Below are 72,089 nucleotides of genomic sequence, written 5' to 3' on the forward strand. Positions count from 1 at the left end.
CTCACCGTAAGGAACCGAAACCAACCAACTCCAATATTTTACATCTTTATATGGTTTCAAAGCTAATTTTACAAGGAATTCATATATGTGATTGGTTTTACATAAAACTAATCCTACCTGTTGAACTATAAAAGAGGCCGCTCTACCGCTGAGCTACCGAGGTGGGGCTTAAGACGACTAGTTGTATTTAATAAAATAAGATCAAACGGGTAAATAAAATACATGTTAATAATTAGATAAAAAAAACATATAACCACCCACTACCTCCCCTAGCCGTCCAACTCATTCCCTACCCCAACTCTTGGTTTGCTTATTCACTACTCTACATACATGCATGCATCCCACATCATCACGTACATACACATTTTCCAACACAAGCCATATTATTACTCCATTCTCCCAACACAACCCACAACCCACTCTCTTCCTCCCTTTCCTTCTTCCTACGGCCGAACACCCCACCCCACTCCCTTCTCTTTCATCCATTTTCATATTATTATCCATAACATAATCAAAACCCTAATATCAAATCAAGAAAGATGAGTTAGAAGCAAGGTTAAGAAGATTCAAGCTTAAGCAAACACTTAGAGACCCTCCACCTCACTTCCTTGCACCTCTCTCTAAAACCCTAAGGTAAATCCGAAACCCTAGTTTCATTCTTTAAGTTTTGGACGCAAAATACTTGTTCTAGCATCTTAAAAGGGTTCATACAAGTAACCAAACCCTTAAACTCATGTGAAAATGGAAGATTACAAAGAGTATGTGTGTGCATATATAACCCGTGTGTGTGTGTATGTGGAACCCAAATCCACATATGCAAACATACACACTTGCATATCACTTCCATATTCATATTGTTAAGCTTGGTTTGGTGATTTTAAGATCTAAAAGGATTAAAAATGAGTTTAAAAAAATAGAATACAAAGATATATATATATATATATATATATATATAGAGAGAGAGAGAGAGAGACGTGAGATAGAGAGAGAGTATGAATATGTATATTTTCAAATGGTTAATGTTACATACATATGTGTATTTTGATGATTTATGCTTGAATATTTATATGCATGTTTAAAGTTGCTAATACATATATGATTCTTGAAAAAAATGTGATTAATATGATAACAATACAATATAGGTAATAATATTAATTTAGATATATGTTCTTGTTAATAGAAACACATAAACTATACATGCATGTAATCTACTTAAGATTGTTATGTTTAAACTTTGAATTGTTACTAGTAAACATGTTAATATTATTTTGAAAATAGTTGACAAAGATTAATAAAATAATATTAATAAGTTGAAAGACAAGAAAGTAAAAGAATACAAAAATTTGTCATAAAAAGCTAAAATAAATCTTGAAAAAGTAATACTTTAACTTATATAATTAAAACAATACATAGGCTACAAAAGGAATGTAATAAAATCTGATTTTATAAGTTTAATTAAATATTATAAATAATTAGAATTTAATATCGTAAGTATGATTAATAATGTGTGACATAATAAACTTATGATACGAAATAAATACATGTTTTTAGCTAATAAAATATGATTTATATGACATAATATTAATTCTGGAAATTTATATATTCTTGCATGTTTATACTAATTAGATTTTATGTGTTATATGATATGCATGCTTTATATGCTTTAAAATGAGTGTCGATTACTTAACTAGTCGAAAAATCAGCTTTTTAAAGCTAACCGACAAAGATTTTAGGAGCTGAAATAAACCAGCCCCTAAAACTTAATACACATATACATTACACCATATAATGTGTGTAAAGTGGTCAAGATGATAAACTTGATAATAAACGAGTCACGTCGCGAAAGACGACGCGAAAACGTTAAAAATGATCATTTTTGCTAAATTTAAACTAAACCGACAACAAATATATTTTTACAAACTAAATTATAAAAACTCATTTACTTCAGCTATAAAAACTATATTTTTACTTAAAAAAGATTAATTTTCAATAGTAACATTAAACAATTCACCGATAAACGCTAAACCGACAAAACCGGTAAAATATCACTAATTAACATAAGAATTGTAAATTTTTGAAGAACTTAAATAATTCAGCAAATAAAAAGATGTTTTACTATAATTACATTTAAATATTTAACTAATAATTAATAAACATTTTTAAGAAATTACCTAAGTGTTTTGTTTGCATAATTAATGATAATGTGAATATATATATATATATGTATGCTAACAATATATAAGTAAATATATATTATACATGTGTATGAAAAATATATATATATATATACATATATATGTGTGTGTGCTTATGATATTTGTTGTGTACTTGAGTAAATATATAATTTGGATTTAACCAAGCTAAAGGCGTCAGTGGGTCGTTGAAGACTAAAACTAGTAAACAAGTTAAACATTTTTGGAAAGACTGAAATAGTGGTGTGAACGCTTTAAGTTGAAAGAATAACTTAAGATTATTATTGGAAAAAATTATTAAAAACGTGTACTAAATGAATAGGACACGAGACGTAAATGAAAATCGACAATAACAGTCAAGGTGAGTTTCTCATAAATCCCCACCATTTTAAATTATTTTAAATGATTTATAATTGTTTTAGGGGGGAACACGTTTGTGTCAAAACACATTTTTATCTTAACAACTGTGGTATTGTAATAGCTTTAAATTTGACAGATGTTGGTTAACGTGGTCGGGCTGACTAGAATAAATATTGAGTGAATTAGTGATTACCGCAGTCTTATAATCATTAACTGTAAAAAGGCATAGAAATATTGGTAGATCTATCGGGTGACGCCCTGCCTACCGACCAGCCGCGCTGGTTAAATGTTGGGGGCAAATATTTTGAATGATTGTACGCTTTGATTATAGGTTTAAATATTTGTTATATTCCTTGCTAGTCTATAACTATCACAATTTGTTGAAGAATAGAATGTTATATTTCGAGATTTATCATTGTAAGACAAAAGGTGTCCATTGGGTTTGTCGTTGAGGCGACTATATGATTTATAAAACAACTTTTGTACAAGTTGGCCTTAGCCTAGTGGGGGCAAGGTTAGATGTTAATGTGATGTTATATGGACAAAATAGTTTCAAATGGAGAAAGTGAAATTTTATGAAAAGGATATTTTATATTACTGAGAACTCACCAACCATTATGTTGACGTATATTTTAAACGTGTTTTCAGGTGAAAGATAACTTGGTGCTTCGTGAAGGAAACGTGGGAAAATGGGAGATTCTAGATCCCGACAGTTGGACATAATGTTTTAAAATAATATGTACTCTGATGACTTGGAACTTATGTTTTCAATAATAAATGTCCAACTTGTACATTAACGGTGTGTGTTTAAATATTTTATGTTTAATCGGCACCTGTCACCACTCGAACGTCTTAATTAAGACTTCCGTTGCTAAGTTAAGTTTTCGGGGTGTGACATTCCCTGTCTAAACATGCGATATCCGAATATCGTTCACGCATCGACAGACGTCCATTCATAACATCTATATATATATATATATATATCATACACTTACTACAGAAGGTAAGTGTATTCACACTTCACATCGAGTATGCACACAGCCTCGAAAACATAACAAGTAAGTGGGGCTAGAAACTCACCCGAATGCAGTTACGTTTACCGTTAATAGTTATTCCCTTCTTTAGCTATGCGCGACTAACTGTATAACAATTACACATATCAATTTACTATCACTACCTATATCGCGTTTCTAGTCTAATTAAAACCCTCAATGAACGGGGGTCCGGGCAGCGGGGTCTAGGGGCGGCAGCCCCTAGCAGGGTCCAAGGGGCAGAGCCCCTGGCTGGGGTCGAGCTGATTCGTTATCTAATTCGTTAACTCATTTTCCAATAACTGTCTTAACACATTTTCCATTTGGACTTTAAATTATTATTTTATTCTCTAACTCATTTTCTTTAACGAATTAAGCCTGATTCGTTATCTAATTCGTTATCTTTCATGATCTGATTCGTTAGTCTGGTTTGTTATCTTAACATAGCGAATGGTGAGTAACGAACTAACTGATTCGTTATCTAATCATGGTCTGGTTCGTAATCTGGTTCGCTATCTCGGCTTAGAGATATAGGTAAGTAACGAATCACTTGATTCGTTGTCTTAACATAACGAACTGGGTGAGTAACGAATCACTTAACGAATTGATTAACGAACTGCTTAACGAATTGCTTCTAGTTCATTATCTATTCTTAACTAATGGGCATAACGAATTGCTTGCTAATTCGTTATGTCTCCGCTAACGAACTAGGGTTAGGGTTCCAACCTCGTACACACTTTTCCGGCGCCGTCATCGCTGGAAAACCGGGATCTCACCGGAAAACGAGATCTCAGTTATTTTCCACCGTTTTTTGTCCCGTTCGATCCAGATCTGAGCTAGGGTGATTCCTAAGCTCATCTTTTGATCGGTTTATATCCGATTCCACCCGGATCCCGTGACTTTAACAGTTTAATGTGTCGGCTCGTCGTTTCACGACTAGATCTAACGGGTTTAGATCTATTTAATATCATACTATCATTACCTCGGGTCGGGATCGGTTCTTCCTCTTGGTTTCGGCTAGAGAGAGAAAATTATGAGAGAGGGCTTAAGTGTGTGTTTTGGGTGGTGTATGGAATGGATGAGAATGAATGGATTAAGGCATAATTAAAGTATTTATATTATGGGTCATGGCCTTGAGCCCATGGTCTATCTTCCTTCCTTTCTAATCCAAGTCCATTACCTATATTACTTAACCCAACACAAGCCCAACTCATAATAACTCCTACTTTATTTTATTATTTCTCCCATAACCCGAGTAAACTTCCCACCAATAATAAATAAAATAAATAATATTATTTTATAAATTTTGGGATGTTACATATATTTACAAAACATGTACAAACTATTGGTCACACGCATAGGCCCTAAGTTGGGGGGTGACAAGTTTGAAAGAAAAGAAAGAAGATGAAGTGGTAAAGGTGATAAAAGATAAAAATGAAGCTTAACCGCCCTATTTATACCCATCGCAATAATGTGATGGGAGATTGACAGTGGAGAGAGACATATAAGGTCAAGTAGTATTATGTCACGTCACGCGGGGAAAACCAAAAAAGTGAAAAAAGTGGTACAGTAAGGTACAATGACAGCCGGCGCAAACGTCACGTCAACCATACGGCGCCTGCAAGCTATCAAATCGTCATTTTTCATGGTTTTCCTCTCAAAAAACAAAAATATCTCCAACAAAAGCACAAGCATTTGAAATCCCCTTGAAATATCTTAAGTCCAAAATTTCACCCGCATAAAAGTTCACGCAGAAAAAACAATGGACTGGGGGGACTTATAGAGGTAGGGTAGTAAAAAGACCCAAATACCCATGAAAGTTCATTCGCGGGTCAACAATTACTTCCTCAAAAGTCACCCGCAAAACATTCTCATCACCCTCATAACTCAAGTAAAAGGAAATGTAAGAATAAACTCTAGAGACTATCTGCGGGTTGACCAGGACGTCCTCAAAATTCATCCGCAAGGTGTTATCCTTATGCGCGAAGATGACTAGAGGGTGACGTCGGAGGATCAGCTGTAACTAACTTCCTTCTAGAAGATTTACGTTTAGATCTTTGCTTTGAAAGCACGCCATGAACAACCAATTAGAGAAAGACACCTCGCGAGTTTGTTGTAACCGTGTATATGGCCATCTAGCTTGTCCTGTCACATGCGGGCACGTGTCCAGGTTGTTACAAAAGCATCTTCTAGAAAGGAACAGCTAGGCCAATAATATTCCCCAACCCTTCGGCTATAAGTACCTTCGTCATCTCCATAAGGTATTCATTCACACCCCACTTATCATTGTGAATACTTCAAGTACTTTTCTCTCCTTTAGAACTGTACTTATTCTCTTGCCAGAGGGTGGTCACGGGAAGACCCCCCTCTTTTCCTTCCCATAACGAGCTCACGGTGGTTGTTTTGCAGGTTTCCGTTATCGGACTTGCGGGATTGAACTTGTACTCCTGAATTGTTAGTTACCCGACCCGTATCCAGTGGACTCATTGGTCTAACTCCTTAGGGATTATATCCGTGTTTCTTCAGTTATAAATCTTAGAGAATGTTGTGAATACAAATATTGTAAAGAATCAATTGCCATTTGAGAAATCTGAGTGTTAATCCATGTTGGCTGGTTCTGTCATATTATAATCAATGCACAAAATCATCATATGCATACAGATACACACACATATTGTAGAAACCAAGAAGGGGTGAATATGCATTTAAGCTTTTTATAACTTTTTAAAGATGTTAATCTTGTTTGTAAACTCTTTTATAATTCAAGGAGTAAAGTATGAAAGCATGTAAAGAGTTTAAGTGATAGAAATAACAAAACCGATTTATAAAGGTTAAGTGGATGTTAAATAATCCACTCTACACTCTCTCCCTAATTCTCCAATCGAGTGTCACTACACTAAACGTTTCCCTACACTAAACGTTTCCCTAAGATGGTAGGGATAACAGATATAACGTTTCACTAATTCAATGCAATGTTCATTTATTTCAACACATTTTGTCAAAGATATTGAATCTTCACAACACTATGATAAGTTAGTGTTTAAACTCTTGAGAACCAAATAACATTATATCAACATAGTATTCCCTATCAAATCATCAATAAATGATGAACAACTCATGAGTACAAATCACTAGAACCGCACTAGTACACAATAAAACAAGAATGAATAAGTGGCGTTAGAACTTGTTCGTCTTTTTTGGTCTTCTTATTCATCTCTTTTCTTCAAATTGATTCTAAATATGAAGGATCTTAGAGAGACATATTAAATGTGCATATATGAAAGTTTAGAGCAAGAGGGGGGTAAAGATAATAGGTTGCAAACGTTTCAATTTATAGGAACAACTCAACATCTGAACTAGTGGATAGACCATCCACGGTTGCTTGGCGATCGATCTATTGTCCGTAGACGCCTGGTACACCATATTTTGGTGGTTGTGTTTGTGAACATTGTGTTTAGTCTTGTCCACTTTTCCAATCATTTTTCTAGGAATTAGGCCTTCTTTCTAAGCCAACAAAATAACTAAATAATCCTAGTTCTTTTACAAAGTTTTATAACTATGTATTTAGGTGTAGCATCTTGTATGTTAGATATTTGAGTATGTTTTACCCATTTATGTCAAAGCTAAATCTCTTTATCAAGATATGTTTATTTACGTCTAGAAAACTCAAAATTTGCTTTCTTTGGAAATTCAAATATTTTTTTTGTAATTTAATTAGATATTATAAAACTTTGACTAAGATTTATAAAAAAAAATCTGTTGCATTTTGATAAATCTTATTTTATAAAAGTTAATTACTTTATTAAAGTTACAAAACACGCATTTTGATAAATCTTATTTTATAAAAGTTAATTACTTTATTAAAGTTACAAAACACGCACCTGCAAATTGTTATGATTAATGTTTTCAGACCCGGTCTGAGCGTCGACACGGACGCCTTACCGGGTCAAAGGTCGGACCGACCCGGAAGGACGGACCGGTGTTTGACCCGGATGACATTATAAATAATATAATATATAATTATATAAATTACATTTAAACTAAGCATCCCAGATTAGCCCAACCTAGCCCCAGATCATCCCAACCTAGCCCAAAAGGCCCACCAAGGGTATTATTAAAAGGGTAAACCAATGTTATCACCTAGGGGGTGTTTGGTAGAGGGATTTGATTGGGGAGAAATGGAATTAGAATTATTTCTTTTGTTTGTTTTCCACTTTTCATTTCTATTTCTCTTTCTATTTCTCTAAAACTAGAGAATTCCATTTCTCTTTAAAACAAAGAGAAATCCATTTCTCAGCAGCCTCCTCATAGCATGTCACCACCTCGTCTCCGGCCACCACCTCGTCTCCGACCACCACCCCGTCTCCAAGTCTGCAACCGCCACCTCGTCTCCAAGTCTGCAAACACCACCCCGTCTCCGCCGTTCGCAGTGGTGAACACAGAGATGGTAACCGGTTGTAGGTTGCAGGTGGTACGGGTGAACGGAGATTAGGGTTTCAAGTGGTGGTTCGTGGTAGGTTAGGGTTTTCAGATGGTCGGGTGATTGTGGTCGCAGGTGGGTGACAGTGATGGTGGAAATCGGCGGTGGTCGCAGGTGGCTTCTGATTATCATCATCATCATCGCCACCATAACCACCACCACAAAATCTCCAAAGAGGCAGTGATGACAGATCTGAGCCTCCTTTTTCTATATCTTATGTTCCAAAAATTTGAATCTTTTTAATTTCTTGTGTACTGTGGTTGAAGAAGGGGATTTGGTGGCGGCAGCCGGTGGTGGTGGGCTGTGGTGGTGGTGCTGGTGGTGTGGGGCTGTGGTGGTGGGGCTGTGGTGGTGGTGCTGTGGTGGTGGGGCTGCGGTGGTGAGTGGTGTCAGGTTGGGTGGAGGTGGGGTTGGGTATGGTAGAGTTCTCTGTTTATTTTCTCGTGTACCAAACAAGAGAAATGATTCTCATTCTCCATACCAATTCTCTTTCTCTACAATTCCATTTCCATTTCTATTTTCTCTCTTTTTCCATTCTCTGTACCAAACACCCCCTAGGGTTTTATAATTATTGCTATGTTTCTGTTCCTTCTTACGCCTCTTCATAATTTTCATTTTATTGAAGTCTAAAAATGGAGCCCAAAGCAACCAAATGCTTAATATACACTACAATATTTTATATAAAGGCTATGATTATAAAAAACTGAATTTCTTTTTTCAAAATTATTTGAGTGGTCGGCCCAACAATGCTTGAACGGTTTTCTCCGCCTACACCGCCGACATGTCCTCCATTAAACGGAAAAAGGAGGTCCACACATCAATGTCTTAGGGTTAGATTTATTTTGTTTTACATGGATACTAATCTTCTTATATCTTAAATAATTATAAGAATAGCATTTTACCGGTTCACCCGATGGTTCATTGGTCTGGTCCGACCGTCAAACTGGCAGAATCAACCAGGTTTTTAGAAAACGAGCTAAATACCCTGAACCGGACCGGCGTTTGTACCGTGTCCCGGTCGAACCGGCCGGTCCGGTCCGGGTCCCTGTCGAACTGGCCGGTCCAATCCGGGTTTTAAAACACTGGTTATGATACATATAGTCTACGTTGAGCAACAACACATTCGAACATCTTCAAATTTTACAAATCTTACAAATAAATTACATTATCTTTTCAAATATGACAAATCACACAAAATTGAAAAGATAAGGTAGGAATTATATTAAAAATCTAATCCCATATTTTTTACCGACAAATTGGCATGGGACTTCCGTCGGTAATGCTCCCCCACCAAACTGACAAAATTTTGAAATTAGTCGATGCTTCTAAAACATAGAAAACCCGTCAGTTACAACATTGAGTCTTCTTCCGTCGAAACACTCATTTGTTTGGTATTGATGTATAGATGACAACTGTGAGAACTCATTAACAATGTTGATTTTAATGTCAATTTGGTATTTAAAGTTAGATGAATTTACTTGATAGTAAAGTGGAATCATAATGAATATCGATATGTGTTAGGAGGTGTGAGGTACACATATGTCGGTCATTAGAAAATAATAAGCATTGGTACCTAGTAATCAATAGTAAACTAATCCTCAATAGAACTATGATTAACAACTTGGTCCATCAAAGACAACTGACATCATTAACAACCAAGAGAGACAAGAACTACCGTCTATAGTAATTGTTCAGCAACATTAACTTGAGCAATCATCGATTACACAATCATCAACACTAATTAAGTTGCTATTGGATTTCGTGTTAAAGGTTTTTACTATTGATTCAACCGAATAACTGCCAACAGTTTTTTACCCAACATACTCTTTCACTAAGAGTTTTTTCAACATGACAATATGATGGTTCTCCAACTACAAACATGAAACATGAGTCTTTGCCTCTTTGGTCATTTATTGAACACATTTTTATAACATTAGCACATGTTCTTGTTTTCTCTTTAAATTATCCGAATACAGATTTACAAAGTACACCAAAATCCTATGAGGTGAAACTAACCGGTACACAATTCAAAGAAATATTAAGGCAATTACAAACTATAAAACTTGCATATAGTGAACTCATGATATCTTAATATAAGAGATTAAAGGTAAAAAGGCTAATAAAAGCTGGATTCAAACACAAGACCTTTAACAGGAATTCAAAACACTTACCACTATCAACACTCATATTTAAGCTTTGCCATATTCTCTCAAAGCGTATTCTCAATTCATTACTTTTATAACTAAACTAATCTCATTAAAGTGTACAATAAAGCAAATACAAATTGAGAAGCAATTTATAATACAGAAAAAAAATCCAACGTATTATTTGATATGTACAATACGGAACTAACACTTAGGATAATAATCATCATACACACAATAAGTTTGCCTATTACTCTTTACCAAATCATATTTTGAGTCCCCTAAGAAATTGGCCCACCTTATGTTCCGCCTCAGATTTGGGACCGATGTTTTCTTGATATTTATAACAATCTTTCTAACTTGATAGAGTTGATACTAAAACTATATATAATTTAATGAATTAATGCCACAACAGCAACTCAGCAAGACTAAAATTAATATAATAACTAGAAAAATTTGCAAGAAAAACATATTATATACAAAACAAAATGTCACGCCTATTAAATAAGCCAAAATATACATTTTCATCAATAAAAGTCAGTTTCTTAAATGATATTTCCTCGTGTATGGCGTGCAGGCCGATGAACCACTCGCCATCTGAGAGGCGGGAGCTCAACAAATCAACAATGCAACATCTCGAATAGGTGGGCTATATCAGAATTATGGTATTCTAGGCTTGGATTTAAGTGAGTTGTGTCATCTAAATAAACAAGTCATTTAACTCTAATAATGATCCTTCTATACGACAACAAACTGTTGTGTGTGTGCCACTATCAGAATCAGTAACATATTTTTAATTCAGCCGTGGATATAACCCGATTAAGGGTACCATGCAAAACATTGATGTTAATAATTTTGTTGAATAAAAGGAGTGACACAATTGGCTAATTATGATTATCTCGGACACTGTGTTGATTAAGGGTAAGATATATATACAAATTACAATTTACAAGTGTTGCGGATGTTTATATATGGCTATAGCATGCATCAGATCGAGCTTTTAACTGTAACCATCAGATAAGTGATATAATTATGAACCTCAGCAGAAGAAAGGGTGCCCAGTTGGCGGGACACTGAACACCACCAGTACAGGATTGAAATGCAGGTCAATGGAAGATACAAATAACACTCAAAATTGATGTTAGATAGACAAAGAAAGTCAAATTAGTCACTGATATCATCAACCAGTGGCCATAGCACGTTCGCAAGTGATCGAAAACTAAAAACCATCAAGATTAAATTATTTTATTTAATCCATCTATGTATGTTCTAAAGACAAAGTATACCAACATATGGAAACCAAAAGAAGCTACAAGCACACCAATTGTTCATCAACATCAAGCCAAATCAATGCTCAACCACACACAACAAAAATCAAAACAAACAACATACAAACCATCACCTAACAAAACAGATTGCACCTCAAACTGCCCAAAGACAAAACACTTCAAATGACTACAAAACGTTAAAAAAAATTACATATACCTGAAAAGGTGTTGGACGAAATACCACTTCCAAAAGAAACAAACTCGAACCAATGCCCCCAACGGATTCAAATTCACTTATTATCACTATATCCAATTTCTTATTAATTTGGGGAAAACATAAATGCATACCTCACAATACCATTAACCATTCAAATTCATTTCCAAACCACAAACATTCTTATGAAAATGATTACTCTAGGCGAAACGAAAGTACGAAACTCAGGAATCCGAGATCTCCACCTTATCATTCTTCACAACCCGTCGCTGATGCACAAATTTGGAGAAATTAACAGACAGGTTCGAATAAACCGAACTCACCTTTGAAATATTACCATTAATCTCCTGAATCAAAGCAACATTCTTCACCAAATTATCGGGTATCTTCGACTGATGATTCTCGTTCACTTGTTGAATCAACAATCTGTTCTGATCCAACGCTGACTGAGCCTCCTTGAAACCCTTATTCAATGTGTCCCATGCCTCCACGTCACACTCCTCATCGCCATCGATGTCGTTCTCCGTTCCGGCCAGCCACCGCTTCGCCGCCGTGGTTTTCTCACCGGAGTTTTTTGTATAATTCGCCTCCTCGACCGCCGATGAGGAATCCATGTTTTCGACAACAACACCACACGGTTTGTTATTGTTTGTTGTCAACGAGAAAAAAAACAAGCGACTGTCGAAAAGGCGGCATATTTTAATGTTTTTGTGCACTTTCTGGTAGAGTGACGGGTGGGTGTGGGTTGTGAGGTGACGGTGAATGTGAGTCGTTGGATTTTGTAACCGTGGACGGCTGGTGAGTTTGAAGGTTGAAAAGTTGAATGGATCTTAAATGGTGCTGTGATTGGGTCACGTATACGGAAAGGGAAAAATATCTTGATGGGTTAAATTTATTTAAATGGTCCTTGGACTTTTGGAAACTCACTTTTTGAACTTTAATTATATCTTAGTGAAGTACAATTGTATGGTGATTTGTTACTTTAATCATTCTTTTTCAAAGATTATTATTTAACAGAGAAAAGTTACAAAAAGATAATGTTGAAAAGAATTGTGGTTGTTGTAGTATTTATTTATTAAAGTGATAATCTTGTTCTCTTTGTATCTTGTAAATGTTTATATAAGTTTTGTAATAGCAATTTAAATTAAGGTAAGATAAGAAGCTTTATATTAAGGTAAGATAAGAAGCTTTATTAATTTGTCAAGTTTTATTGTTTTAGTTTAAAAGTTTTGTTTCTAATTTATAGGTTCTTATTTTCTCATAATGCTTAAATAAGTTGATTGTATAACAGAGTACGGTTGAACAATAGTCAAGTTCAGGCCTTTATCATTATTGTGTGTGTCTATTTCTTTTTATCCGTGTTTTGTTTAGTCTTTATCATGGCACAAGATGAAAATGTTTTAATACGTAAGTTTCATGAACAAAGTTTGGTTTGTGGAAGATGCAGATTGAAATGTTACTTTGTCTAAAAGAGTTGGATATAGTCATATAGAGCTAGAGAATGAGAAACAAGAAAAGATATTTGAAAGATTAGAGGAAGTTTGTTGGGAATTTCGGTTTAAGGTCGTTACTTGGCATGCAAGGTTAAGTAACAAGATTTAGGGAGTGGATAATTATAAACAATTAAATGTGTTTAGATTTAATTGTTAGTATAATTATTATGTCTTATTATTTAGCAATCCTGGTTGTAGTCTATACGTGATAGGTTAGATTATTAATACCCGTGCTTTGGGGTTTAGAGATTGTAATTGGGTAATTGAGTTTCGTGAAGTTTCTCAATAATAATATTCGTGTTTGGGTGTTAGCCAAATTAACGAGTTTGTGTTCAATACCCGGTACCAATTCCATTAACTGGTATCAGAGCGTTGTTAATCGACATACCTGGTAAACCGACGTGTTGGTCGGGCCTGTGCAATTGAAGGCGGAGTAACCTGTGACGTGAAGGATCTCCGGCCGACAATTTCAATTGTTGTTTAATCCCTGTGACGTGAGGGTAAAGCAGCAACAACAAAGAGGATTAAGGGACCGCGACCTAGGATCTCTTCAATCAGAACAGTGATACGTTCAATTGCTCCAGTAAGTTCATCGTCAAGTTTAGTGCCTGTGCAATTGAAGACTTGTTCAATTATGTGCAATTGAACTTAGTGCTATCTTGAAGGATGTGTAATTAAGTAATTCACTTTATTGAATTATTAATTATTAATCATTAATTATTAATAATTCATCAAACCAAAAGTTGAGTCCGTGATCAGGAAGGCTCCAAAAGGCAAAAGTGATATTTCAAGTTAAATTGAAAAGAATCCGTGGAGTTTGACTCTGTAATCGAAAGGTGTGTTCGGATCAGATTTGGAACCGGGTTTAATTGTGTAGGCTGGAAAAATTGAACCAGTTACACCAAGGGATTTTTCAAAAACGTATAGCCGTAAAAACAAGATGGGTGACGCGAACCAAACGGGAAAAGAGACGGTTTCTGGGTCGTTTCAGTGTCCGCGTTTGACCAAACGAACTACACGATTTGGAATATGCATATGGAGGTTATTTTTGGGATTCATGGAGTTTGGGATGTAATTAACCCGGGCTCTAATGACGCGAAGAAAAATAAAATCACGAAGGCACTTCTGTTTCAGTCGATTCCCGATGAACAGATGCTTCAAATCGGTAATTAAATTGGCAAAAGAGATGTGGGATGCCATAAACTCAAGAAATATGGGCGCGGAACGTGTGAAGGATGCTAGACTTCATACGTTAATACGTGAATTTGACAATTTGATGATGCAAGAAACCGAAACCATTGATGAGTATGCCTCGAGAATGACCGCGATCTCTTCTAAAGCAGCCACACTTGGACAACCGTATGAAGAAAGGAAGCTAGTTCAGAAATTCTTCACAAGCCTGCCGAGCCGGTTTATCCAAGTTGTAGCATCCCTCGAGCAAGTGTTAAACCTTAAAACAGTCGGTTTTGAGGATGTTGTCGGGAGGTTGAAGACTTATGAAGAGCGTATCAAAGGACACGTGTTGCATTCTGAAGAAGGTAAACTTTTGTTTAATAATTCTGAATCCTCTTCGAGTTCGAAGCAGTTTTCACGCGAATCGAGTAGGGGGCGCGGGAAAGGTTTGAATTGAGGACGTGGTGGTAGACGTGGGAGTCAGAACCGTGGTTCACAAGAAGGGTCCAACGAAGGGGATAAACGAAAGGGTAAAAAGGATTACTCGGAAGTTCAATGCTTTCGTTGTGATGAGTTTGGCCACTTCGTTTCGAGGTGTCCGGTACGAAGGAAAGAGAGACAATCACATTTGGCCGACGCAAAAGAAAAAGACTCGTCCCTCTATATGGTGCGGTGCGTTCAAGAAAAAGTGTACTTTAATGAACAGAAGTTTATACCAAAAGATTACGAGGGTGGTTCGAACGAACAAGACTTGTGGTATTTGGATAACGGTGCGAGCAACCACATGACGGGTAATTTATCTTTTTTCTCTGAGTTAAATAAACGTGTTGGTGGCAAAGTTAAATTCGGAGATGGGTCTTATGTTGATATTTGTGGGAAATGGTCGATATTGCTAGTCGGTAAAACGGGGGAGCAACAATTATTGACCGACATTTATTATATTCCTAGTTTATAAAGTAATATTATTAGTCTTGGGCAAGCAACAGAAAGTGGTTGTGATATTCGCATGAAAGACGATTACCTGTTGATGTATGATGATCAAGGAAATTCAAGCAGTGGTGTTACGTATCGATAATACATCAGCGATAGCTCTCGTGAAGAATCCGGTTTTCCATGGAAGGACCAAACACATTAAATCTCGGTTTCACTACATTCGAGAATGTGTTGATCGTGAAGAAGTAAGCGTCGAGCATGTTAGTGGTGTCAAGCAATGTGCCGATATCTTGACGAAGGCTCTTGGGAGAATCAAATTCAAGGAGATGCGGGAATTACTTGGAGTCGAAGACTTGTCGGTTTCGAGTTCGAAATTCCGGGGGTGATTGTTGGGAATTTTGGTTTAAGGTCGTTACTTGGCGTGCAAGGTTAAGTAACAAGATTTAGGGAGTGGATAATTATAAACAATTAAATGTGCTTAGATTTAATTGTTAGTATAATTATTATGTCATATTATTTAGCAATCATAGTTGTAGTCTATACGTGATAGGTTAGATTATTAATACCCGTGCTTTGAGGTTTAGAGATTGTAATTGGGTAATTGAGTTTCGTGAAGTTTCTCAATAATAATATTCGTGTTTGGGTGTTAGCCAAATTAACGAGTTTGTGTTCAATACCCGGTACTAATTCCATTAAAGTTAAACAAGAAGGCTAGGACAATAATTACTCTATCATTGTCGGTTGTCGCATTGGCGAAGGTTGGACGAAAACATCGGAAAACGGGACTCAATATGTATAAAAATTTTCATAAACAAAGGGGGCTGGACTTAAATTTTCGGACAAAAACGAGTAAATTTACACTACGAATAAAAAATTTCAAATGAAAACGATACGCCAGGCGGCCGGCCTCAATAAGTAAAAAAATTTCATAACCACAATGCTTGTATGACTATGATGCATACACAAATTAACAGGAGTGATGAGACTATGACGGTCGTTGGATATAGTAACTAGCTTCGACGTGCTGGATCCCATTGTAAGCTAGAAAGTGACGGTCCGTTAGTTTAAATGTTGAAAAGTCGTATGGATCTTAAATGGTCCTGTGATTGGATCACGTATATCGAAGTTAAAGTGGAAAATATCTAAAGATAATTTATTAAAATGGTTCTTTGACTTTTGCAAACTCACCTTTCTTAACATATAATTTATATTTGAGTCAAGTACAATCTTTTGGTGATTTGTTAAGTCATTCCTTTCTAAGATAATTATTTAGTAGAGGAAATTTACAGAAAGATGACGTTTAAAAAAATTATAGTTATTACAATCTTTATTTTATAAAATGATAATCTTGTTTTTCGATCGTTTAGTACATGTTTTTGTTATTGCAACTTAAATTAAGGGTGAGGAATTGTGTGTGTACAACTTCTAGCTCGGATTCTAATTGAGATGTGTGTTAGAAAAATAGAAAGACAAGCAAATAAGAAGTTTATCAGAGAACTTCCAACTCTTTCTCTAAAAATATATGAGTGAGTTTTGTAAATTATATAACATTGTTTATTAGTGGTTATGCGTATAGTAGAAAAAAGTGTTATGTGAGAAAGTTAAATTTGGGTTTCTACTGTTCACATAGTATAATTTTTTTAATATTTTCTGAACATGGTTATAAGTAGATGAAAATAAAAAAAGATAATTAAAAGTTATACATAAGTATTTTTTAATTGAAAAAGAGAAAAAAAATGTATTATCTTTTAGGTGTATTATTTTTATTAATCTCAACTATTATCTTTTGGTCGTTGCGATCCCAACTAATGAGTTGGCTGCTGAGTCACATCTTTTAACGTATTTTTTTCCCAATTGTCCGCAACTACAAAATCCTAATGTCGTTACTTGCAGGTCACCGGAAAAACGCTTATGGCCGCTATATTCACATTTTTCGTCGAAAAACTCAACCTGATCACCACCACCAACAACAACTAACTCACCACCAACCAACCACCACCACTAAATGATTCTGACGATGGTTCTAAGGTTTCGACGACCTGAATAATTGGGGGCTTTTACTAAAAAAAGGTTCCTAAATGTCCAATTTAAGGTTACAAAGATGTTTGGGACGAAAATGTTGAGTTTTCCGGAAAAAATGTAACACCCTACTTTTGGTTATAATAATAAAATAAATTTCGTCTAATTATAGTGGGTCGTTATCGGTTTAGATAAATAGAATACGAGTTGGGCTAGTGTTGGGTTAAATGGATATGGGTTATGGACTTGGGGTATGAAAGAAAGAAGGAAAGATCATGGGCTTAAGCCCATGATCCATAAGTATATAAACAAACCATAATCACCACTTAATTCCTCATTTTACACATATTCCATACACCACCAAAACACACACTTAAGCCTTCTCTCTAGTTCTCTCCCTATCTAAACCGAAACCAAGAAGGAAACCGAGCACCGACCTGAGGTAATGATAGTATGATGTTGTTTTAGCTTAAACCCGTTAGATATGGTCACAAAACGACGAGCCGACACCGTTAAACCATTTAAGTCACGAGATCCGGATGGAATCGTGTATAAACCGAACCTAAAATGAGCTTAGGGATCGCCCTAGCTCAGATCTGGATCAAACAAGACAAAAAACGATGAAAAACGGTGGAAAACGAGCTAGATCTCGTTTTTCCGGTGAAACAGCGTTTTTCCGGCGGCGGCGCCGGAAAGGCGGCTGGTACGAGGTTAGCATGTCAGAGAATGTTTCTGACATTCTCTGACCTAACCCTAATTCGCTAACTGAGAGTTAACGAACTAGAGGTAATTCGTTAAGTTGATTCGTTGAGGAAAGAATAACGAACGGGCCTTAGTTCGCGTCCAGATTCGTTAAGGAATAGATAACGAATTAACCCCCAATTCGTTATAGTCATTCGTTAAGGAGATAACGAATTAGAAGGTTCAATTCTTTACCTGGACCGATTCGCTATGTAGACTGGTTCGCTATATGGACTGATTCGTCAGAGGTCCAGTTCGTTAGAGGGATCAATTCACTACAATGACCAGTTCGTGAAGACAAGCCAATTCGTTAAGAACCAAGTAACGAACTAGAAGTTTGATAAATGTTAGAACAGTCCATTGACTTAGAAAAGAATGATTTAATTACAAAGAAGCCCTTGAACTTTTAAGTAGCAAATTAAATAATGATCCAAAATTCTAATGGAAAATGTGTTAAGACAGCCAATTCGTTAAGAACCAGCTCGACCCGAGCCAGGGGCTCTGCCCCTTGGACCCAGCTAGGGGCTGCCGCCCCTAGACCCCGCTGACACGGCGCTGCCCCCGGACCCCCATTCGTTGAGGGTATTGATTAAACTAGAAACGCGACATGGGTAGTGATAGTTAATTAATGCATGTAATTATGATACAGTTTGTCGTGCCCAACTGAATAAAGGAATAACTGTTAACGGTGAACGTAACTGAATTCAGGTGAGTTTCTAGCCCCATTCCTTGTTATGTTTTCGGGGCTGTGTGCATACTCGATGTGATTAATTAATACACTTATCCTAAGTGATAAGTGTATGCCATATATGTATTATGTGAAATTTATGAATGGTTTATTGTCGGTACATGAACGAACCTCGGAATTGCATGTACTTCCAGGAAATGGTTGATGTTATATGTATGTTGTAAGATGAAGAATGAATGATGTATGTATGTACAAAACTTTATGATTATGTATATAGAAAGTATGCTATTGAGGTATGGAAGAATGGGTACCGGACCCTAATAATATCCGAGGATGGAGGGTACCGGACCCTAATAATATCCGAGGATGAGGGGTGACCGGACCCTAATAATATCCGAGGATGGAGGGTACCGGACCGTAATAATATCCGAGGATGAAAGGTGACCGGACCCTAATAATATCCGAGGATGGAGGGTACCGGACCCTAATAATATCCGAGGTATGTAGAGCGAAATGCTCTTTATAACGTGAGGTTAGTTATGAATATAAATATGAAAGAATGATGGACAGGTTAAGTATGTAATGCGTACCTTCGGGCACGTATATGTGTATGTAAAGTAAGTTATGTGATTAACTAGAACTCACTCAGCGTAGCTGACTTTTAGTATGCACGCAGGTGAGTAGAATGAGGCAGCTGGCTTGAGCGGGGACACATGGCGGTAGAATAAAAAAGCTGGCATCTGAAGATCTACTTGTTATGTTTTGAACTAAAAGACAATGTTTAAGTTATGTTTTAAAGACAAGATTATGAATGTTTGTAATGACTGTTGATGTTTTATATTATTCCGCGAAAGTTTTAATTAACTCTGATTTAGAACTGTGTTTATAAGTAAATCCAACACCATTGTAGGGCTACCGGTAATGGGGCCTTACAAAAAAAAATGCGAGTTTTTCGGCCAATACCATTTTCTCGGCAACCTTCAACTAACGATGTTAGAATTCTGTTAGTCGTGGACCGTTAGGAACAAATATGATAAAAGGTTGGGTCGTTATCAGCCAATTGGTTAGTTAAGACAGCAAACAACCAAAAGATGATAGTTGAGATTGATAAAAACCAATACACCTATCTTTTATTGTAATTACATGGACATAATGGGGAATTGGTTGGAAATGCTCTATATTTGTTAGTTTGTGGGAGACTAGGAGGTGGCAATTATCTCACGACGTGTTAAAATAATATAGATAATAAGGTTGTGTGTTGTGGATGGGCTTTACCTTATCTTCACGTCATCATCATGTAGGAAACGAGAATTTGAATCCTTTCTCCATAAATCATTGTTGTGTTAAAGCCCCATTACCATGTTATACGTGTGTGTGTGTGTGTGTGAGAGAGAGAGAGAGAGAGAGAGAGAGAGAGAGATGGCCCCACCACAATTCTTGTATGTTGCCTGCCTTTAACTTACCAGATCTATGTCGCCCCGACACGGTGTTGGGGGCGACAAAGCCACTTACGCCGCCCTTCAGGACGCCGCCAACAAATGATCTAATGGTTTAAATACTTGTTTAATCTAAGTTTTTCTTCTAACGGCTAATTTGGATTATTGATGAGCCACTGGCTCACCGATTCAACTTTAGCCCCTGAGTAGTAGAGTTCATCCTTATAAGGAAACCCATCATAGATGAGAAACCCTCTGGCTCAAGCTAAACCTCATATTTTTTGTCTCATGTCAAACTTGAACCCAAGATCTTGATCTCCTTTTTTTTTTCTTTTCTATTTTTTTCTAAGTAAAGTATTTGGATTGGAGAGGTGAATTGTTATTTACAAATATTGTGTGTATATCTATGTAAGCCTATTCATTAATCTATGATTAACAATTAAAAGTCAAAATTTCTTATTGAAATATAAGAGCATTCTCAGCGGCTTCTCAAAAAAAAGTGTGAGCAAAATCTCTAAAATTTTTTAAAGAATTGTAAGTGGTTGTAACTAGAGGAGTGTAAAAAATTCTAAAGAGATGAGTAAATTTGGAGGAACAATGTTCGGCCTTTATTTACTTTTTAATATATTAGAAAGGGGTTGTGAGTCAAAGAGAGAGAAAAAAGATAATGATAAAAATATAAAAAAGATATTATTTAATTATATTAAGAAAGAAAATGTAGTTGGTGATGGCGGAAGATTAATTCAATCAATCCTTTAATGGAGTTAGCGGGAGGTCAATCGACTCAAGGGTCTACTGAGTAAGTTAATGGATTGATTCGATTAGTGACAGAAATTCTATTAGTGATATAAGAACTTGGATTGCGTCAATGCCTTGTTGAAAGTGGAACAATGTTAATTCAACTGATTAACATGGGGGGTGGTTTACAAAAGTCTAATTCCTCTTTGTTTGTAATAGAATAATTGATTAATAAAAAACAATATTTTAATAAATAGTTTTCAATGAACACTAAAGTGCTAAATAGTTTTGAAAAAAAAAACAGCTTCCGACATGCTATTTGAGTGGTGGATCTATGGTTATTTAAATTTAGTATCAATGGCTTTTGGTGGGAGGCGCATTGCATCGTGTTTTATCACCACTATTCCCAATACCATTTATTTGTTTAATATAAATATTTTATGGTTGTCATTGGACGTCGTTCTTCATAGTTAAGGGGTTGAGTATCTTTGACAATCTCTTAGATAACAAATTCACATGAAGTATTTTGACTATTGTCCCACGTTTTCTAGGAACTTTTGTAACATCGCGCAAATAACCTTTTAAGAATTTAGCCAAATATACTAACTTTTATAAGTTTAAGGATTAAAATAGAAATTCTGAAATTTCTGACAAATCGCGATACGCGACGGGGGAAATATAAGGCCCATCGCGTATAGCGATGGACTTGCACATGGACCCAGAAATGAGCGGCGTAGCGATACGCTACGGCCTAACCACCAAGGTCATCACGTATCGCGATGACCACGCTAAGTAACCGGGACACGTGTCCAACCACGTGGCACGATTTGACAGGCCACGTGTCACCACGTCACAAGGCGGCTTGAATTGTGGTGCCACGATACGCGATGAGGTAAAGAGAAACATATCACGTATAGCGATGGGTGGCAGAATTTGCCTTTAAAGATGGGGTGATGGGCTTTGAACCATCTCATCCCAAAATCACTTTCCTTTTCACACACTTAACATAGAAAGGCGTGCCCAACTGCCGTGACGAACCTACGTTTCATTTTCTCGAAGTTCGTGCAAGTTTTGAAGTCATAAACGAGTAGCAATCACATGAGTGAGTAGATCAAGATCCTACCGTCCAGTTTACTCTTTTCTTAAGTAATATCATTCCAAGTATCTGTACTAAGGTAGGAGTTATGTTTAAGTTATAGCTTAGATATCAATCGAGGCCATGGCCTTTAACCTTGAAAGTATTTTATAAACATTCATAAATGAGTTTTCATAAACGTTACTTGATAACCAAGTAATGTTAACAAATATATATTTTGACGGGCATGTAGTAAAATGTAAGGGTGATATCACTAGTAGTAAGTTTCTTGCCTAAGGAAAAGTAATTCGAACAAATCCCATCAACCGAGGGACCAGTTTACTTACCTGGAGAAACTTACCAACGTGTTATAACCTATTAATCCAAAGCATTCTATATCAAATGTCACATAAAAACAAAGTGTTTCATTCATAAACAAAGATAAACGATTTCAAGGTTAAGCTTAAGAGTTATAGCTTAATCAAGAAACACAATTCAAATATTTATACAAACCTATTTATGTATAGGTTAAATATCATTCTCAGTCACAGTCAAGGTTTCAAACGCACACCGACGGTACAGGTGAATATGTTAACCTATACAAATCAGTCAAAACATATTTATACTCCATGATATAAACGGGTGTTTGTTTTAATGAGTCAGTCAATGTTTACATGAGATTACGTGATCTCTAAAACGTTATAATACAAAGTAGAAAATAAAAAGCAACTCAGACCAAGTACACATGTGTCTAGATCCATACATAACTGTTCAGCCTAAACAGTCAAAGGCTACGTGGCCGCGGGCTAACAGTCATAACTAGTTCTCCATTTAGGGCTTTGTGGCTCGGGGAACACTTTTGTGTGTATAGGGTAGTGGTACAAATCCCAGAAGTAGAAATACTTCTGCTGAGTGTACAGAAAACTATATATGTATTGTAACTGTTATTCAATCATTTTGGATTCATACGTGTTCACCAGCATATAGCTGACGTATTTTTCCAACCCATTGAAAGTAATTAAGCATTAGTAGCATTTGCAAGGATTGAAGTCTTTATGAAGATAGAAGCGCGTTACAAGATGACTCCGTTTTTGATAAACTAAATCCTTGTAATATGAACACATATTTTGTAAACCAAATACTTGGGTATTGAATTCCCAAGTAAATTTTCAATGTAAATTAATATTATATTCAACCTAAAAGTCTTTCGCTAAAAATTAACCCATAAACTCTTATATATTTACAAAACAGGTACCAACTTGTGGTCACACGCCTAGGCCCTAAGTCGGGGTGTGACAGGTTGGTATCAAAGCCATCGGTTTCAGCGAATTAGGTATTTAAATAAAAGTACCTAAGCTTTAAAATTTAAGTTATTATTATTCTTATTATTCGTAGGGATAAGATAGGACCGGTAAACTTCCTATCTCTAAATCTAACCTGCATTGTCTTATGTTAACTATCTTGGTTATAGACGCCGAGTAGCCATTCGAACAAAACCAACATTCATTTGCGAACCATCAAACATGGAAAATAGCAATAGTTATTATACTAGCTTTTTCAATCAAAATCAACCAATCATTCCAAGGTTACCATATGGGAGCCAACCTGTGTATCTCCCAGGAAGTTAGCAATGTTCAATCAAAATTTTTGACAATACTGCCTACAACATTCCCCAATACTATCCATCCGAAATTCCAACTTACCATCCTTCCGAGGAGCAAGAAGTTCAGTGTAAGATCAAGCAAGAAACCGATTCGTCAAGTTGGATGGACTGCCACTCCGACCAGAGCAAATGGCACTTTGGATCACCACCACCCGGATTACCCATACCAAGTTCCACAGACTGTTGCCGAACCAAGCCGTAAACCAAGGATGAGGGTTATCTTGCCCTATAAAAAGATATTTATTAAATCACCGGTCAATAATCCTTATGAATCGGAAGAGGATCCCGAGGAAGAAGATGAGGAAAACGAGAATCCTTATTTTCCTCCATATGTTGTACCGAGACCTTCAATCTCCCAGCAAGCTAATGAAATCCGCAAGGAAGCAAACCTGATCGAGGAATTTTAAACAACTAATATCCACGATGAGGAAATGCACGTATACGTTGCAAACCCGCATCTTTATCCATGAGAGAACACTTATCTCTTCCCAGCTACATCTGCGCCTACAGGATATCCTAACCCACCTAATGTGGTAATGGATGAGTTGCGGAACGAAAAAGTGGACAAAAAGAAAACGGGAAAGAAAATTGTTAAGAAATGTGACAAGATGAAAAATCTTGTTAAGAAATGGATTAAAGATTAGGAATAGTTACTATGAACCGTTGTTGACTGTTATGTTTTCTTTCTTGTAAAATGAATAATGTATTATAAGAAAGTGTGTATTTTCCTAAATCTTGTCTTATTCATGTAATAGCATGTCTGAACAAGAAAAAGCTAACAGTAATCCCAATATTCAAATAATCAACAATAAAGAAAAGACTGTAGAAGAGAACATCAGGAGATACCGAAGGACTATGTGCTCGGTATTCGTGAACTAATAATAGAAGCTGTAACTCCGCTTTATGAACTAATGAAAAACGATCCGAGTAGAACTGCTACTCATTCTAATGAAAGAGCTAGTCGAAGCAAGAGTGAAACTGTAAACTCACGAAAAGAAATGAAAAGAGAGACAAAAAAGAAAGAAAGCCATAAAAAGGAAACTGAGAAAAAGAAAGACGCAAGTGATCAAAGTTAACTGCTGAAAATCACCTTCATGAGAACACCAGGAAAATGAGAATTCAAGAAGGTCGTGACTTCAAAATCTTTAAAGTTTACAATCCCAAGGAGTTACATGGAGACGAAGGTGCAATTGTTACCTCCAATGGTTGGAGGAAATGGAGTCAATTGTACTGATAAGCAAGTGTACCGAGAGGGAGAAAGTTCAATATACCTCCCAAATGTTCAAAGGGGAAGCACTGGAATGGTGGAATACCATGATCGGAATCAAGGGTAGAGAGAATTTATATAATTTGGAATGGGCAATATTTAAGGAAATGGTCCTAAAGAAATTTTGTCCAATTAATCAATGAAATCGATCAAATACAAACCAAATTATGGAATCATAAGGTCGTTGGAACAAACCTCAAGGAATACAACACCAAGTTTCTTAAGTACTGTAGGACTGTCCCCCACTTGGTCACTCCTGAAATTAACAAAGTAACACGATACATTTACGGATTACCAATCGAAATCCGTGATTTAGTTCGTTCACATATGCCGTCCACCACAGAATCTGCCATGGAGTTGGCAGGATATCTGATGGATGGAATGATGAGGAACCAAGATGAAAGAAAGAAGGATTATGGAAAAACGTCAGTTGGAGGAAAGATAAAGAAGGTAGAGAGGAAGAGAGAAGGGACGTTTGTGTACAATCGTCCAATTTGCAAAACGTGTGGAAGAGGACATTTTGGGAGATGTCAACGACCCTTAAGTATCATCACGTGTAATTTCTACAAGAAACTGGGTCATGTTGAAGCTGACTGCAAGAGAAAGGCAGTAGTATGTTTCGATTGTGGAGAAAAGGGACATTTTAGTACGGAATGTCCGAAGAGGAAGCCGACGACAGCAGCGGCTAGTGCAAGTGGTAGGGGTACCAAGACCGATGCCAAGAAAGGAAACGCAAGGGTCTTCATGCTGGATACCCAGAAGGCAGCTGACATACCGGACATGATCACTGGTACGTTTTCTATTAATAATGTTTATGCTAGGGTTTTATATGACTCAAGTGCGAACCAAAGTTTTATAGATTATAAATTCTGTAGTCTATTAGATGAACCCTTAATTAAATTAGATAAACATTATGAAGTCGAAACTGCTGATGAAAGAGTAAGTAGAATAACCGAAGCCCTAAATAATGCCACAATTTCGTTAGCCAATCACGACATACCTGTACGAATGTTACCCATGACATTGGCAGGTTTTGATGTAGTTTTAGGTATGGATTGGTTATCCTCTAATCAAGCCCGTATCTTATGTGATGATAAAGCCATTGACATCCGAATGTCTAATAATAAAACCATTCGTATCACCGGAGATAAAGAAGCAGGAAATGTAGGAATAAATCCTAAGATAAAAGCAAGTAGTAGTCTATGTAAAGGATGCTTTGCATTCATGGCCTATGTAACTAAAGAATCCGAACCCAAAAGATGGAAGAAGTGCCAATCGTATCTGAATTTCAAGATGTATTTCCTGATGAGTTACCAGGAGCCCCACCAGAAAGAGAGGTAGAATTTAGAATTGATCTTGTACCAGAAAATTCACCGATAGCTAAGTATCCTTATAGACTAGCACCCATAGAAATGAAAGAATTGAAGAAACAGTTATATGAGCTTTTGGAAAAAGGATTCATACGACCGAGTTCGTCACCATGGGGAGCTCCAATTTTTTTTGTAAAGAAAAAGGACAGATCAATGAGAATGTGTATAGATTATAGAGAGCTAAACAAGGTTACGATCAAGAACAAGTATCCACTACCAAGAATCGACGATTTGTTTGATCAGCTCCAAGGAGCAAGTTTTTTTTCAAAAATTGATCTTAGATCGGGTTACCACCAGTTGAAAGTACAAGAGAAAGATATACCTAAAACAACATTTAGAACCCGATACAGACAATATGAGTTCACCGTTATGCCATTTGAACTCACTAATGCTTCGACAGCTTTCATGGACATGATGAATCGTATTTGCAAACCATATTTGGATAAGTTTGTTATCGTATTCATTGATGACATTCTTATTTATTCTAAATCCAATTACGATCATCAAGTACATCTTAAAATCATACTTGAAACCCTAAGAAACGAGAAGTTGTACGCCAAATTCTCTAAATGTGAATTTTGGTTATCCGAAGTTCAATTTGTTGGACATGTTATAAATGAAAAGGGTATTCAAATATATCCGGCAAAAATAGAAGCTATTACCAAATGGGAGAAGCCCAAAACACCAACTCAAGTTAGAAGTTTTCTTGGATTAGCAGAATATTATCAAAGATTCATACAAGACTTCTCCAGAATAGTTGTCCCATTAACTTCACTCACTAGGAAAGCAATTAAGTTTCAATGGGGACCAAAACCAGAGGAAGCATTCGAAACACTTAAACAAAAATTAACCAACGCATCTCTCTTGGCCTTACCATAAGAATTAGATAACTTTACCTAATACTGTGATGCTTCGCACACAATCCTGGGATGTGTTTTAATGCAAGGGAAGAAAGTAATCGCTTATGCTTCAAGACAATTAAAAGTTCACGAGAAGAATTACACCACACACGACCTCGAATTGGCGCTATAATTTTCGTGTTGAAGTTATGACGACATTACTTGTGTGGTGTAAAGTTCATAGTATACACTGATCATAAAAGTTTGAAGCATATATTTGATCAAAAAGATTTGAACATGAGACAAAGGCATTGGATGGAAACGCTCAACGATTATGATTGTGAAATCATATATCATGAAGGAAACGCCAACGTTGTGGCTGAGCCTTAAGTGGGAAGGAACATGAAAAGCCTAAAAGAGTTCGAGCTCTTAGACTAGAACTTAAAGTAGATTTAGCTAGTCAAATAAAAGAAGCTCAGAAGTTAGCACTGGAGGAAGGAAATATTAAAGCCGATAAAGAAAATGGTACTACGACCACTTGGTCAAAGGAGATGACGAAATATTTAGACTTGGTAAAAGGATTTGGGTATCGATGGTTGGAAATCTAAGAACTAAAATTCTTGAAGAAGCTCGCAAGTCAAAGTACATGATGCATCCGGGAAGTGGCAAGATGTATCACAATCTAAAAGACGATTATTGGTGGATTGGTATGAAGAAGGATATTGCTCTATACGTTGCCAAATGCCTAACGTGTTCTAAAGTAAAGGACGAACATCAAAAGCCATTAGGATTATTACAACAACCTGAAATACCAATTTGGAAATGGGATATGATAACCATGGATTTCATCATGAAGTTAACTAAAACTTCTCGCCAGAACGATGCAATCTGGGTTATTGTAGATAGACTTACCATGTCTGCTCATTTCATTCCGATACAAGAAACGTTTAGCATGGATAAGTTAGCACAATTATATGTCAAAAACATAGTATCTTTGCATGGTGTGCCGCTATCCATCATTTCCAATAGAGATAGTCGTTTCACTTCAAATTTTTGGTCAAGCTTTCAAAAGGCAATGGGGACACGATTAAACCTAAGTACTGCATACCATTCCCAAACTGATGGCCAAAGTGAATGTATGATTCAAACCTTTGAAGATATGCTTCATGCCTGTGTCATCGACTTAGAAGGAAGTTGGGACACTCATCTCGCTTTAATGGAATTCTCGTATAAAAATAGTTATCATACGAGTATCCAAATGGAACCATTTGAAGCTTTGTATGGACGAAAATGTACAACACCTGTGTGTTGGCCTGAAACAGGTGATAGTCAATTGTCTGGACCCGAATTTATTCAAAGAAACCACATATCAAGTAATACAAATTCGTGAACGATTGAAGGCAGCGAGAGATAGACAGAAAAGCAATGTGGATATTCGTCGCAAACCATTGGAGTTCAAAGAAGACGATAGGGTATTATTGAAAGTATTACCCTGGAAATGTGTAGGAAGATTTGGGATGAAAGGAAAATTGAGTCCACGCTTTGTTGGACCATTCAAAATACTCGATAGAATTGGAACCGTTGCTTACAAACTAGAGTTACTCGATGAAATGCAAGGTATTCACGACGTGTTTCACGTATCTAATCGACGCTAGTGTTTAGCCGACGAAACTCTTGCCATGTCGTTAAAAGATGTTAAACTAATTGAGAAGCTTAAGTTTGTAGAACAACCGATTCAAATAGAAGACAGCATGATCAAATTCATCAAGCATAAGCGATTCAAACTCCTAAAAGTCAAATGGAATTCAAGACGAGGACCCGAGTATACGTGGGAGCTCGAGTCATAAATGAAGAAAAAGTATCCCTATCTATTCCAATAAATCTCGAGGACGAGATTATTTAAATTATGGGGAGGATGTAACATCGCGTAAATAACCCTTTATGAATTTAGCCAAATATACTAACTTTTATAAGTTTAGGGACTAAAATAGAAATTCTGAAATTTCTGACACATCGCGATACGCGACGGGGGAAACATAAGGCCCATCTCGTATAGCGATGGACTTGCACATGGACCCATAAATGGGCGACGTAGCGATACACTACGGCCTTACCACCAAGGTCATCACGTATCGCGATGACGACAAGTAACTGGGACACGTGTCCAACCACGTGTCAACACGTGGCACGATTTGACAGGCCACGTATCACCATGTCACAAGGCGGCTGGAATTGCGGGACCGCGATACGCGACGGGGTAAAGAGAAACACATCGCGTATCACGATGGGTGGCAGAATTTGCCTATAAAAGGGGGGTGACGGGCTTTGAACCATCTCATCCCAAAATCACCTTCCTTTTCACACACTAACATACAAAGGCATGCCCAATTGTGTACCATCGTGAAAATATCGAGTTCAATAATTCCAAGTTTCAAAAGTTAAAGGACCAAAAATGTTAAATTATAAACTCCAAGGTTTAAAATGAAAATCTGTCTTTCTGTCCCATAGCGATACGCGACGGGACAAAGGACAAGCCCATCGCGTATCGCGAAGGGCTTGGTTACAAACCCAAGAAATGGGCGTATGGCGATAAGCGATCAATAAAGAGCCAAAGTCATCGCTATTCGCGATAACGTGGTCTGACAGGCGTGACACGTGTCGCCACGTGTCAGTAGGTGGCACAATGTATCGCCATGTGTCACCACGTGGCATCGCGTCCGCCACGTTGTAGGGCTAGTGATGACTGGTTTAGCCTACGTCGCGATACGTGACGGGCTAACCAAAGGGCCATGCGTATCGTGATGGGCCCACTAATCTGCCTATAAATAGTAAGCTACGACCATCTCCCACTTCATACCAAGAATTCATACACCTCTCTCTCTAGCATCTCTCTAAAGCCTCGTAAAGCGTGCCTTCGATCACCTCGATTTCTGTACCCAATTTCTCGTAATTCGTGCCACAAAACCAACAACGTCCGACGATTCCACGACGTTATCTCAAAGGACGTGCTGCCAAAAGGCGACCCGACGACTCACCTCGTTAAGCGTGCTGACGTGGGAAGACGTGTTTGTGTGTCGTTTTGCGTGCAAGAAAAGGTGTCGAAGAAGAAGGGTTGATCAAGAAGATAAAGAAAACAAAGCGGCGTCGAAGTGTTGCTCGATTGTGTAGGGTTTTCTATAAGCCAAGAAAGGTAGGCATAATGCCCGAATAAAATAATAATAAAATAAAGGCGTAAAACATAAGTCGAGGATATACTCGATACCTCGATAAATAAAAGAAAATATAACAAAGAAAAAAAATAAAGGAATACGAATATGATATAAGTGATTATTATTCTTTGTTATAAATATTTTTTAAGTTTAATATAATTATTCTTAGATATAAAGAAAAGAAAGTATACGTTTCTTAGAGAAAAAGAAACGTAGGATTTTAAAAAGTAAAATAAGATTAACTAAAGGTTTATCTTATAAAAGAAAAAGAAAAGTAAATAAGTTAAAAGAAAGACTTTTAATTTATAAAAGAAAAGAAAGAAAAAAAATACTTTTTAACTGAGGTTTTAAAGTAAAGATAATATAATCGAGGTAAAGATTATAAAAAGAGACTAAAGGTCTTAAGCCGGATTGTATATCCGACTTACAAAAAGTTATACTCGTACTATAGGTGTGAGATAGCAATAAAAGGGAAAGACCTTCGGACAGTGTATTAAAGCTGATTCAAAGAAAAAGGTGAATACGCCCCAAATTCACAAACTTGTTTAATTGAGTCAAAAGAATTAAATGAAAAGAATTAAATGGGACTACGTGTCTCTAAAACATTATAAACAAAAGTAAGCGCTAACCCTCAGGGTGTCGTGTACGTTTGTTTGGATCCTTACATATGTGGTAATAAAGTCGGTGGGCACATCGCTCCACACTTGGTCATGACCTCCCCCACGATGGGCCAGACCAAAGTTACGTCCGAGTGAGAATGACCATGTGTATACGTATGGTACCTAAGTAATGTCGAACGCTGCGGTGTTTGCTGGGGTGCTTTGTGTAGAGACTTGAGTTTATAATTGTGTTTATTTTAAAAGCTTGATTATTCCTAAGCCACGATGGGCAGACCTAAGTTATGTCTCGAGGGGTAATTAAGTAAAACAAAATATTTTAGCGTCAGCATGTTCACCAGCATGTGTTGCTGACGTATTTTTAAACATTTTGCAGGTAATCAAGAATAGGGCTTGGAAGCTCGAAGTGCTCAATATTTCCGATGGCTCGGATTTTTTTGTTAGCTTTAAAATATGAATTGTGGTTTGTAAATGAACAAGTAATACATTTTGTTAAACTTAAAAACGGGTGTTTTATAATCCCGTCTTTTGATTTAATTAATAATATTTTAAATCCACATATTCATAACTTCCGCACATAACTCTGATATATTTACAAATGTGGTACCAACATATGTGTCACACGCCTAGGCCGTGGTCGGGGGTGTGACAAATTGCAGTGACGAACCTACGTTCCATTTTCTCGAAGTTCGTGCAAGTTTTGAAGTCATAAACGAGTAGCAATCACATAAGCGAGTAGATCAAGATCCTACTGTTAAGTTTACTCTTTTCTTAAGTATTATCATTCCAAGTATCTGTACTAAGGTAGGACTTATGTTTAAGTTATTTGAGTTATAGCTTAGATATCAATCGAGGCTATGGCCTTTAACCTTGAAAGTATTTTATAAACATTCTATAAATATTCATAAACGAGTTTTCATAAACGTTACTTCATAACCAAGTAATGTTAACAAAGATATATTTTGACGGGCATGTAGTAAACTGTAAGGGTGATATCACTAGTAGTAAGTTTCTTGCCTAAGGAAAATTAATTAGTACAAATCCCAATCAACCAAGGGACCCGTTTATTTACCTGGAGAAACTTACCAACGTGTTATAACCTATTAATCCAAGGCATGCTATATTAAACGTCACATAAAAAACAAAGTGTTTCATTCACAAATAAAGATAAACGATTTCAAGGTTAAGCTTAAGGCTTAAGAGTTATAGCTTAATCAAGAAACACCATTCAAATATTTATACAAACCTATTTATGTATAGGTTAAATATCATTCTCATTCACAGTCAAGGTTTCAAACGCACACCGACAGTACAGGTGAATACGTTAACCTATATAAATCAGTTAAAACATATTTATACTCAATTAGATGAACGGGTGTTTGTCTTAAAGAGTCAGTAAACGTTTACATGAGACTACGTGTTCTCTAAAACGTTATAATACAAAGTAGAAAATAAAAAGCAACTCAGACTAAGTACACAAGTGTCTGGCTCCATACATAACTGTTCAGCCTAAACAGTCAAAGGCTACGTGCCCGCAGGCTAACAGTTATAACTAGTTCTCTATTTAGGGCTACGTGGCTCGGGGAGCACTTTTGTGTGTGTAGGGTAGTGGTACAAATCCTAGAAGTAGAAATACTTCTGCTGAGTGTGTAGAAAACTATATTGGTATTGTAACTGTTATTCAATCATTTTGGAGTTATACATGACGTATTTTTCCAACCCATTGCAGGTAATTAAGCATTAGTAGCATTAGCAAGGATTGGAGTCTTTATGAAGATAGAAGCGCGTTACAAGATGTATTCGTTTTTGATAACTAAATCCTTGTAATATGAACACATACATTGTAAACCAACTACTTGGGTATTTAATTAACAAGTAAATTTTCAACGTAAATTAATATTATATTCACATAAACTCATATATATTTACAAAACAAGTACCAACTTGTGGTTACACGCTTAGGCTCTAAGTTGGGGTGTGACAACGTTGATCTCTGAAGAATTGTTCAATGTTTACACTTTGTTTAAATTTATTTTTGTTAGAATTCAATTGTAGATTGTAACATATAACTTGTTACAAATAAGAAGAAATAAATATAAATATTCGTTGGAAACATTTGTTGGAAATTTTATGAAAAAACATTGTTAGAATGTTGTTGCAAATTAAAAAATAGTTTGTAAATAAAAAAATTAATTCTAGTTGAAAGTTTGCAATGGTATATTTTTGTAACAACTATGTAAGAAAAGTTGTTGGAGAACGTACGGTTGAAAACGATTTTCAAGCATATGTTTTTCCAACACAATTTTTGTTAGAAAGTTATTAAAAAGTGGGGTTTTCAACAATTTTTTTACGAAATCCGTCGTAAAAAAATGTCTCTTTTTCTAGTAGTGGGTATTCCCACCCATAAATAGGTTCGTCTATTTTTGCTTGTTATTGTTTCTAACTTGCTTAAGTCTAGTTGGACCGATCAAACCGGTTGAGTCAGATTTAAGAACCAGACAGAACTATAATAACATAAAATTTGACACCGTATTTACATATCTAATTTAGCGAACATATGAAAATATTTTAGGTTTGTCTATTTTTGCTTGTTATGTTTTGATGTGAAATTACAATTTTAATAAATTGTTAAGACTAAATTTAATAAAATACCAAGTCTCAATTAACAAATGAAACATGGATGAATATTGAAGAAATTTTCTTTTTTGGCAATGCGGTTGGACTACCCGGTCTGGCCGGTAACCGAGTGGCTCAAATGGTAAATTAACGCTTCAAGAGGCTTACACATATCTATTCCGAATCTAATCCAATCAGCCCAACCGACTTTTTTTTATCCTTTTATTTTTTGATGACAGTCAGACCATAATTAAGATTTAAAAGTCAACAATTTATTTGATATATAACATGCGCGGATGTGATCACCACCCATGCTTCCTGAGAGAGGGAGAGAGTGGAATTTGATGAGTTTTGTCACCACATTTCATTTTCTCTAAAAGAACACAAACGGTTAGCCCACATGGCAGAAGCACTTGTCACTTAAATGAGAGGTTTAGGTACAAACCTGAGCAATTGAATAGTTTATAATTATTGACGTAAAGAATGCAAACAGTTAATTAGACACTTTGACTTTTAAGATTTAATTATTTCTTAGACATCTTCGAGCTGTGCCAGACTTTAAGTTTTTTCTTTATTCAATATGCATGGTGTGTAAGACCCCGAATCCGATAGCCCTAATTTAACGTCGTTACTCATAAACACAGTTCTTACAAATCAGAGTTAATTAAAACTTTCACGGAAACGTTAACTTTAATCATTTCATACGAAACATCAATTTTTTCTTCAAAACCATAACATAAAACATTATATTCAAAACATCAATACTCTCATCTTCAGATGCCAGCCGTTCAATCCATACCATGTGCCATCCTCATGCTAGCTCTTCAGTCCGATCAACTGTGTTCATACTAAAAAGTCAGCTACGTTGAGTGAGTTCTAGTTAATCAGGCAACATACAATTCTTTCTCATACATTTCTACACGTATCCGAAGACACGTATTAATACTGTAACCTTGTATAAATATCCATAAGGGGAACGCCACATAGCATCTAACAAATGGAACTATTACTTTTACTATATTATCCATTAAAGTAACACTATGCTTACTATGCTTTCCATTAGATGAACACTAGGCTTTCCATTAGAGGAACACTATGCTTTCCATTAGAGGAACACAATATATATTATCCATAGAGGGAACTCTATACATAATTTATTATTTAATATCCATATAAGGAGACAATCACTATTCTTGGCAATACGTGCAGCCCCTAGCACCAAGGGGCAGAGCCCCTGGCTAGGGTTAAGCTGCCAGGTCAGCTTGGAAAATTTTTATTTCTATTAACTGTCTTATCACATTTTCCATTAGGATTTTAAATTATTGTCTAATTCGTTAACTCATTCGTTATAATGAATTATGCCTAATTTGTTATCAGAATACAGTCTAATTCGTCATCGGCACACGATCCGATTCGTTATCCGTTTCGTTAACCCATTTGCTATAACGAATTAAGCCTGATTCGTACACAGATTCGTTAGCTGCTTCGTTACTCTGGTTTGTTAGCTGCTTCGTTACTCTGGTTTGTTAGCTGCTTCGTTACTCTGGTTCGTTAGCTAATTCGTTATCTGAACATCATCAGATTCTTTACCTTAGCACAACGAATGAGCATATAACGAATTACCAGATTCGTTATCTTATTTAACTAGACAACGAATTAAGGGCTCGTTCGTTATCATACGAACGTGTCCCATTCGTTATGAACGCGTAACGAATGACTAGTCATAACGAATTACCTTCAGTTCTTATCCAGACATTGACTCGAAGGGGGTTAAAGTCAAAATCATCAAGAACACCCAATAGTCAAACCACATCAGATCTACGAATAAACCTTCATTCGTTAATGAAATATCATGATTTAGGTATCAATGAATAAGCCTAACCACCACCTACAAACCCTAACCATTCAATCGTTCATACATCGGGTTTTTGATGTACATAAAAATATACATCTTTTCGACATAAAATAATCTCTAAAAACTGCAATTTCTGTCAAATAACATAGCATAAAAGACTACTTATCATAATAAAACATAATTTCAGGTGAAACCAAGCCCCAAACGAAGAAACAAGCAAAAAAGACGAAAAAAAACAGAAGAAAACTCAAGAAAACAAAGAAAGACGCCCCCATGCCTCAAGAAGCACGCCCCCATGCTTCTAACACAAGAAAAGACAAAATCTGGAAGCAAAAGCACGGGGCCGTGCTCATCATGCACGGGGCCGTGGACGAGAATACAGAAAAGACAAAGAAGAATTGAGCACATGTCGCTAAAAAGCACGGGCCGTGCCTACCAACCACGGGGCTGTTGCCACCTCACAGAAAAGAAAAAAACAAATCTGGCACATGTCATAAAAATGCACGGGGGCGTACTCATCAAGCACGAGGCCGTGCCTCACTATCCAGATTGCCTATAAATAGTGGCTCATGGTGCACTCATTTGGTGTGCATTGAAAAGATTTCTATCCGATTCTCTCTTATAAAAACACACACTAACACTCACTTTAGAGATTTAGTGAAGAGTTTGAAGGCTTGGAGATCATCACCATCAATCATCATCATCAACAATCATTACCATCATTAAGAAGAAGGATTCATCTACATTTGATTAGATTGTTCCAAGTTTAATCATGTATTTGTTACTATCAATCATCTTAATGTTTATCATCATACTCATTATGAGCTAAACTCCTTTTACCATCTAAAATCTATGAAGAAGCTTTGTTTTACTTGATAATTAATCAAGACATGTGATGTAGTCTAGTAAAGTACATGGTTATATTACAATTATCTTTTGATGAGAATTGTTTCACCATCTTAAATCACTAATTCAAAGTTGGTGGTTGTCAATTCCATTGGAAATCGTTCATGATTGATTCATGTTCTTGAAAGATAGAAATACTTTGATACATTATCGAAACAAGGATCCTTATATTGTACTTTTGAAATGATGAGATATAAGTTATGATGTATTTTTCTAAACCTTGGTAATCCGAAAATGGCTTTGCTTAGGATATCAAATTAGTTAAAGAAATCATATGTTAACGGAATGTGTAATTATAACCTACATAAATCAACCAAGGGGAGGTTGTGTGATGAACTACAATCACCCGAAGTTGTTAGAATTGATATTTGAGAAATCGAAGTCAATCCTAATCTTTCTACTTTACGAAACTACTTGCCAACTTAAATTGACCTCATTGAGATGGTATGACATTAGGAAATGGTGGACTTTAAAATGCACATGCTATCTCCTTAGTGCCAAAGATGCTCACTTAAGGTTTAAGGAGCCATCTATCATATATTGCTATGGCAAGTTTATCACATGTCCAAATATTAATTATCAATGTTAAAATGGAGTGGATTCTTGATCTTAGATGGTAACCTTCGCATAATTGAAAAACTCATTTAGAATTTCTTGTCTTGGTCACCTATATATCATATATAAGTATTTATATTTTTATAAGAAGTATGAAGAAAATTAACCCCAAAATGATTAAAACCTCCGAATAAAGTAAAACAACGATTTATTATTAGAAACATTTGTGTCCACGGATCGATACTTGGTTCTTACCAATACTATTCTAAATATACGATAGGTACACTTGCCTATTTTGTGTGTGTTTAGTCTTAAGGTTTAAGGACTAAACACACACTTGCCTATTTTGTGTGGTTTAAGGAGCCATCTATCATATATTGCTATGGCAAGTTTATCACATGTCCAAATATTAATTATCAATGTTAAAATGGAGTGGATTCTTGATCTTAGATGGTAACCTTCGCATAATTGAAAAACTCATTTAGAATTTCTTGTCTTGGTCACCTATATATCATATATAAGTATTTATATTTTTATAAGAAGTCTGAAGAAAATTAACCCCAAAATGATTAAAACCTCCGAATAAAGTAAAACAACGATTTATTATTAGAAACATTTGTGTCCACGGATCGATACTTGGTTCTTACCAATACTATTCTAAATATACGATAGGTACACTTGCCTATTTTGTGTGTGTTTAGTCTTTGTAGAAATCACTTTTATAAATTTAAAACACGATCTTGTGCAAAAGCAATTCATTTCATCCTTTCTTATTTAATCGCACACGCAACACACATCAAGTTTTTGGCGCCGTTGCCGGGGACACGGTACGTTTCTAAGAATAATCCAAGTTATAATTTAATCATTGTCAATAATCGTACAAATTTTTTAACTTCTGTTTTATTTTATCTTTAATCTTTATTTTTTAAAAAAAATATATATAATTTTACGGCTAGCCTACTTTTTACCTTTATTCACCTTACCTTACTTTAGCTTAATTAACTTAAACCTTAGATGGTTTAGAATAGCTTAGCCTAACTTATAGTTTAACTTAGACTAACTAACTTTAACTAATTTTTAATTTAGTGTTTAATTTTGATTTAGTCCCATGTATGTCCTATACTTTTGAGCCTGCGCTTGTTTCTCCAATTTCTGAACCGGAACGACTCTTTCGTCGACGAACTCGTAAACGGGCTACAGAAACCGCAAAAGCAATCAAAGACGAATCAGTAGACGCCACCACATTAGGAGAAAATCAAACCGAAGAAATGATGGCGGCCCAGAACAATGAGCCGAACATGAGCCAGTATGCCAAGCCAACTCTCGAGGGCTATGGCAATGGAGTGGCTCCACCCAAAATTACCGACAACTTTGAAATCAAATCTAACACCATTCATATGGTGGAAAATTCAGTTCAATTTCATGGTCTCCTTGAAGAAGACCCTCTTTCTCACATATCTCGATTTCTACGAATCTGCGGAACCTTTAAAATCCAAAACTGTTCAGAAGATCAAATCAAACTCAAACTCTTTCCTTTCTCTCTGAGGGGCCAAGCCCTAGAATGGATAGAATCTCTTTCTTCTGGTTCCATTACCACTTGGGACCAGATGGTGGAACAGTTTCTCCTCAAATATTTTCCACCGGATAAAACTGCCAAATACCGAGCCAGCATTACCGGATTCCGGACCGATGATGACGAATCGTTACATGCAGCATGGGAAAGATACAAAAGTCTTCTAAGAAGATGTCCACATCATGGACTAAGCATATGGTTACAAGTACAAACTTTCTTTGACGCACAATCCAGTCAAAAAAAGCAAGCCATCGACTAGATCGCTGGTGGAGACCTGGGATCCAAATCACCTAACGAAGCATTTGAAGTCCTGGAGAAGGCCGCAAAGAAGAGTTTTGCTTACAACCCACCAAGATCTACACATACACATAAAGGAATACACCACGTTGATTCCAACACTCTTGTCACAGCACAGCTTGAAACTCTCTCTAAAAAATTCGAGCAACTTCAAGCCGAACTATCAAACACCAAACTCACCTGTGACACTTGTGGAGGAAGCCATAAGACGATTGACTGTAAGCAAGTCATCATGGCCATGGAAGAAGTCGATTTCATCGCTCGACAGAACAACGCTTTCAGCAATAACTACAATCGAGGATGGAGAAACCACCCGAATTTCAGCTGGAAAGACGGAGGTAACACTCAACCTTTACCCGGATTCGAAAAAAGAGCAATGAATCAACCCTTATAGCCTAAACCTCAATTTCAAGATCAAATTTCTAGTAGCCATCAAAACCCGAGCTACTCCAAGATCGAAGAAATGCTAATCCAACTAATGACCAAAACAAATGAAGCAGAAAAGAAAGCCGACTCAAGAGCCGTTGATATCAGCAGGGTATTATTCAAACATGAAGCCGATCTCAAAAGTCAACAAGCATCACTTCAGAACCTAGAAACCCAAATTAGACAAATTGCCCGACAATTATCCGAAAAACCACCTGACACTCTTCCAAGCAACACAATCACCAACCCGAATGCAACAGCTAACGCCGTGACACTCAAGAGTGGTACAACCACTGTTGTCACACCAGCTTTAGAATTAGTTATGGAAAAAAAATCTCCTGATGAAACGCAGGAAAGGCTGACTCCAACAAGAACAGTACAGCCTAAGGAGCCAGTCCGAACCTATGTTCCGCCTATTCCATACCCTGGAAGACTGAAGCAGGAACGATTGGAAGCCCAGTATGGGAAGTTTCTAGAACTCCTTAAGCAACTCCATATCAACATCCCTTTCGTCGAGGCTATTGCTCAGATGCCAAAATATGCCAAGTTTCTCAAAGAAGTGCTGACAAACAAAAGGAAGCTAGAGGAGCTCTCGCATGTCACCCTAAGTGAAGAATGTTCAGCTGTCCTCCAAAGCAAGCTACCGACAAAGATGACCGATCCAGGGAGTTTTACTATCCCTTGTCTCATAGGAAATTTATCTGTTAGCAATGCCCTAGCTGACCTAGGAGCTAGTATTAATTTAATGCCTTATGCAGTTTTTGCAAAACTAGGGATAGGAGAACCAAAGCCCACCCGCATGAGCATTCAGTTAGCTGACCAATCCGTTAAATACCCTTGGGGCATTGTTGAAAACATGCTTGTCAAAATTGACAAGTTTGTTTTCCTAGTAGATTTTGTGATTCTAGACATGGAGGAAGACAGAAGTGTACCTCTAATTTTAGGGAGACCCTTTTTAGCCACCGCAAAGGCTATCATTGATGTTTGCACCGGCAAACTCACTCTCAGGGTCGATGATGAGGCAATCACTTTTGACATAGGAAAATCTATGCAATATCCGCAACAGCACGATGACACGTTATATTGTGTTGACATCATAGACTCCATCGTGAGTTGCTATACGAGAGATTCCTCCATCAATACTTTCGTTAGAAACACAAGTCTTAGACAAAACACTCAACAAACCCATTTTAGAAGACGAAAATCTCAACAATAACTACGAAAAGCCAGAAATAATATACGAAATCATTGAAAACAATGAAAAATCAAAACCATCAATCGAAGAACCACCAGCCTTAGAATTAAAAGAACTACCAAAACATCTCGAATACGCCTTTCTAGAAAAAGATCTCAACTCCCAGTAATTATTTCATCTCACATTTCTAAAGAAGAGAAAGACGAACTTCTTAAGGTTCTTAAAAACCATAAGAAGGCTATCGCATGGAAGATCATGGATATCAAGGGCATCAGTCCCTCCTTTTGTACTCACAAAATCCTCATGGAGGAAGAATACAAACCTGTGGTCCAACATCAAAGACGTCTCAATCCCAACATGTAAGATGTGGTGAAGAAGGAAGTAATCAAACTGCTTGATGCCGGATTAATCTACCCAATATCAGATTCACCTTGGGTTAGTTCCGTTCAAGTAGTACCCAAGAAGAGAGGAATGACGGTCGTGATGAACGAGAAGCACGAATTAATACCAATGAGAACCATCACAGGCTGGCGAGTTTGCATTGACTATCGGAAGCTTAATGACGCCACAAGAAAAGATCATTTTCCACTTGCTTTCATAGACCAAATGCTTGAGCGATTATCTGGAAAAATGTTCTACTGTTTTCTTGATGGATTTTCCGGATACTTTCAGATTCCCATTTCTCCTGAGGATCAGGAGAAAACTACTTTTACATGTCCTTACGGAACCTTCGCCTACCGAAGAATGCCATTTGGACTATGTAATGCTCCAGCCACCTTCCAGCATTGCATGGTGGCCATCTTTCACGAAATGATCAAAAAATCTATGGAAGTTTTTATGGACGACTTCTCAGTCTTTGGAAACTCTTTCGATCACTGTCTAAAAAACCTAGACAAAATGTTAGCTAGGTGTGAAGAAGTAAATCTTGTGCTCAACTGGGAAAAATACCACTTTATGGTAAAATAAGGCATTGTTCAAGGTCACAAGATTTCTCAAAACGGACTAGAAGTTGATAGGGCCAAATAGAAACCATATCCAAACTCCCGTCGCCAACTTCAGTCAAAGCCATTAGGAGTTTTTCAGGTCACGCAGGTTTCTACCGCCGCTTCATAAAAAACTTCTCAAAATTCTCAAGACCTATGACCAAACTTCTGGAAAAGACGCACCTTTCATCTTCTGTGAGGAATGTATTGAATCATTCAATACATTAAAACACAAACTCGTCAATGCAACAATCATGACCACACCCGATTGGTCCCTTCCATTCGAAATCATGTGCGATGCAAGTGACTTTGCAGTTGGATCCGTGCTCGGCCAACGCAAAGAAAAACATTTTCACCCAATTTACCATGCAAGTAAAACTCTTAACGATGCACAAGAAAACTACACCACAACAGAAAAAGTGTTACTAGCAGTAGTATTTGCCTTCGAAAAATTTAGATCATACCTAGTTCTTTCCAAAACCATAGTTTACACCGACCATGCCACCATACGATACCTCTTCAACAAGCAGGATGCCAAACCCAGACTTATCAGATGGATTCTACTACTCCAAGAATTTTACATCGAAGACAAGGACAAAAAGGGAGCAGAAAATGTCGTCGCAGACCACCTTTCGCGCTTTGTCCAACTCCTGACAAATTTCACAAAGAAATTATCAACGATAATTTCCCACATGAAATTCTCATGCGCATTCAAGCAGTCATAGAAGAGAAGACGAAAGTCCTTGGTATGCCGACTTCGCAAATTACTTAGCCTGTAGGATCCTTAGAAAAGGACTTACCCACCAACAGCGAAAGAAATTCTTCTCCGATCTTAAGTTTTACTTCTGGGAAGATCCATACATGTTTAGTATAGGTGCGGATCAAGTCATTCGTAGGTGTGTAGCAGGCAAGGAGGCCTTAGACATTCTCAAACACTGTCATGAAGGACCGACAGGCGGACACCATGGTACCGCCACCACGGTCAGGAAAGTGTTTGATGCAGGATTTTTTTGGCCCAATATATACAAAGACACACATACTTTGATCCAAGCATGCGATGCTTGTCAAAGAGCCGGGAACATCTCATCAAAAAATGAGATGGCTTAAAAAGGCATTCAAATTTGTGAAATCTTTGACGTATGGGGAATAGATTTCATGGATTTCCCAACTCATTCGGAAATAAATACATCCTTGTAGCAGTCGACTACGTGTCTAAATGGGTAGAAGCACAAGCTCTTCCCACTAATGATGCTCGAGTAGTTGTACGATTTCTGAAAAAGTTATTTTCAAGATTCGGTACTCCGAAAGCCCTAATAAGCGACAGAGGTACCCACTTCTGTAACACTCTGATGGACAAGGACTTAGCACATTATGGGGTCCATCACCGACTGGCAACACCATATCACCCTCAGACCAGTGGGTAGGTAGAAGTCTCGAATCGAGGAATTAAGAGAATTTTGGAAAGAAGTGTGGGGCAAAAATTGGGCAGAAAAGTTAGATGACGCATTGTGGGCCCTCAGGACGGCCTACCAAACTCCCATAGGAACGACACCCTTCAAGCTCGTTTATGGGAAGGCATGTCACCTACCAGTAGAGGTAAAACACAAAGCATACTGGGCCCTCAGAGCAGTGAATTTTGATCTAACGTCCGCCGGAGCAAACCGGGAAGATCAAATTCGTGAGCTCGAGGAACTAAGAACACTGGCCTATGAAAATTCCTGGTCCTACAAAGAAAAGTCTAAACGCATACACGACGCTCATTTAAAAGGAAACAACAAATTTCAAACTGGCAACCGTGTACTGTTATATAACGCCCGTTTACGTCTTTTCCCAGGAAAACTGAAATCCCGGTGGACAGGTCCATACATAGTTGAATCAGTTTTTGACTATGGAACAATCGAAATTTCAAATCCAAACGGCCAGAAGTTCAAAGTAAATGGACATCGATTAAAACCATACATCGACGGACCAATAAAAGAAGTTTTGGAGGTATTAACCCTCCAAACTTTTAAAATAAGAAATTAAGGAAACAAGGTCTGGCCTAGACCTTCACTAGGCCTTGTAAAACAATAATAAAAAAAATAATAATAAATAGTAATAATTTTTGACAACCACGGGGGCGTGCCTTCAAAAGCACGGTCCCATGCCTAAAAATGCGGGCCGGCATCTACGTTGCAAAAATCACAGTCAGACTGGTTTGTAACAGAATTGTCAGAGTAAAAACACGGGGGCGTGCTTCTAACAACACGGTGCCGTGCTCGGTTTTCTGTTTGGTAATAAAAGGCACATTGTGTCATTGCATTTCTTGCACAAACCAAAACCAAAACCAAAAACCTCTGAGAATTTAGCATGCCAACTGAGATGAGTGAAGCAATCCCTATTTCCCGACATCCGAAAAACGACGCCCGCCATGTTTCAAAAACCGAGCTTCTCTTGAAACTCCAAGAACTCGTGAAAGAACTCACCGAAATGAACCTCCTTGCTGAGATGCGTCTTGTGCAACTCAATAAATCAATGGAAAACATGAAAATGGAACTCCGAGACATCAATGAACAACTCCGGTTTCAAGTTCTCGGTTTCACGTATTTTCCACCACCAGGACCATTCGGAGGAGGAGAGCCTTTCAGGGAACTCTAGGAAACTTAATTTTCTGTTTTAATGTATAAACAAGTGCATTAAGCACAATGTGTTAGGACTTCGGGCTTAACCCGATTATTTATCTTTTCTTAGGAAACCCGGGCTTATCCCGTAACTTTTCTAGGACTTTTATTTTAATAAAAATTAATTTTTAGATGACCAAACTTCCAAATTATCACAATAAACATCATTCTAAAAATTTCAGATCTTGAATCGTATTGAAAATTAAAAGGAAATTCACTGAGACAAAAAGCACGGGCCGTGCTTTCCTAAGCACGAGGCCGTGGTCACCCCAGAATCTTCAGCATGATACGCGCTGACTCCATACAATTCTCTGACTCAGAAACATTTATTCCTCTAACAGCACGGGGCCGTGTTTTTAAAGACACGGGGCCGTGTTCAACTTTCCAGTCTCTATATTATGGATGCATAAATTCACTATTCCATTCACACCAAACACAAATTACCTAAATGGAAGGAAAACGGGTTGAATGGAGGCCAGTGAAAAATGGGAAACAACATGAATCCTCCTTCCTTGAGGAGCAAATCATGAGACTCCAATGCATCGTAAGAGATCAAGTTGAGAGCAGTATGCAAACTGAGGCTTGAGTAATCGAGTTAATCAACAAAGTCGACCTGCTTAGGTTCGAGAACTTCTATGTTGTGGATGACCACCACAAAGATGAGACTTCCAAACTTAACTTTCTCAACCGAGAAATCGTTACGCTCAACAAAAAGCTTGACGAGCATTTGGAAGCCAAACGAGCACCACCACACATCCAGGACTTGTTCGGAAGTGGGGGCCGTTGAAGCTCTAACTTTGTTTCGTGTAGAAGTTGTTTCCGCTAGTACTATGTGTTAGGATCCGAGAGTTGTTGTTGTACTCTTCATTTCGTCTATCTTTAATTAGGTATATCTTTAATTATGTCTTTAATTTTATGTTTTAATGAAATTTAGGATTTTTAATTACCATGTTAAAATAACCAGAAAATAAAAACCAGCTAACCAGTTCGACAAATAAACAGAATCTAAATAACACTGTCTGCACTAAGCAGCACGGTACCGTGCTTTTAATAGCACGGGGCCGTGTTTTTGGTCACAGAGCAGTTACGAGTTTTAAATGAATAAAATAAATTTCTCCAACCACCAACCCAAATAATCACTGTGTTCGGAACCGGAAAACCACTGAATATCCAACATTTTGCTAATTTCTTCATCAAATCTTCGATTCTAAACCTAAGGTATGTTAATTAACAAATTGCATTGTTCAAATTCATCATTTTAGGTTTAGGTTAACCCTAAAATCGCTCAAATCGACCAATTCGGGTCAAAACCCGAAAAGAATATGGGTTAATTTGCTTGCATAGATTGTTGAATAATTGATAGTTAGGGTTTAATTGAAAGAAACAAATTCGAGTTTAGAGTTTTAGAATAAATACCCGACACACCATTAAACCTAATTTATATAACCGGTTGGAAACGAGGGTTCGAGTCTGTGAAAGTTAGTAATCAATATTAGAAACACGAGCCGTACCCAAAACAACACGAGTCATGGTCAACCAAAAGTCAAACATCAAAGGAAACTGTATCAGAGGCACCAGCACGGGGCCGTGCTTTTTAAAGCACGCCACCGTGCTTTGCTCTCTGTTTTAGCAAAATTGCAAATCTTTCACGAATTTTGGCTAATTTGAGTGTAAATTGCAGATGGCCGAGTATAGGGACGAAGTTCATGCATACCTAGTCTTCGGAAACCACAAGACAAAGGACAGACAGGCAAACACACGATTAACTTATCTAAACAACAGGTACCCCGAAGCCAATTTCCATGCATGTGAAGAAACTCTGAGACACGTCAACCAATGGGACCGCTATCAAAACATTTTGAAGGGACCTTGGAGACAGGTTTTGGGCCAAACGGGGGAATCAGTTACGGAACTTACAAAGGAACTCCTGGCCTCGTTCAATATGAAGAAGAAAAAGTTTGACATGTGGGATAACGCAGCAATCGAATTCCGATGTGGGGGTGTATGGCATAAAACTTCTGTCACCCAACTAGGAGTTGATTTGGGAATTTACACGACCGAGGAAACCGACTCAGACATCTGGTACGAGGCTAAAACAACATTTACAGATGAAGGTGATGATGATGAAACTGAAGCAGGTGCCATAAGGGAAGAAGCTTGGGAGCAGTTGAGTTATGGAACAGCAAAGTATAGACCGAGCGTTTCAAAAAGCACAGCACTGCGTGACCCGCTCATGAGATACATCCACCGTTTTCTGAGTTACACCGTCACAGCTCGAGGACAGAGTGAAGGGGTTGTCAACCTGAGGGATCTTTGGGCATTGTACTGCATGAAAAATGAACTGCCATGCAATATCATTATGCTATTTTGCAAACTTTTCATGACAAATGCTACCGCCCGAGGAAATACCCCGATCTTCGGTGGTCCCTAGATCCACAACCTCTACAGGGCTTATGGTGCAGACACAGAAGGAACTCCAAGCCCAGACCCGATAGCTCTCAACCTTGATTACTGTGAAAGCATGCAGATGATTCAGCAAATCAGCCCTGGTGTAAGGAGATTTTGTGATAAGAACAACCAAGTTTGGGACTAGAAGACCCTGCAGAGATGATGATACAGGATGTGCATGAGAGACGACAATCACCACCCAGATAGCACCGCCGCCGAACTTACCACCAGAGTGGAGGCCCATCTTCATCAGGGGCCGGTCCCAGTTCGTCACACGATAGCCGATACTCTCTCGAGGGTATATATGGACTTATTGATCAATTCACAGCTAACACTATCGCCTCATTTGACAGGATTACAGAGCAGATGGCTGCCTCAGATGCACAACGAGCAGCCGAATATGCAGAGACGAGGCGAGAGATTGATCGTTTGGGCTATCGCATGAACAGGCAGTGGGGACCATTTGACCCGGACACGGGTAACTGATGACTGGCGGCACTGGTAGGTCGGACACGGGCATGGGTTGGTAGTATTTCATGAACTTATGATGTGTATTTTTTTAAACAATTTACTTTCCGTCGTACTTGTTTGTTTATTTTTATGTTGGTTTGGATATCTTTATGGCCGTGGGTGCCAAAGACATTATGTTAGGTACTAATTTAGCCCGATAGGGCAAGAGATGGATGATTCCATACCCAATTTTCAGCAGTTTATACTTGGTTGTTTGTGGATGTTTGCAGTTTTATATTATACAGGTACAAACACAGGAAAATGGACGAAAAATAGGGGACGCTCTGTCGAAATTTCGTTGACCCATAGGGAAGTAACTCTCCATTTTTACCCATAATACTCAATTAGAATTTTTATATTTCCATGAATCTTGTCACATTGAGGACAATGTGAGATTCAAGTGTGGGGAGGGATATTACTTGACCAATTGTTTGTCCAACTAATTATAAAAAATTCTCTAAAACAACAATTATTTTTGCAACAAACAAAGATTATTCTAAACCTAAAAAGAAAACCAAGAAAATTTTTTGCAAATAACCAATCATAGAGTGAAAAATTAGAAAGAAGTTTTGTAATATTAAGAATAAATTTATGCAAAATATGGCGTTAATACCCAATTCCTCCGTTACTGTGAGATAAACCTCATGCCATATAAATATTTTTTCGGAAGCTTTGAGTGAGTCATATGTTCTGTGTGATTTAGAACTTGTCGCAATTATTCATTTCAAAACCGCACGAAGAGTTGTATAAGGAAGAAGGTAATATTTACTCAATTCCATCAAACCCATTACCAAAATACAAAACCCAAAAAACGAAAAAAAAAACCCGATCACTTTATCCATTTTCACCGGTAAAATACAACACTGGTCTTTTACCGGCAGACCCTAAAGAACTGGAAATGCATTCTTTCGATTTCAATTTCCTTTGCTGCATACACTTCACAAAACCTAGGTTTCCTCCAGAACTTAGGGAGAGAATCTTTCTCTTTAGCAATGAGGTGAGGAAAAAGTGGCGCCAAGACGAACAAAGGCCACCATTCTGTGGAATTTCCAAAAACGCAATGAAGAGAAGAGCAAAAAGATATGAACGATGCTAGGTTGCGGAAACTGGTCCCACGAAGGAAGATGTAGAAAAAGTCAAACTCGGTCTCAGCATGAATATACCGAACTAATGAGGATGGGGGCTATTAGGCTCAAAGCCGAACGATCCATTAGAGTTGGAAGTTATATTCAGAACAGGATTGAGGAAGAACTAATCCACATCCTCGATAAAACTGGTCTTGACGATCTGACCTTAAAAGAGTCATTAGGTTTATAATAAAAAAAAACTCGGAGAAAATGAGCTAACCATTGAAGACATCTTAAGACTCCCGACAATCAGTAGGAAGTTGTATTTACCATCCTCATTAACCCTTGAACCGCCACAAAATACCAATTCCTACTCACACTAAACCAAAACCCTTTTACCTTCTGATCTATGCAACCCTTTAAAAGGTGGAGATTTGAATTTGTTACAAGCTTATTATCACATGTTGCATTTCGACTAAGAGTGTTCACATACATACATCACAGGTATGATCAGATATAAAACCAAGTGTGAGTGAACATTGTGAGAACGTGACGTTTTGCATAAACGGAAGCTCACAAAAACAAAAGTTCATTTTTAATTATCACTAAAAATTTGGTTATTTTGTTTCATCTTCTTGGAAGCTCATTTAAGGGATGGTTATAATCTAAGCTTGCTGTTTTTAGAGGATATTTATAAGAAGATTGCTTGAGGACAAGCAATGTTCAAGTGTGGGGATGTTTGATGTACATAAAATATACATCTTTTCGGCTTCAAATAATCTCTAAAAACTGCAATTTCTGTCAAATAACATAGCATAAAAGACTACTTATCATAATAAAACATAATTTCAGGTGAACCCAAGCCCCCAAACGAAGAAACAAGCAAAAAAGACGAAGAAAAACAGAAGAAAACACAAGAAAACAAAGAAACACGCCCCCATGCTTCTAACACAAGAAAAGACAAAATCTGGAAGCAAAAGCACGGGGCCGTGCTCATCATGCACGGGGCCGTGGGCGAGAATACAGAAAAGACAAAGAAGAATTGAGCACATGTGGCTAAAAAGCACAGGGCCGTGCCTACCAACCACGGGGCCGTTGCCACCTCACAGAAAAGACAAAACAAATCTGGCACCTGTCATAAAAATGCACGGGGCGTGCTTATCAAGCATGGGGCCGTGCCTCACTATCCAGATTGCCTATAAATGGTGGCTCATGTTACACTTATTTGGTATGCCTTGAAAAGATTTCTATCCGATTCTCTCTTATATAAACACACACTAACACTCACTTTGGAGATTTAGTGAAGAGTTTGAAGGCTTGGAGATCATCACCATCAATCATCATCATCAACAATCATTACCATCATTAAGAAGAAGGATTCATCTACATTTGGTTAGATTGTTCCAAGTTTAATCATGTATTTGTTACTATCAATCATCTTAATGTTTATCATCATACTCATTATGAGCTAAACTCCTTTTACCATCTAAAATCTATGAAGAAGTTTTGTTTTACTTGATAATTAATCAAGACATGTGATGTAGTCTAGTAAAGTACATGGTTATATTACAATTATCTTTTGATGAGAATTGTTTCACCATCTTAAATCACTAATTCAAAGTTGGTGGTTGTCAATTCCATTGGAAATCGTTCATGATTGATTCATGTTCTTGAAAGATAGAAATACTTTGATACATTATCGAAACATGGATCCTTATATTGTACTTTTGAAATGATGAGATATAAGTTATGATGTATTTTTCTAAACCTTGGTAATCCGAAAATGGCTTTGCTTAGGATATCAAATTAGTTAAAGAAATCATATGTTAACGGAATGTGTAATTATAACCTACATAAATCAACCAAGGGGAGGTTGTGTGATGAACTACAATCACCCGAAGTTGTTAGAATTGGTATTTGAGAAATCGAAGTCAATCCTAATCTTTCTACTTTACGAAACTACTTGCCAACTTAAATTGACCTCATTGAGATGGTATGACATTAGGAAAGGGTGGACTTTAAAATGCGTATGCTATCTCCTTAGTGCCAAAGATGCTCACTTAAGGTTTAAGGAGCCATCTATCATATATTGCTATGGCAAGTTTATCACATGTCCAAATATTAATTATCAATGTTAAAATGGAGTGGATTCTTGATCTTAGATGGTAACCTTCGCATAATTGAAAAACTCGTTTAGAATTTCTTATCTTGGTCACCTATATATCATATATAAGTATTTATATTTTATAAGAAGTTTGAAGAAAATTAACCCCAAAATGAATAAAACCTCCGATTAAAGTAAAACAACAATTTATTATTTGAAACATTTGTGTCCACGGATCGATATTTGGTTCTTACCAATACTATTCTACATATACGATAGGTACACTTGCATATTTTGTGTGTGTTTAGTCTTTGTAGAAATCACTTTTATAAATTTAAAACACGATCTTGTGCAAAAGCAATTCATTTCATCCTTTCTTATTTAATCGCATGCGCAGCACACATCAGTTTTAAAGGTGCGATTCGAGCACCTATATTACGGGTATTTTTAGGGTAACGATTAACCTATCAAACTATAATGGATTTCAGTGAGGTTTTCTTTGTTAGGTTCGTTTTCATCACATTCATACAGATATAGGATTTCCTAAACAAATCTGGACCTAAATGAACGATTTCTAATTATAAACGTACCTTAAACGAGTCGAGTTTCCACCTTCGGATCTTGGCTCGGGATATTGGATTGTGTTTGTGTGTTTTTCAAGGTGTAGTCTATGGTGTAGAGATGGATAAAAATGGAAAGGATTAGGGTTTAAAGGGTATTTATACTCCCTTAAGCCCATGGACCTAAGGCCCTGGGCATCTTTCCCTTTTGGTCGATAATTAATTCCATCTAGAAAGCCTATTCATCCTATCACACTTTAATATTATTAACCGAACGGAAAAATTGGGATGTTACAAGTCTTTCCTCCTTAAAGAGGTTTCGTCCCCGAAACCTAGCTTATTCCTTGTAAAGGAACATTTCCTTTATTCACGTACTTTATTGAATCACATCTGCTTTCTAGGTTATCATTCTTACTTCTGATTTGCAGTCATTGAGTGGTGTTCATGTGATTTAGCTATTCAAGATAGCTTTTCCATGAGGCCCTCGACGTCTCACGTCTCGTCTCGTCCTTCCAAGGGACCTCCTTTTATACTATTTAACATTATTGTCTATAATGACATTTTATCATAACACAACAATCATTCATAACCAAATCAATTAACAAGAGTTTCTTATCATAATTAATTCAGACAATTCCAGTCTAAACTTTAAAATTAATACATAAAACACGCGTTAAGTCATTAATAAATCAAACACAGATTAAACTTATGGCTAGTAACTAGTCTTCTTGAACGGTCTTTCAAAACATAAGGAGGAAACTGTTAAACCTCAAGCATTCTTCTCTGGTTCACGCCCTTCCTTCGGCTTCTTGCAATCCCTTGCTAGATGTTCACGCCCTCCACAGTTGTGACACCTATGATGGTCCTTGCACTCCCAGGAGAAATGTCTTGCTCTTCCACACCTATAGCAAACACCTAATTCCATCCTGCACTCTCCCAGGTGCTTCCTTTCATATTTCTCACAAACAGTGAACTCCTCCTGCCTTGCCTTCTTCTTTTGTGGATCCTCTTCATTAGCTTCATATGGTTTCGGGGTTGGATTCTTTCTCTTTTGTTCAGTCCTCTCCTCTTCACTGGTAGCAAGGTCCTCATAAACTATCTCGGGCAATTCTACAGCTGAGTCAAACGTAGCGGGTTTACTAGCCTTAACCAAAGTGCGAACGTTTTGCAGAAGTCCCCTAACGTAACACTTGACCCTCTTAGCTTCAGTGTTCACCATGTCAGATACCAGCCTAGACATGCGGTTGAATTCAGTAGTATACTCCCGGTGTGTCATCTTTCCCGCTGTCAAGTTCAGAAACTTCATCTCGACTCTTTCAACTTCGGCATCAGCACAGAACCTCTTCATCACCAACTCTTTTAGATCATCCCATCTCATCGCCTTAATCCCTTCCTGGCCCTTCCTCTGCTCAACTGTCTCCCACTGGTACATTGCTTCATATCCAAATGACTGAATAGCATAATACACAGCTTGGTCGGATTGGCATTCGCTAATGCAGATAATTTTATCCATGGAGGTTATCCACTTGAGAGTAGCGATTGCGTCCTCCAAACCAGTTAGCTTCGGCGGGTCGCATCCTTTAAAGGACTTATAGTTGCACCCACCTCGGCCTCCATTCACTGACTTAACCACACTCGATTCCTCCTCTCTTTTTCATTATCTTTCTTACCATTTCTTCCTGACCCTTCAGCAGTTCTCCCATGACTTCCAGCAGATCTTTAGGGATTCTGGTTCTTCATAGCAGCGGCTACAGCTTGAACAATGGCTTCTTGAACCGCAGGGTCAAGTTGAACCCCTTCGTTGTTGCTCGGGTTTCCTCCAGCTGCGCTTCCTTCGTCTCCAGTGTTGGAAGCTGTCTCTACCGAAGGTTGTCGGACTAGACGAGGCCTGCCACGACGTCCAGTGCCAGCAATCTCTCTTGCTCCAGCCATCGTATTCTAAAAGGGAAAACACAAACGTCACCACTCAAGGAATTATTTAGCACATGGTTGGTAAGGTAAGTAGTTACTGACATTGATCAGGTGTAATTAACTATTTTCATTACACCTCAGGTTCTACCTACTTCCCTTTATGATTTCACTTGTGCTAGTTTCTATTTTTTAAACAGTTAATCAATCAAACAATCAAGAAATCCTATCCCTAACCTGCCTATATCCTTCCTTAAACAATTAAGCGAACATCTTTATACATTATTTAACATACTTTACCGTTACTGAGCTTGCTTGAGTGACACATGGCTATCTTGAACTGGCATATTCTTTCTTTTCTTACTAAAATCCCATTCTCTGTTCGAGTATAAGCATGTAGTTAGCTTAAATCTCTCGAACTTTGTTCTGATACCAACTTGTAAGGACCCGAACCCGGTAGCCCTACTTTAACGTCGGATTTACTCATAAACACAGTTCTTACAAATCAGAGTTAATTAAAACTTTTGCGGAAACGTTAACTTTAATCATTTCATACGAAACATCAATCTTTTCTTCAAAACCATAACATAAAACATTATATTCAAAACATCAATACTCTCATCTTCAGATGCCAGCCGTTCAATCCATACCATGTGCCATCCTCATGCTAGCTCTTCAGACCGATCATCTACGTGCATACTAAAAGTCAGCTACGCTGAGTGAGTTCTAGTTAATCACGCAACATACAATTCTTTCTCATACATTTCTACACGTATCCGAAGACACATATTAATACTGTAACCTTGTATAAATATTCATAATGGGAACGCCACAAAACATCTAACAAAAGGAACTGTTACTTTTACTATACTATCAATTAAAGTAACACTATGCTTTCCATTTGAGGAACACTATGCTTTCCATTAGATGAACACTATGCTTTCCATTAGAGGAACACTAGACTTTCCGAACACTATGCTTTCCATTAGAGGAACACAATATATATTATCCGTAGAGAGAACTCTATACATAATATATTATTTAATAACCATATAAGGAGACAATCACTATTCTTGGCAATACGTGCAATATCCGAAGATCGTTCACGTACCGACAAGTTTTCATCCATAATGCTCATACATACTCCATACATTATATATAACATTAATATCTTTATTTATAACATGACGGTACGCGCAATATCCGAAGATCGTTCACGCACCGACAAGCAATCATTTATATCTATCACATATATCATATATGGCATACACTTACCACTTATGGTAAGTGTATTTACTAATCATATCGAGTATGCACACAACCCCGAAAACATAACAAGGAATGGGGCTAGAAACTCACCTGAACTCGGTTACTTCTTTCGTTAATGGTTACTCATTCCTTTGGCTGTGCACGGCTAACTGTATAACAATTACGCGTATTGATCACTATCACTTTCCATATCGCGCTTCCAGTTCAATTAAGACCCTCAACGAACAAGGGTCCAGGGGCAGCGCCCTGGCAGCGGGGTTCTAGGAGCGGCAGCCCCTAGCAGGGTCCAAGGGGCAGAGCTCCTGGCTAGGGTTAAGCTGCCAGGTCAGTTTGAAAAATTTTTATTTCTATTAACTGTCTTATCACATTTTCCATTAGGATTTTAAATTATTGACTAATTCGTCAACTCATTCGTTATAACGAATTAAGCCTAATTCGTTATCAGTATACAGTCTAATTCGTCATCGTCACATGATCCGATTCGTTATCCGTTTCGTTAACCCATTTGCTATAACGAATTAAGCCCGATTCGTACACTGGTTCATTAGCTGCTTCGTTACTCTGGCTCGTTAGCTAATTCGTTATCTGAACATCATCAGATTCGTTACCTTAGCATAACGAATGAGCATAAAATGAATTACCAGATTCGTTATCTTATTTAACTAGATAACGAATTAATGGCTCGTTCGTTATCATACTAATGTGTCCCATTCTTTATGAACGGGTAACGAATGACTAGTCATAACGAATTACCTTAGTTCTTATCCAGACTTTGACTCAAATGGGGTCAAAGTCAAAATCGTTAAGAACACCCAATAGTCAAACCACATCAGATCTGCCATTAAACATTCATTCCTTAACGAAATATCATGATTTAGGTATCAATGAATTCGCCTAACCACCGCCTACAAACCCTAATGTAAGGCCCTGAACCCAGTAGCCCTACTTTAGCGTTGGATTTACTCATAAACACAGTTCTTACAAATCAGAGTTCATTAAAACTTTCGCGAAAACGTTAACTTAAAGCATTTGTTACAAAACATTAAATCTTTTCTTTGATACCATAACACAAAACATTATACTTAAAACATCATTTCTTCCATCTTCAAATGCCAGTCGTTCAATCCATGCCATGTGCCATTCTCATGCTAACTCTTTGGTCAAATCACCTGCGTGCATACTAAAAGTCAGCTATGCTGAGTGAGTTCTAGTTAATCAAGCAACTTATCATACAACCACTACATGCATTATATCCGTATCTGAAGACACATAGCCCACTATCTGACCTGCTCACCTTACCACTTAACTTCTTATTTACCCCTACAACGTAGCCACTTTAATAACGAATAACGTTATGCCACTTTAATAACGAATAATGTTATGCCACTTTGCCATTTTAATAACGAATAACGTTATGCCACTTTAATAACAAAGTCACGCATAGGCTTACCCTACCACGTACTATCGTCATGCCACTAACACACTTACTAGACCCTTGCTACTTCTATCACGCCCTAGCTCTACTTGTCTACAACACACTTTATATCATTGCATCATTTACATAATAACCAAGTTACATCACCACATTTACACACACTAATAACCACTTGGGGATCATTCCCGAATGACGGTATGCACAATATCCGAAGATCGTTCGCGCACTAACAGACATACATTCATAACATATATAAATATATCACATCAACATTATAGCATTCACTTACCACTTAAGGTAAGTGTATTCACACTTCACATCGAGTATGCACACAACCCCGAAAACATAACAAGGAAGTGAGGCTAGAAACTCACCTGAACTCGGTTACTTCACTGCTAATGGTTATTCCTTTCTTGAGTTGTGCATGGCTAACTGTTTAATAGTTGACATGTTAAACACTACTCTAGCCATTCTCATTGCTACTTAATTAATCTTACACGTCTAAGCCGGTTTTACTTCATTGAATCATTACCGGTTAGTTAATTGTTACTTGCTAACCTTTAAAGGTATCTTTCACCAATTATCAAAGTCCAAGGGCTATTATGTATTTATATCATTCTTTTCTAAGTCCAGGGACCACTTCAGTAACTCTGCCAATCTTCTAGTTCGTTATCCAGCCTTTAACGAATGAACCCATTCATTATAACGAACTGACTAATATAACGTACTGGTCCTTATACGAATTGGACCTTAATGAACTGAACTCTTAACGAACTGGGGGTTCATTCGTCAGTTGTCCCTTAACGAACTGGGTTTAGTTCGTCATTCATTCCTTAACGAATTAACATAACGAATTGGGATTAGTTCGTTAAGCTTCTGTTAACGAATCAACTTAACGAATTGCCTCTAGTTCTTTATCTCTGCTTAACGAAAGGTCATAACGAATTACTTGCTAATTCGTTATGTTTTCGTTAACGAACTAAGGGTGGTTCGTCACGTTCCCGCTAACGAACTAGGGTTAGGTCAGAACATTCCCAGTCAAGATCTAAACCTCGTACCAGATTCTCCGGCGCCGCCATTGCCGAATAACGGGATCTCGCCGGAAAAGCGAGATCTCGCTTATTTCACCACCGTTTTCACCGTTTCTCGTCCCGTTTGATCCAGATCTGAGCTAGGGTGACCCCTAAGCTCATCTTAGGTTTGGTTTATACCCGATTCCATCAGGATCTCATAACTTTAACGGTTTAAGGTGTCGGCTCGTCGTTTCACGACTAGATCTAATGAGTTTGTATCTCTACAATGTCTTACTATCATTACCTCGGGTCGTAAATCGATTCTTCTTCTTCTTCTTCTTGGTTTCGGCTAGAGAGAAAGAGAGAGAGAGCTAAGATGAGAGAGAGCTAAGTGTGTGTTTTGGGTGGTGTATGGAATGAAATGGAAATGAATGGATTAATGTATAATTATGGTTTATATAATATGGGTCATGGGCTTGAGCCCATGGTCCATCTTCCTTCCTTTCTAATCCAAGTCCATTACCCCTATTACTTAGCCCAACACAAGCCCGACTCATGATAACTCCTACTCTATTTTACTATTTTTCCACTAATATTAAATAATATAATTAATATTGTTTTTAGAAATTTCGGGATGTTACACCTAACCATTCAATTGTTCATACATCGGGTTTTAAAGGTGCGATTCGAGCATCTATATTACGAGTCTTTTTAGGGTAACGATTAACCTATCAAACTATAATGGATTTCAGTGAGGTTTGCTTTGTTAGGTTCGTTTTCATCACATTCATACAGATCTACGATTTCCTAAACGAATCCGGACCTAAATGAACGATTTCTAATTATAAACGTACCTTAAACGAGTCGATTTTCCACCTTCGGGTCTTGGCTCGGGATATTGGATAGTGTTTTTGTGTTTTCAAGATGTAGGTTATGGTGTAGAGATGTATAAAAATGAAAAGAATTAGGGTTTAAAGGGTATTTATACTCCGTTAAGCCTATGGACCTAAGGCTCATCTTTCCTTTTTGGTTCATAATTAATTTCATCTAGAAAGCCTACTCATCCTATCATACTTTATTATTATTATTATTATTATTATTATTATTATTAATCGAACGGAAAAATTGGGATGTTACATGGTGTTGGGTGGGAGTCTCTTTGCCTTAAGTTCTAATAGATGTTCCACGAACCCTCATTGATAATTAGTTACAAGTAGTGTCTGGTTTACATGCAAATTTCTATAAATTATTCAAATCTAAAGCATATATAAAATTGCCACGGATAATCCCATCAAGGACTCTTTCCCTGGACCCACTTTGAGATGTTGCCCCCGAATCCCCTTCCAATGGAACATAATCTCTAAGAACCCCTTTAGAAAAAGGAGGGGGGGGGGGGGGGGGGGCTATCTTTTGAACTTTAAGCTTGTTGGTTGGTACATGTACTAAGAAAAATTATTAGAGAGTGTGTATTTCAGACGTTCTAACTCCAATCGATTAATATTCTCGTTTTCTAATTTTAAGTAAGTCTCGATTCCCTAAACCGGCTTAATACGCTTAAATCATTAATACAAAACAAAATCAAGTGAAGCGGATAAAGAAGTTTGGTTACCCAACTTTTTACAATAAATGAAAGTACTGAACGCTCACAAAATTTATAAAATGACGATTAGTCATGTCAACCCTTTCCAACATTATATAAAAACATGTTAGTTAACCAAATACGGTCGATTCTCTCAATCCAACCTTAGATTTTCTCTCTTTTAAAATTGAAACCGAACATGTTTGAATTGAATTAAATTAACCCTTCGGATTGGCCACGCGGCATAAGTTTAATAATAATAATAATAATAATAATAATAATAATAAAGATGAGTTACAAATATATATTTATAGTCACTTTCATGTAAAGACACGTAAGCAATATCATGCATGAGGCAAGCTTTCAGCATTTATGGCCACGCAGCAAAGTTGCCGTTTGGAGTAACATTACATGGTGTTCATCTCTCGATCCCAACAAAAAAAACCACTACGAAACATCCAGGAAATTTCATAAACAACTCATCTCTTACCTCGATCGGTGAAATATTCAGATAATATATATTTCGATACAGTCTCATATATATTATGATCATCTTCATTTGATTATCAACAAGTGCTGCTTGTCTGTATTCAAATTAGTGTGTCATGAGTTCGATGGAGAGTTATGATTTGGAGAACGGAGAGACCGAGAAACCGGTTTTACCTGAGAAGACAAGAGATGTTTTACCTTGTGTTGATCGGTTTCGGATGTTAAGAGATTTTGTGGTGAATGTTCAGAAAGTGATATTTGAAACCAAACTTTTGGTGCTGTTTCCGGCCATTCCGATGGCGTTTGTAGCTCATTGGTACAGTTTGGGTAGAAAGTATATATATTGTTGAATCAATGTTGATTAATTATATATTATGCATATGTTTACTAGGTTACTTTAATTATATATTGAGGCCGGTATGATGTTTTGTTTTGTTTGTAGCCATGGATATTTGGTTTAAGTTTGCTTGGGTTGACTCCACTTGCAGAGCGTCTGAGTTTTCTAACTGAGTAAGTCTCATACTCATGCTCACAATATATTGCATGAGTCAACGTTTTATTTTGAATCTAACTTATGGTTAATGTGTATGCAGACAAATTGCATACTTCACAGGCCCTACAGGTATATATATACTTCTGAGTTCTATATCACTTTGATACATGATAACTACTTTTGCAAATAATGATCCAGTGTTTGGATTTGTAACGAGTATAATTCTACTATAAAAGAAAAAAATAAAAATAAAGTCTTGAGTTAAAGTAGCGGTGTTCGTGTCAACTAGGCAACTATTGGAGTGTTTTAAGACATGATTTATGATTTTCGGTTAGGGTCGTTATATTTAAACACCATCCTCATAATGTGTTAACAACTCTATACGGCTTGTATAGGGCTATACGAGTCGTATAACCCTCACATGACTAACTAATGTATATATGACAGTTTTTCCAATCTACACGGGTCGTATGGCCTGCTTCAAACATCTGACACTCTTCATCACAAATTAAAGGACAAAATTTTGCACATATATGGCTCGTATAGCCCCTATACAAGTCGAATAGGCACATATAATGTCCAAATAAATTATATGGTGTGTGAATAACCTATGCATTTCGGGTATTGGAGTTTGTTTGAATTTGAAGTTTATAGTTACATATTTTTCTTACAATCTTTACTTGTTGAATGATCATATTTTTCACATTAATATTTTATAATTCATTATTTTTAATTACCTGTTACTTTTTAATCTAACACAAATAAATATATTAGTTATATTTAACGAGTTGGGTTATTCTATAAAGATCAATAAAAATGAGAAAATGAGAAGTGTAAGAAGCTATGTTGCAAAGGAACCGGTACGGGAACGGGAAACGGCAAAACTCAAAAAATCAAGAAACGGGTACGGCACGGGTACGACAATAGATACATATAAAAAATAAATATATATTATAGATAATGTACCACAAAGTCCAAAATATATTCATATGTTGATGTAAACCTCAAAATTCATATATCTTTCAATGATAATCAATCATAAATTTTTCAAAATTCATACATCTTAAAGTAATCAAACTTTATCAATCATGTAATTATTTACCTACTACGTTAATTTGGATAAACGTTGAAAAGTTAAATAAGTGAAAAGAAAAAAACTAAGGCTGAGGGGTGTGGGGGGCGCGAGAGGGGGCGCGAGTGGGGGCGCCAGCCAATAATATTGTGACGTGTGGCAGAGAGAGAAAGTTGATAAGATGGGTGTTGGTAGTGGTGCTCGCGCCCCGGGACATGGTGTGGAGGGGCGCGAGAGGGGGCGCGAGCGGTTTTTTTTTTATTATTTTTTAAATGTAGTAAAAAAACGTATTATTAAAAAAACGCAAAAATTATTTAAAAAAACACACATTTTTTTGAAAATTCATATAATAAAAAAAACATACTAAAAATTAAACAAATAATAATATTTAATAATAAAACTAATCTAATACAAGATCCTCTGGTCGCCTCGCCCACAAATGTTCAACCAACTCATGTCGAAGATCCCCGTGTATCTCACGGCTCTTGATATTTGCTATGTTATGAAGTTTTTGTTGATCACTGATTGTGGACGGTTGTGGCGGAATGTCACCTTGGTAGTTTTGGCATATAGCTTTGCCCTCGTCTTCTAACGTCATGTTGTGTAGGATAAGACACGTGTAGACGACGTCCATTATCCTCTCCCGAGTCCAATAACGTATCGGGTTCGCCATAACATAATATTGTTTTTTTATAGCTCCAAAAGCTCTTTCAATATCTTTTCTAGCAGACTCTTGCTTCTTCGTAAAATACTTCCGTTTGTCGGCGACTGGCTCTGTAAAAGCTTGAACTAACACAGCCCATTCGTTGTAAATACCATCGACCAGATAGTACCCGTACTTGAAGAGTTCTTCATTTGCAACAAAAGATTGAGGTGGTTCAACCCCGTCGATAAGGTCGTTGATCAAATGTGACTGATCGATAACATTAAGGTCGTTATTTGACCCAGCAACACCAAAAAAAGCATGCCAAAACCAAAGATCATGTGACACCGCCGCCTCAAGTATGAGGGTCGCCCCTTCATGATCACCACGGTGGAACTGACCTCGCCAGGCCGTTGGACACATAGCCCATCCAACATGCGTACAATCGATGCTACCTAGCATCCCAGGAAAACCATGTTTTTCTGCGTGCACCTCATATATGCGTTGGATGTCATACGTTGTAGGTTTACGCAGATATCTCCGAGCGTAAGTCGATATGACTCCTACGTACAATATATATTAAAAAATGTAATAAATATTTAATAAAAAGTAAAATTAATGTTTTTTACCTTGGCAGAAAAAATGAAGGGATTCACGTGCAACCCTTTTCGACATCTGTAAATACTCATCCAAAGCGTCCGACGAGATGCCGTACGCTAGTTGACGGATAGCAGCCGTGCATTTTTGAAGAGGGGTAAAACCGGGAAGACCCCTAGCATCCTCCCTTTGTTGGAAAAAGGGATACCGTGCCTCTAAATCACTCGCTATACGCGTGAACAATTGTCTGCTCATTCGAAAACGAGTTCGAAAATCCGACTCCGCGTATACCGGTTGAGGGCTAAAATAATGCCTCATCAAAGTATCGTTAGCACCCGATCGATCACGATCACGAGGTGGTGCTCTAACCCTCGGGAGTCGGGGTTGATGGGCTTGATTTTGCAAGAGATTTACCACGGCTGCGGTCAAAACTCCCCCTACATGAAGAAGCAAATCATCCTCTTCGGAGGAGTCGGAATCAGACGAGTACCACGACATTATTTTTTTAAAAAAAATGGGACGATGGGTTGTTTGGAGATTGAAGTTGTGTTTGATATGGTAAAAATGGGTTGATTTAGGGGTATTATATAGGATTTTGTAAAGGTTTTTTTAAAAAAGTTTGAAAGAAATGGGTAATATATAGGAAGTGTTGTATAAAGAAATGGGTAAGTTTGGTGTTTTGTGAAGTTGTGTTAAAGTGTTGTATAAAATGGGTAATATATAGTAGTAGAAATTTTTTTTTTTTTTTAAAAATTAAGAGCCAACGGCTCATTTAAGCTTTCAAACGGCTCTTTTCACCATTCCCCATGCCCCTCACGCTCAACCTGTCCCGCGAACCCCCTGGCGCCTGCCTCTTTTTCCGCGCTCGCGCCCCTCTCGCGCCCCTCTCGCGCCTCGGTGGTGTGGTGCTCGCGCCCCGGGGTGCGAGCGGCTGTCCTCTTGCGCCCTTTCTCACGCTCCACACCCCTCAGCCTAAGCCATGCGCGCGCCTCGAAAATAGTAAGATACTAAATGTATTCTAAAATAGTAAACGTAGACTAGTAAAACAATATAGGCATATAGCCTACTTTTTAGTTTTTACTCCATAACACAGAAGCCATTTAATAGCTTTACTCATTACCAACATCTCCTTCCTTCTTCTTCACCTATTTATGAAAGCTTGTCGCCATAGTTGCCGGAAAAACAATCCAACCATGCCATTTTTCCCCCTTCTGTTCACACTTTAAACGCTTCTGAAGTAACAATTTAGAGGGTCAACTGGTCAAGCTTAAAGAAAGGTTCTTCTTGGTATATCTCGGTTAACATAAATTCCGACGACTGGAAGGTTCATGGACCCTCCCCTAAATCCGCCGATGAGCACCCTTTAAATTGCGGAAACGTTTAAAAATCGTCCCCAAAGTTCTGGAAACGTATCGAAACAATCTATGACTTTTCGAAACGGTCAACGACCGTCCCCAACTTTAAGGAAACGGTCAAGAAACGTTTCCGGCCGTCCCCGTCGGCGTTTCCGTCCCCGGCGAGTTTCCGGGACGGGGTACGACAGGTTGGCCGCGTTTCCGTGCATCAGAGGTAAGAAGTTATAATTAGTTGGCATGAGTCAAGTATGAATCAAAGAAAAAATGATATAAAAGTATTAATTGTACATATTTTCTCTATTCACATGCAAGTCTCATGCTAATTACTCTGTCATTTTAAAAAGTTTATAACCTTTTCATATGATATTTATAAAATATAAAAAATCATCATAATAACAAGTGTTTTTTTATCTTTAACATGTGTATAATTTTGTTATATAAAAGTTAAAACAAAAATTACGTTATTGTGTTTTTTTGTTTACCATTGTGTCTTTTTTCGTCATTGTGTCTTTCTGTTTGTCATTGTGTTTTTTCGTCATTGTGTATTTCAAATCATCATTGTGTTTTTTTAAATACTAATAACACCGTTTTGTAATAATAATATGTAAATATAATAAAAAATATCAACAAATTAACTAATACATAAAACATAATGATGAATATATATTACACAATAACCTGAAAAGTAAAACACAATGATGAATACATATAACAGAATGACCTGAAACATAAGACACAATGGTGAATACATATAACACAATAACCTGAAACGTAAAATGGAAACTACATATTACACAATAACTTGAACGTAATACACAATGAACATAATACTACAAAATGACACGAATGAAATAATAAGTAAAAAGACAAATGTTGAGCACAAAGACAAAATAACGAACAAAAAGACACAATGATGTAATCTTTGTTTTATTTTTTATCTTTAATATGAGTATCAATTGAAAAATACGGACCAAAATCTATAACACAGTGCATAGAAAAATCTAATTAAAAAACACAATTAACAACCAAATAATATAATTTAAAAAACTAACTTTTTATTTTTATTTTTATGTAAATATTCATATATAAAGATAAAAAACGCTTGTTATTATGGTGATTTTTTTAAATAAAAATTTGTCAGGTGAAAAAGTTATGAACGTTTTAAAATGATGAAGGAATTGACATGTGTCTTGCATGTGGATAGAGAAAGTCATTATAAGTGAGTTATCACCTTCATGCACTTCTCATCAGTTTTTATTATTATAAGCTCCACCATCCAAATATAAAATCAATGAAAATAAAAAAGCTTTTTTTTGTTCCAAAGATTACAAATGTCATATATGGCTTATGTAAATTTATTTAATAACTTGATTATGAAAGAGAGTTAGTTCAGTAGAAAACATATTAATATTGTATTGAACTTTTTTTTAATCAAATTGGAGGTGGCCCACATGGCCACATATCCAACATTAAGACACGCATCCGAATGATCAATAAAATTTTATTTTAATAAAATAATATATGGTAAGAATCCAATATCTTGAGAATGACATATGGGAGGCATGCAATATTGATATTCAGGTTATGGGTTGAAACTAAGTGTGCAGAGAGAAACTGATGATGTATTTGATATATATCTATAAAGTATAAACATTCAATAAACATCACATATTTTCTCTTTTACATACATCCTTTCTAAATGATCTTATCTAAAGGGTGTATGGGTATCTATAAAAAGTAGATGGCAGCGGTTTTTCTGGAATGATTTTGAACAGCTTATCGCATCTCTTAATTGAGACTAAACTCACAACCTTCTGGTTGAAGTCCATACATCTTTGCCACTATAAAAAGCAACTAGTGGTTGTCCGGTTCCGGATTGACGGACTTGAACAAAGACTAAATAAAAAACATAGAAACTAATAATGAATAAAAAAACTCCAAAAGTCCACTAAATTACAACCTAATAATGGGGCAACTAATAAGAACTAAAAAAGGCACCAAAAATTTCCAAAAAAAATTCATTTAAGGGCTCATTCATTTATACCTTTATACTTGTATGAAGCACCCGAAATCTTAGAAACAACCCTCTCTATCGGAGAGAAATATCTAAACTTTAGGTTTTGGTGAGAATTTATAATTTTAATAAAATATCAAGACTTAAATAATAAAATCATCATCATCATCATCGTACTCAGTATATCCCACCAATAGCAAAGCTATGGTAGGGTCTGAGGAGGGTAAGATGTAGGCAGCCTTACCTCTACCCCATAGGGATAGAGAGGCTGCTTCCGGTGAGACCCCCGGCTCGATAGTAGTTTTGCATCAAGCCTTGGACATAAGGCACATAGCACTCAATCATCGGACACCGGCTGATCGGTGCATGTACCCTTATCTTTCAGCTATCAACGCCACTACATGATACCTGATTAACCGTCCGTCACTTTTAACGTTATTTTCACGAGATTAGTAAAACAACGTCAAAATTAGTGCAATTTCACTTTTGCCCACCCGAGGGTTCACACATATATACATCATATGTGCGCACCGCAAGCAGGGCTAACTTAAATAATAAAATATGAAGTATAAAGTACTAAATGAATCAAAAATGATTTTGAGAGAAAAACGTAATAAAAAGTGAGAAATCTAATCCAACAATTAGAATTTAGAACCATGTGATTCACCGTTTTGATTGGTGGTTTGCTGGTTCAAAGAGGCATAACCAGACCGGTCATGAAAACACTATCGTAACCAACAAACATGTTTTAATGGTGGTATAATTATATTTTTGTATGCATGAGCCTATACTTATAACTGATGTACGAAACATTGCAGTGGGAGGGCTGGTGAACGCTACATGTGGGAATGCAACCGAGTTGATAATAGTAATATTTGCTCTCCACAAAAGAAAAATGCATGTGCTCAAATACTCTCTTTTGGGTTCCATCCTCTCAAATCTCCTCCTTGTTCTTGGCTCCTCTCTCTTATGTGGTGGCATTGCCAACATCAACAAACACCAAAAATTCGACCATGTAAGTACACCACCAACCTTACTTTTCCCCATCGATAAGTGGCGGAACCATGCTTGATTCCTGTCACTAGAGTTTATATGTTTTTTATATATAAAATATGAGTTTATTCTAGGAAAAGAAATTTAATGGGACCCTATTCTCTAGAGAACAGAACTCTCATTATTACTAAAAATTTATTGTTCCGCCACTGCTTCCTACCTCATTTCAATAAAATTCCATCCGAATCCTGTTAAGAAAAACTTATCTTATTGATCCCTTTGCATGTCATTTATATCACTAACAGAAGCAAGCAAATGCCAACACCTTGCTTTTGTTGCTTGGCCTGCTATGCCACATCACGCCATTGTTGTTTAATCTCAACATGACGGATCCACTCGAAATGGATGGCATTTCGGTTCTACAGCTATCAAGGGCTAGCAGCATTGTCATGTTGTTTGCATATGTAGCATATCTCTTTTTTCAGTTAAAACCCCACACTCAACTTTTTGAACCACTGGAGGTTTGTCACTTTTGACTTGTTCAGTTTTCAGGTCAAACATATATGATACCTATTAATATGCTTTCTTGGAGTTAATGTTATAAAGTTAATTTTTATTAGGACCAAGATGCTGATGACAACAATATTAAGGAGACAGCATCCATTGGTTGTTGGAGTGCGTTTATATGGTTATGCTTGATGACATTAATCATCGCGGTTTTGTCAGAGTATGTTGTGGGCACAATTGAGGTAAGTATAAAAACTAAAAATAGAAGTTAATCATGATGTTAAACCCAAACTGATTTTGATATATTATTGTATCAGGATGCATCAGAAACTTGGGGAATATCTGTGAGTTTTATCAGCATAATTTTGCTACCAATTGTCGGTAATGCCGCAGAACATGCTGGGTCTGTTATATTCGCCTTTAAGAACAAACTGGTGAGACATATACATGCATGCATGTCTCAAACGTTTATCGATGCATTATTGGATTGTATTGTACAACTAGGCATCATAATATCTATAACTTTTAATTGTGCCAAATTGCGCAGGATATATCTCTTGGTGTCGCGATGGGTTCCACATCTCAGATCTTAATGTTTGTGGTGAGAAAACATGACAATATAATAAATCTCGAGATCTGATTGTATGTGTTGTATGGTACAACGCGTTGGTTCGCGTTCATGGATTCTAACATGTAACAGATTCTTGAACGTGTTGTAGCGTTCAAGTCATTGACGCATGCACACTTGCTAGGCTAGAACACTAATACAATACTGTATGTGAATTGAATCAGGTTCCTTTGTGTGTGGTTATTGCCTGGATAATGGGAATAAACATGAGTCTTGATTTTGGACTTCTTGAAACTGGTTGTCTTGCCTTCTCAATTTTCCTTACAGCCTTCACTTTACAGGTTTTGACATTTCACCCCTTTTCTTTAGTATATTTAGTAACCATTTAACTTAATTATTGTGGTATAAATCATTTTCAGGATGGAAATTCACACTACTTGAAAGGAGTGATTCTTACCCTTGCCTATGTAGTTGTCGGGGCATGCTTCTTTGTTCAACATGTTCCCCTTGGTAAGTCTAGTCTGCTTTTAACTTATACGTTATAGAATTTCACTGTTTTTAATTAATACATTTTGTCAATGTAGTAGTGAAGTTGATGCACCTGTTTTTTAATTAATACATATATATGTACCACATAAAAAAGTTTATAGGGATCACCCTTGATCCTCTGGATCTACTAAGACCATGTGTAGTCATAACCCCCGTTGTGGGGGCGTTATGCGGCATGTGTGGTGTAACTGATTACCGGTATATAACCCCATAACCCCCCTTTCAATCATTACACAATTTATTATCTTTTTAATTTATTCTCTATTTTTTAATAAAAATAAAATATATAAATGTGCGGGAAAAAATGATTGGTTGGAGCCCCCCCCCCTTCTCACGCACCCACCCACATAATGCCCCGGGGGCGGTGTTTGGTGCGCTATGGGGTACCATAACGCCCCCACTACACAAGGTCTAACACACACAACTTATTAATTTTAATGTTTCGTGATATCATGTGGCAATTGTTAACATGCACAAATTATCATTTTCTAATCTTATTTTGTTTCTGATACCTTGTGTACGTAGCAGATGACTCAAACAGCAACAACTTAAAGCCAGTAGGAAATGTAGTTGCTTGATTGCCTGTTTTTATGTGTTAGCTTTTTAATGTTCGCTTAGCTGAACCCGGTTCCTATTATTCATCAACCACTTGGAACAAATTAGCTATCTGAACCCCGTTCATGTTATTCGTCAACCACTCAACCAGAAGTTCACGGTTTCAAAATCGTTTGGAAATCTTAGTAAATAATATGCAAGGGCTTAGAGAATTGACAAGACAAGATGACCCAACTTCTATCACACTTTTTGGTGTTTTGCTAGTTCTTTGTTTCATGTTTACAGCTCAAATAATTGTAAATTGTAGTGTTTGTTTATTTTTTTAGTCTAAACTATGTTATTTAATACGTTTTGTCTTGTAGTCAATGTAAATGAATCTTTTTATGGTTCGAATGTATATATTTAGGCATGTTCCACCACCTCAATGTGATACCAATTATCAATCCAGCATACCAATTATATGCGTTTGATTGGCCATTTCGTTGATAACTGGCAACGTCATAAAAGAACATAAACTTTTAAGTGATACTTCATAACGGTGATGATACCATAAGGACATTGAGGAGTGTTGAGGAACGGGGATAGAACGGGTGATAACAGATAATGCATCATCAAACGATGTGGTGGTTAGAAAATACAAATTAAAGTAAGCTATCATATTTGATCGGAATGGTAAGTCGGTAACTATATTGACGTTAGATGTTTTGTTTGCCGGCCATTTCGTTAACCTAGCTAATAGTACTTTTAGGATGGACTGATTACAGATATAACAAAATAAAATCATTAACTGTATTCGTAACGTCGTAATTAAAACACACAAGATCGTCACCAGCTAGGCTTGCAATTTTTAGAAAGTGTTGCTGATAAAAAGCATAGAGGTGAAATGTTTGCTGACTTTGAATAGTAGATGGAATAACACATGGCATGCTAGATATATAGGGCTATTCGAAAGGATAGTAGTTTTTTGAAAGATTTAGATGAGGTGCCACATCAGGTCATAGAGCTTATAATGAGAAGAATAAATTACTTGAACTTTTTAAACGAAAAAGCGATAGATTTGTTTTGTTCGAATTATGTGACAGCACATGAAGCTTATATAATGAGGTTATGAAAGTTGATGATTACCTAAATAAAATGTTTATTGAAGAGGGATAACTTATTGAATTTTTAGAGAGAATATCACTGATGAAATACAAATTTGAAAAACATTTTGAAGATGTGGAGTGGAGTAATAAGATGTTTTGAGTTCGCGAGTATCTTGGTTCCACAAATGAAAGTTACGATGGCTGAGTACGGTTATTTAAAAAGTTGTGAGTTGATGAAAGCATTCGGTGTGTCACATACAATTTAAAAGTGGATTGGCTGATGAGGTGAAAGCCGAGATGCAATAACTGGGAAGAGATTTTGATTGAGGTGTTATGTGAAGCCGGTTCTAGCATTCCGATTCCTACATGAACTAAAGTAGAACAAGGTCGGGGTAAACAAATTATGGATGAGTCAACTTGAGAAATTGCAAGGTGGTGTTGTCCGGTCGTTTAGTATGAGCACATAATTTGAAAGATACCTACTGGAAGATCATGAAGATATGAGCAACAAGCTTTAATATCTCGCTTTAGCAGAAGGTAAATTCAACTAGATATCCAACCTTGTCACATATTAAGAAAGGTTATATTTGTTAGTTAGGTAACTTTATATGCTTTATAACTTTGAATTCAACAAATTAGTTTTGTTTTGTTTTCAAATATGCTGGCTATTTCAATTTCAACTGTAGCTTATGAGTTTGCTTTTAGCACGAGTGGACGTGTAGTAGAGTCCCACAAAAGTCCGTTACCCCCACTACTGTTGAGGCGTTAATTTACACTAAGGAATTGGATTCAAAAGGGGGAAATGGATTTGAAATGGGAGAAAAGAAATAAACAAAGAGGAGAATGCAGCTAAATTCGACGAGTTCGCAAAAGGTAAATGTTATTATTTTTTGTCAATCACATTCTTGTTTTTTTAATTGCTAACCATCTGTTTCATTTAGATATATCGAGTTGATGAATATCAAATGAACATTTATGGAGTAACTACTTTGAAAATGAAGACAAGACAACAAAATTTATTTGAGTTATTTGAAACGTTTTTATGGTTTGAATTGTTTGTGTTGTTTGTTGTATTCGAATTTTATTGTTTGAAGTCTGAACTTTATGGTTTTCATGAGGATTTGAAGCTACTGTGTTGTTAATCCCCATGTGTATGTAATGTTACATGCTTCAATTCAACCCAGTTGCTGATCACTAAATAATGCACATTGTAATAATGACCCATTAAATTAATTGAAGTTACTGGCCCACAACCGTATATTCAATTTGATGCGACTGGGCCCACACCACAACCGTTAATTTGCTACTAGTCAAATTGCACTAATTTTGACGTTATTTTACTAATCTCGTGAAAATAACGTTAAAAGTGGCGGAAGGTTAATCAGGCATCATGTGGTGGCGTTGATAGCCGAAAGACAAGGGCACATGCACCGATCAGCCGGTGTCCCGATGATTGAGTGCTATGTGCCTTATGTCCAAGGCTTGATGCAAAACTACTATCGAGCCGGGGGTCACACCGGAAGCAGCCTCTCTATCCCTATGGGATAGAGGTAAGGCTGTCTACATCTTACCCTCCTCAGACCCTAACATAACATTGCTATTGGTGAGATATACTGAGTACGATGATGATGATGATGATGATGATCACATTGTCTTTAAATTCTGGCCCCAGTTATTCACTGTCAAAAAATAAACGGGTCTTGCCGAGATTCGTTGGCCATCTAACCCATGAGACCCTTTACTTACCCAACCCATATATTGCCATATAGTTCGGTTCATGATTCAAATAACTACTAGTATTGTATTCAGTTTTTGGTTCTAACAGATTCGATCCAGATCCGAATCATGTTTAGAATATAAAATTGCATTTTTTTATGTTTTATTTTTTATTTTTTAACCTTATAACAAACGGTCTACTTATTCATTGGTAGGGACCTACTTAAGGTTGTCTCTTAAAGCTACTATAAAAGTTGTATTTTGAAAAACTAGTAAATTTTTTTTAAAAGTGGGGTTTATTTCAAACATTTTGATCACAAGGGGTGTTGGGTATTATTTTTATTTTAAACATTTGATCACAAGGGGTGTTGGGTATTATTTTTAAGAAAATTCTCAAAATAACCCATTTATAGAATGTGGTTTCAATTTTGTCACTCTAAATTTAAGTTTCCAACTTTGTCCCTTTGGTATCTCGTCGTCGACGACATGTTAGCGAAAACCGACGATGTGTTGACATAACATAGGGTTGACGATGCGTTATGTTGTTAACATAGGGTAGCAGCAATACGTTAATGTTTAAAGCAGGGGTTCCGCGATGCATTAGCTGATAACGCATCGCTGCTACCCTATGATAGCAACATAAATGTAACTCGTCGCCAACGACATGTTAGCGAACACCTACGATGTGTTAACATAACATAGGGTTGACGATGTGTTTATGTTGCTAACATAGGGTAGCAGCGATGCGTTGTCCACTAACGCATCGTGGAACCCCTGCTTTAAACATTAACGCATCGCTGCTACCCTATATTAGCAACATAATGCATCGTCAACCCTATGTTATGTTAACACATCGTCGGTGTTCGCTAACATGTTGCCGACGACGAGATACAAAAGGAACAAAATTAGAAACTTGAATTTAGGGGGACAAACTTGGAACCATATTCTATAAATGGGCTATTTTGAGAATTTTCTCTTATTTTTATTTGAAAACCATTCTTGTGTTTAAAATAATACCCAACACCCTTTGTTATCAAATGATTGAAATAAGCACAACTTTAAAAATAAATCAAAATGAGTCGAAACCGTCAGTTGATTTTTAATCATAACTTCGATATTTAAAAGACTTTGTCCCTTTCATTAAATCACCAACATTTGTTAGTTATAAAAGTGTAGTTGAAAACTAATGAAAATTGTAAAAAAGAATACAATATCACGCTTACACTTTAAATTAGAAATGTGATCAATAACTAATTTTCGAAAGATTTGAGTTTATTTTTTTAACAATATTTCAAATAACTTATTTTTCAGTTAATAATAACAAATAAAAATAAAAAATAGAAGCATAAAAGCATAAGCACGCGAAATGTGACATTCGTCAAATTCGGGCATCGATTTGTCTTCGTTTTATAAACTTTTATTATATAAACCCGACTCAACATTTTTGTTTCTTTCTTTAATTATTATATAATGTTATTATTACCTCGATCTTCAATAAATCGATGTTTCGTCATATTATAGTGTTGTTAAGAAAAACATAAAAG

At 36.9% G+C, this 72,089-nt stretch overlaps 2 protein-coding genes across 2 annotated transcripts; one reads left to right on the forward strand and one right to left on the reverse strand.

Moving 5' to 3' along the window:
* Positions 1 to 11,448: 11,448 nt before the first annotated feature.
* On the reverse strand, positions 11,449 to 12,462 carry LOC143580610 (protein ELF4-LIKE 1-like). Its single transcript, XM_077063585.1, has one exon. The coding sequence runs from the start codon at positions 12,301 to 12,303 to the stop codon at positions 11,914 to 11,916; it is 390 nt and encodes a 129-aa protein (XP_076919700.1). The 5' UTR covers positions 12,304 to 12,462; the 3' UTR covers positions 11,449 to 11,913.
* A 46,061-nt stretch (positions 12,463 to 58,523) lies between these two features.
* Positions 58,524 to 68,295, forward strand: LOC143580607 (vacuolar cation/proton exchanger 1-like). Its single transcript, XM_077063582.1, has 11 exons — positions 58,524 to 58,703; positions 58,841 to 58,908; positions 58,992 to 59,020; positions 65,391 to 65,587; positions 65,871 to 66,086; positions 66,186 to 66,314; positions 66,390 to 66,506; positions 66,620 to 66,673; positions 66,865 to 66,981; positions 67,060 to 67,150; positions 67,715 to 68,295. The coding sequence occupies exons 1-11, from the start codon at positions 58,524 to 58,526 to the stop codon at positions 67,765 to 67,767; spliced, it is 1,251 nt and encodes a 416-aa protein (XP_076919697.1). The 3' UTR covers positions 67,768 to 68,295.
* Positions 68,296 to 72,089: the final 3,794 nt, after the last annotated feature.

Source organism: Bidens hawaiensis, unplaced genomic scaffold (genome assembly GCF_021521415.1).
Source record: "Bidens hawaiensis isolate Kalapana, Puna unplaced genomic scaffold, B.hawaiensis_p1.1 tig00030533_1, whole genome shotgun sequence".
Taxonomy (NCBI): Eukaryota; Viridiplantae; Streptophyta; class Magnoliopsida; order Asterales; family Asteraceae; genus Bidens; species Bidens hawaiensis.

Coding starts and splice junctions, on each gene's coding strand:
- LOC143580610 (XM_077063585.1), bottom strand. CDS start 12,303: ATGGATTCCTCATCGGCGGTCGAGGAGGCGAATTATACAAAAAACTCC.
- LOC143580607 (XM_077063582.1), top strand. CDS start 58,524: ATGGAGAGTTATGATTTGGAGAACGGAGAGACCGAGAAACCGGTTTTA. Junction 66,087..66,185: donor AACTTTTTGAACCACTGGAG/GTTTGTCACTTT, acceptor AATTTTTATTAG/GACCAAGATGCTGATGACAA. Junction 66,674..66,864: donor CTCAGATCTTAATGTTTGTG/GTGAGAAAACAT, acceptor GAATTGAATCAG/GTTCCTTTGTGTGTGGTTAT.